The sequence below is a fragment of the Hemitrygon akajei genome, chromosome 18 (assembly GCF_048418815.1).
Source record: "Hemitrygon akajei chromosome 18, sHemAka1.3, whole genome shotgun sequence".
Lineage (NCBI taxonomy): Eukaryota > Metazoa > Chordata > Chondrichthyes > Myliobatiformes > Dasyatidae > Hemitrygon > Hemitrygon akajei.
This window is the reverse complement of record NC_133141.1, coordinates 45,808,489-45,880,577: the sequence shown is the minus strand read 5'-3', so window position 1 is coordinate 45,880,577 and position 72,089 is coordinate 45,808,489. Positions and strand designations below refer to the sequence as shown.

The window sequence follows — 72,089 nt, the reverse complement described above, 5'->3', positions numbered from 1 at the left end:
TAGATAGCTCTTTGGCTGGAACTCCAGTGTCATCCCTAATAGGCGTAATAATACTGGTGTACATAATATCCTTGATAAATTAACAAAGCAAAGCATCAAAATATACACATCTGGAAATACTGAGGATAAAAAAATTCATTGCATCAATGGAAAAACAAGTAAAGCAACAAATATAATACACTTCGTAATAAAGACACAAGAGACTGCAGATGCTGGTATCTGGAGCAAAAAAACTTCCTCCAGCAGATTGTTCACTTCTTAATAAAAGCTTGTAAAAATTTCTAAATTCTTTCTAACACAATCACAAATTGATTTTTTCAAAACCTGTAGTTTTGAAAATTATTTAATTTATTCTTTCCATTAGATTCCCTTATTTCTCATATACCATGGGCCCTAATAATGGTCTATGCAGCAAAATAAGTTATATGGTGAGAACCAGAGGAATAACAATTCTTCATGTAAAGTCAATATGTTTTTTATAGTTTAAGTGTATTCTACCTGAAACTTATTGCTAAATGCATTCCGATTCTTGCTTGTAGCTCTTTGCTGGGGAATAATCTTATTAGTCGTGGAACGCTGTGGCATTACGTTCTGCTGTCTGTTCCTCTTTGAACTATAAGAAATGAGTTACCTGGTCAAACAGTTCAAGAAATAACAGTATAGTGTTGTGATAGTCTATCCCACAGGATTCTTCTATATTATGTATACTAAACATAACATAAAATGTTCAAGAAGTGTCAGGGCACAAAATACCCATTCAGGAGAAAATACCTTCTGTGCACTACATAGCAAAACTGTTAAGACATTTATAAGAGTTACTTGTGATTTGTCAACAAATATCATATGGAAAATGATCTGAACAAGGCACACTTGTCTAAGAGTGAAAGGGAGCTATTTTACATAATTTTTTAAAAAGAGCAAAGGACACAAATCTGAGGTGACAAGAACAGATCTTTACTCCATCTGTTATTTAAATTTAGTTAGAGAAGTTTTGGATTGGGGCTTAGGCTATGTCCACACTAGACTGGATAATTTTGAAAACGCTGGTTTCGTGTAAAAATGGTAGGCGTCCACACCAAGCATTTTTGAAAATACCTCCGTCCACATTAAAATGGGTATTTGGGCAAATCTCCTCCTACTGGGCATGTGCAAGACACATCTACCGAAAACAAGCAACATGTTTGGTGTCGAAATTCATTATGAAAGTGCACATTTGTGCAGTTAGACTAGAAAAGCTCAAAACAAAATTACCAAATGACGGACAGCTGTTGGCTCTCGCGCAGGAGGACTAAAAACTAAAAAAAAACAAATACTGGAGCGTACGGCGGCAACCGACAGAGTTCACACACAGTATGACCCGGCTGACGATGAACATTGAAAAACTAACTCTGTTGCATTAATAAAGCACCATGTTAAATGTTTAAAACATGTCTGCATCAGTGTTATCTTGTATTTCCATACAATGTTACATTAGGCTGTTACACATCTATTGTCAGAGAAGTACTTGCATAAATAGGTAAACCACCTTCATACAAGCAAGGACAGAAAACAGGGCAAAGTGAGTATACTTATTTATTCAGTAAGTTATGGGTCAAAGTATTTGGTGAGCACATTTCTAACTCTTCTGGCTTCAGTCTCGTTGCCGTCTGTTCTCAAATTGTTAGGTTGTGTGTGTGGGGGGGGGTTGCATTCAAGAAAACAATGAAATGTCGCGCTGCCGCCACCATCTGTTCCAGCACATCAAGACAGCATTTCTAGAAATCTCTGGTTACCCCGTCCACACTACTCTTGGCAAGTAGCATTTTCAAATTTACACACTCTGGAAGGCATTTTAGAAAAGCTCCGTTTTTGGGGGAGGAAAATGTCATTTCAGTGTGACAGAGGGTCAAAACGAAGAGAAAAAGCTTTGGTTACGGATTTATCCGGTCTAGTGTGGATGTAGCCTTAGTGAACAACAACAAAAGTCTAACAGGTATGACAGTGAGAAAGTATTCTCTTTTACAATGAACTAAATACCATCTACAAGAGTGGCCTAGTTAAATATTCAAGACTGTCGCAACATAACAATGAGAGAGTAATATGATCAGCAGCCGATCTCCATAATCCTGCTATTTACCCTGATCAATAAATATCTTTGGTTATTTTTTTTAAATCATGGTAAAAATCATGGTCTGGAGACCAGGAGGCTTACAGGTCAGCCAGGGACAACCTGAGGAGGGGAATCTCTCAGGCTAAACACATATACAAACAGAGAATCGAGGAGCATTTCAACTCCTCGGACCCTGGCGCATGTGGCATGGCATACAGGTCATTACAGACTTCAAACCACCTAATACTGTGCCCCCTTCCAGCTCTGTTTCCCTCCCCGATGAGCTCAATTACTTCTATGCTCGCTTTGACCGAGAGAACAAGAAGGTCACCCTCAAAGTGGATCTCCCACCTGGCAAACCCCCTCTCTCACTTTCCACCTCCGATGTTTGCGCTACCCTGAGCAGGGTGAATGTACGGAAGGCAGCTGGTCCTGGCCGTGTGCTCAGAATCTGTGCAGGGCAGTTAGCCGGGGTCTTCACGGACATTTTCAATCTGTCCCTGGCCCAGGCAGTCGTCCCCACAAGCTTCAAGATCGCCACAATCGTGTCAGTGCCAAAGCTTTCCACCGCCACGGGCCTGAATGACTTCCACCCAGTTGCACTCACCCCCATTATTGCAAAATGCTTTGAGAGTCTGGTTCTATCACATCTGAAATCCTGTCTGCCCACTACCCTGGACCCCCATCAATTTGCCTATCACACCAACAGGTCAACAGAGGACGCCATCTCCACGACACTTCACTCTGCCCTGACCCACCTGGACAGCCCCAACTCTTACGTCAGAATGCTGTTCATTGACTTTAGTTCGGCATTCAATACTGTGACCTCCTCCAAGCTGATCACCAAACTTCACCAGCTTGGTATCAGCTCATCCCTCTGCAATGGGACCTTGGACTTTCTGACTAAGAGACCCCGATCTGTTAAGTTAGACAACCTCTCCTCCTCCACTCTCACCCTGAACACCGGCGTGCCTCAAGGCTGTGTGCTGAGCCCTCTTCTGTACTCCCTTTTCACCTATGACTGTGTTCCTGTACAAGGTTCTAACTCCATAATCAAGTTCGCAGTCAACACCACGGTGAATGGCCTGATCAGAGGGGATGACGAGATGGCCTACAGGAACAAGGTCCAGCACCTGGCCGCGTGATGTGCCGACAACAACCTGGCCCTTAACACCCAGAAGACCAAGGAGATCATTGTGGACTTCAGGCATGCTAGGAACCACTCTCACATCCCCATCTACATCAACGGAGCTGTAGTGGAGCGTGTATCAAGCTTCAAATTCCTTGGTGTCCACATTTCCAAGGATCTCACTTGGTCCCTGAACTCCTGCATCCTGATCAAAAAGGCGCAACAGCACCTTTATTTCCTGTGGAGCATCAAGAAAGCTCACCTCTGTCCCAAGATACTGACGGACTTTTACCACTGTACCATTGAGAGCATACTCACCAAATGCATCTCAGTGTGGTATGGCAATTGTCCCGTATCAGACCGCAAAGCACTCTAGCGTGTGGTGAAAACTGTCCAGTGGATTATCAGCACCCAATTGCCCCCCATTGAGAACATCTACCATAACCACTGCCTAGGCAGGGAGAAAACCATTATCAAAGATGCATCTCACCCTAACCATGGACTTTTACTCTCCTCCCATCCAGTAGGCGCTACAGGAGCCTCCGCTCCCACACCAGCAGGCACAGGAAGAGCTTCTTCCCTGAGGCTGTGACCCTGCTGAATCTCACATCACAGTGCTAAGCAGTATTGCACCCATATTGTACTGTCTCAGTACTTCTATATTTGTGTGCTGTAGCACTTACTTTTTATTTGCAGTTATTTTGTAAATAACACTATTCTTTGCATTTCTGGTTAGATGCTAACTGCATTTCATTTGGTTTTGTATCTGTACTCGGCACAATGACAATAAAGTTGAATCTAATCTAACCTAATCTGAAATCAACAATTGACCTGGCTTTGTTGTACAGAGTTCAACATTTCTATCAAATTTTTACATGCACAAAGTGCAATATTTTAAACTTCACTCCAGAAAGATATATGGGTACTAAGCTTGTCAGTCACAAATATTAATACTAGGTTGCTAAAAAAAATCCAATTAACTTCCATAAGCCATTGAGTTTGAAAGAATAGGTTATTCTTATTTATATGACGATTCCAGGCAATTACATTTTACAAATGTTTTCACAAAGTTATGCATGAACCTAATCTGCCACATATTAAAGTAATTTCATTTTATGTCATCTTATACTGTTATATCAATCCTCAAAATGAAAGCTCCAGGGTCTTAGATTATAATGACCATGGCCTCTTTATGTTCAGCATTTTGTCTGAGACATGCTTTAGAAACATAGAAAACCTGCAGCACAATACAGGCCCTTCGGCCCACAAAGTTGTGCCGAACATGTCCCTACCTTAGAAATTAATAGGCTTACCCATACCCTCTATTTTTCTAAGCTCCATGTACCTATCAAAAAGTCTCTTAAAAGACCCTATCGTATCCACATCCACCACCGTTGCCGGCAGCCCGTTCCACACACTCACTGCTCTCTGAGTAAAAATGAATGTTTTGTTCAAACATTTTTGGCCCTTTTCCCTATTAAAATTATGGAGAGAGCAGTTCTGCCAAAGTTTATTTGCTTTAATTGTTTTCATTTACAATATTATGCAAGCCTTAGGCACATATATATAGCTCTGGTGCCTACCTTTGCATAGTACTATAGTAACTTTATGTATTGCACTGTACTACTGCTATAAACAAACAGATTTCATGACATATGTGAGTGATGATAAACCTGAATCTGATATGGGTGGGTAACTATTCTGGACTGAGAGTGGGACGGGGGGGGGGGGGGGGGAGCAGAAAGCACCGCAAAGACATTCAGTAATGATCAATAAACCAATTGTTTGGAATCAAATAACCTTGCCTGGTGTGTATACACCCCCGCCCTAGGCACTCTTTCTTTGCCACATGTCCCACACCATTCCCAACATCCTTTGCTCCTGCCAGATTTACAAACTTGCTATCCACTCCACGTTGACAAATACAGTACTGTGCAAAGGTCTCAGACACCCTAACTAACTATATATACATGTGCCGAAAGCTTTCACACAGTGTGGTATTTACTGAGATTAACAACTCTGCAAATGAATCAAATTTCTGGAATGTGGTAGAAGTGTTGAGATAAGTTGGCAGCATCCATTTTCTACCTGTTTTTGTTAGAACATATTTGACTGGCCAATTATTATATTAAAAAATGAATGGGCACATCCAGATGTAGAAATCCTTTTGTAAAATGGCAGCTCTAGCTCACCAAATGTCATTGGTACTGTGGCCTTTTGTACAAAAAATATTGTAAAACACATTAAAATATGACCAATGACATACATGATTAAATTGACTAAAATATTGTGGATATGATTTCACGTTATCAGTCATAAAATCTGGTTAAGAATCAGCTAGTTTTGATTTTTCTATACTGTGCTGTTGTTAAGCTAACAATGCTTAGCTTACGTAGGGAATGCCAATGTGTAGCAGGATGTTAGTTTATGTATGGAATGCCAATGTGAAGCATGATGTTAGTTTATATAGGGAATGCCAATGTGTAGCATGATATTAGTTTATGTAGGGAATGCCAATGTGAAGCACGATGTTAGTTTATGTAGGCAATGCCAATGTGTAGCATGATGTTAGTTTATGTAGGGAATGCCAATGTGTAGCATGATGTTAGTTTATGTAGGGAATGCCAATGTGAAGCAGGATGCTAGTTTACGTAGGGAATGCCAATGTGAAGCAGGATGTTAGTTTATGTAGGGAATGCCAATGTGAAGCAGGATGTTAGTTTATATAGGGAATGCCAATGTGAAGCAGGATGCTAGTTTACGTAGGGAATGCCAATGTGAAGCAGGATGTTAGTTTATGTAGGCAATGCCAATGTGTAGCAGGATGTTAGTTTATGTAGGGAATGCCAATGTGAAGCAGGATGTTAGTTTATGTAGGGAATGCCAATGTGAAGCAGGATGTTAGTTTATGTAGGGAATGCCATTGTGAAGCAGGATGTTAGTTTATGTAGGCAATGCCAATGTGTAGCAGGATGCTAGTTTACATAGGGAATGCCAATGTGAAGCAGGATGTTAGTTTATGTAGGCAATGCCAATGTGTAGCATGATGTTAGTTTACGTAGGGAATGCCAATGTGAAGCAGGATGCTAGTTTACATAGGGAATGCCAATGTGAAGCAGGATGCTAGTTTATGTAGGGAATGCCAAAGTGAAGCAGGATGTTAGTTTATGTAGGGAATGCCAATGTGAAGCAGGATGTTAGTTTATATAGGGAATGCCAATGTGTAGCATGATGTTAGTTTATATAGGGAATGCCAATGTGAAGCAGGATGTTAGTTTATGTAGGGAATGCCAATGTGTAGCATGATGTTAGTTTATATAGGGAATGCCAATGTGAAGCAGGATGTTAGTTTATGTAGGGAATGCCAATGTGTAGCATGATGTTAGTTTATATAGGGAATGCCAATGTGAAGCAGGATGCTAGTTTACATAGGGAATGCCAATGTGAAGCAGGATGTTAGTTTATGTAGGCAATGCCAATGTGTAGCATGATGTTAGTTTACGTAGGGAATGCCAATGTGAAGCATGATGTTAGTTTACGTAGGGAATGCCAATGTGTAGCATGATGTTAGTTTACGTAGGGAATGCCAATGTGAAGCAGGATGCTAGTTTATGTAGGGAATGCCAATGTGAAGCATGATGTTAGTTTACGTAGGGAATGCCAATGTGAAGCATGATGCTAGTTTATGTAGGGAATGCCAATGTGAAGCATGATGTTAGTTTACGTGGGGAATGCCAATGTGTAGCATGATGCTAGTTTATGTAGGGAATGCCAATGTGTAGCATGATGTTAGTTTACGTAGGGAATGCCAATGTGAAGCAGGATGCTAGTTTATGTAGGGAATGCCAATGTGAAGCATGATGTTAGTTTACGTGGGGAATGCCAATGTGTAGCATGATGTTAGTTTACGTAGGGAATGCCAATGTGAAGCAGGATGCTAGTTTATGTAGGGAATGCCAATGTGAAGCAGGATGCTAGTTTATGTAGGGAATGCCAATGTGAAGCAGGATGTTAGTTTATATAGGGAATGCCAATGTGTAGCATGATGTTAGTTTATATAGGGAATGCCAATGTGAAGCAGGATGTTAGTTTATGTAGGCAATGCCAATGTGTAGCATGATGTTAGTTTACGTAGGGAATGCCAATGTGAAGCAGGATGCTAGTTTACATAGGGAATGCCAATGTGAAGCAGGATGTTAGTTTATGTAGGCAATGCCAATGTGTAGCATGATGTTAGTTTACGTAGGGAATGCCAATGTGAAGCAGGATGCTAGTTTATGTAGGCAATGCCAATGTGTAGCATGAAATTAGTTTACGTAGGGAATGCCAATGTGAAGCAGGATGTTAGTTTATGTAGGCAATGCCAATGTGTAGCATGATGTTAGTTTATATAGGGAATGCCAATGTGAAGCAGGATGCTAGTTTACGTAGGGAATGCCAATGTGAAGCAGGATGTTAGTTTATGTAGGCAATGCCAATGTGAAGCAGGATGTTAGTTTATGTAGGGAATGCCATTGTGAAGCAGGATGTTAGTTTATATAGGGAACGCCAATGCACTAATTGCCAGCAAACAGCTGCTAAACTTTTTTCTGTCTTAGATTCAGTTCAAAAAGGGGGATTACCCACTTCTGTTTTCATGATTCGCCTAAGTTTTATCTGATATTTTTGCTATCCAGAGCAAATGTCCTTGGTTTGGCAAGAGGCTCAGCACAGAGAGCCATAGATTCTATATTCAAACAGTCACCACTTTTCAAGACACTTAAGTAACTATAAAGCACCTTGGGAAGACGTGTGAAGGATGAAAGAGTTAAACCATCTACCATAGAAATGCTTAGCATTAAAACATTTCTATTCCTAAGACATTCCACTTTTATGGCACAAAGCAGGTAAACTTTAACCTAATGGCTTGTTCGTTCATATGCTTAACTTTGGATCTCTGGATGGAGAAATTAATGCAAATATCTACCTCCTCCTCTCACTGCTTATCTTGCTGGATGTCTCTTCCTGGGAGACTGATTTTGTAGCTGAATGTTCTGTCATGGCAGTATTGGCTTTTGCAGATTCATATACTGGCATTTCAAAAGAAATATAATTATTTACATTTATGAAAGTTATTTATTAAATCTGCACAAAAATCAAGGGACTCTATGCTGAACGATCCAAGGCTTTTCAATGTTTCTTGCTACATCCTGTGTCAAAATAAAGTACTTTAAGTAATTTGGATGCTAAAAGATAAAGATTTAAAGCTTAGCTTTATTTGTCATACGTACAGCGAAACAAACAGTGAGATGTGTCATTTTTGTCAATGGCCACAGAGTCCGAGGATGTACTGGGCAAGGGTCTGCAAGCATCGCTATGCTTCTGCCACTAACATAGCATGCCCAAAACTTACTAACCCTAACCTGAATGTCTCTAGGACATAGGAGAAAACTGGAGCATCTGGTGGAAACCCATGTGGTAAATTGTGTACATCTGATCTTAACAGAACAACTTTTGGTTTGCTACAATAAAGACACCATCTAAACCCAGGTTACTGTGCCTCAAATTAAAGCGCAGGAGAACATTAGCTGACATATAAATTTCATTTTGCATCACTCAGTGCTATAGGACTTTCAGTGTGATCTCAAAATAGATTCAGTTTGTACTCTAGGAAAATGCACCAACGTTCACAATTTTTTTTCCACTTTTCCTAAGCACTGAAGTACAGCCATTTGGTTGGGCTCAGCTCTCAGATATCGAAGAACAATGTTTTGTGAGATCCAGTTCTCAGAATGAAATAATTGCCGATTATGTTAAACTAAGGGATAAATCAGAATAGATAAGAATTAATTAAAAAATGTAGTGGATCAGACTTTGTACAACCTTGGAAACTTGTAAAGTAATATACCAACTTTAGTTATTGATTATTTATTGAGATTTTGCACAGAATAGACTTTCAAGTCAGGCTGCCCAGCAACCCCAAATTACCCCTAGCCTAATCATGGGACAATTTACAATGATCAATTAGAAACAGAATCAGGTTTATTATCACTGGCATGTGACATGAAATTTGTTAACTTAGCAGCAGTAGTTCAATGCAATACATAATTTAGCAAAGAAAGAAAACAATAATAATAATAAATAAAATAAAACATAATAATAAATAAACAAGTTAATTATGTATATGGAATAGATTTTTTTAAATGTGCAAAAACAGAAATACTGTATATGAAAAAAAGTGAGGTAGTGTCCAAAGCTTCAATGTCCATTTCGGAAGCGTATGGCAGAGGGGAAGAAGCTGTTCCTGAATCGTTGAGTGTGTATCTTCAGGCTTCTGTACCTCCTACCTGATGGTAACAGTGAGAAAAGGGCATGCCCTGGGTGTTGGAAGTCCTTAATAATGGACACTGCCTTTCTGAGACACATCTCCTTGAAGATGTCCTGGTACTTTGTAGGCTAGTACCCAAGATGGAGCTGACTAGATTTACAACCTTCTGCAGCTTCTTTTGGTCCTGTGCAGTTGAATGAAGAATAGAAGAATTGACACCAATGACTCAGAAAATTGACATTGTAATCCAAATTGCCACTATCTTCAATCTGAAATTTAACACCATTACCAGCATTCTCTTGGGAATATTGTATAGGATACAACTGGACAAACTGCCCCTCCATACCAGACAGTGATTCAGCCTGTCAGAATGCTCTCCACGATACAACTATAGAAGTTTTTGAGTGTATTTGTTGACATGCCAACTGGTACGCCTTTGGACTGTGGGAGGAAACTGGATCATCCTGAGGAAACTCACGCAGTCATAGACAGAGCATATCTTAAAACTCTGCATATTTGAGCTGCAAGGTATTTTCTTTTGCACTTTTATGTTATTGCTTCAGTTCCTAAATATGACAAAAATAATAATTTATCACAGCAAACAATATTTATCTCTTCCTTGGCCCCAATAATTTGATTCAGCCAATGATGTGGCTAGAGAACTGTGGGAAGTCTTATAGCGTGATGCAGTTTGGTTTCCAAAATGCATCTGACAAAGTTTTGCACAGAGGTAGGTATTCCAAGTAAAACTTCGCAATAGCCATGAACCTTTGGTCAAGGATCAGTGGTGTTTGTTAAGTAACTTGTGATCATATTGTGAAAGAAAACTGAAAAGTACGTTATTATTATTATAAGTTATTATTCAAATAACAGCTCATACACCTACTCTGAATGTCAAGGAAGTTCAATCCACAACATTGAAGAAGATAGGAGCTTATTTATGTTTACATTGCTGACTTCAATGCACTCAGCTGCACTTACATTCAAAGAGATTGGTCCAAATCTACAAAATTTGTTTTTTTTTTAACCTTGCAGACATGCAAGAGAGAAGTTTCTTTCAAACAATTTTGTCCTATACAATATTCTCATGAGAATGCTGGTAATGGTGTTAAATTTCACATTGAAGATAGTGGCAATTTGGATTACAATGTCAATTTTCTGAGTCATTGGTGTCAATTCTTCTATTCTTCATTCAACTGGACAAAGCAAAAATAAATATTGGCCCAATTTCTGCTGCTTTTGAGTAATTTCTTGATCAATCTATAATGAAAACTTCCTCAGCACATTCAATGTAAAACTACACTTTGATACCAAATAACCCACAGTTCCATTGTTACAGAAACCATGGCTACCACTGACAAAAAAGATTTTGAAAGCAGAACTTGGGTTAAATAGAATCTGGAGAAGCTGAAGTTAAATTTACTCAAATTAAAAATCAATTCATATCAAAGCTAAATAGTGGATAGAGAAGTAACTTCTTGAGAAGGGACTAAGCAAACATCAGTTCTCAGTTATATGAATACCTTTCCCATGGTATTGTGATGGATACTGAGACCAACATGAGACCATCCTTCAAGAGGGTGAAGCAACGGAAAGCATTTAGATAGGGTACCTAGCCAAGTGCTAAAGTCCTGTACTGATCAACTGGCTAGAGCATCTTTAACCTCTCGCTTCAGCAGTCTGAGGTACCCACATGCTTCAAGCAGGCTTCAATTACACCCTTGGCCTAAGAAGAACATGGTAACCTGCCTCAATGACTATCAACCAGTAGCACTTATATCCACAGTGATGTAGTGTTTTGAGAGGTTGGTGATGGAACATATCAACTCCTGCCTGAGAAGCAACTTGGACCCATTGCAATTTACCTACCGGCACAACAGTTCAACCACAGATGCCATTTCACTCAATCGTGGAACATCTAGACAGCGAAGATGCATACATCAGGATGCTCTTTATCGACCTACAGCTTGGCATTCGATACTATTATCCCTCAACAAAGCTAATCAAGAAGCTTCAAGACTTGTCCTTAATACCTCCTTATACAATTGGATCCTCGATTTCCTCACATGCAGACCCCAGTCAGTTTGGATTGGCAACAACATCTCCTCCACAATCTCCATCAGCACATGTACACCACAAGGCTGTGTGTTTATCTCCCTGCTCTACTTGCTTTATACTAATGGCTGTGAGACTAAGCACAGCTCCAACGCCATATTTAAGTTTGCTGATGACAAACGACTGTCATTGGCCAAATCAAATGTGGTGACGAATCAGCATACAGGAGAGACATTGAAAATCTGGCTGAGTGGTGCCACAACAACAATCTCTTACTCAATGTCAGCAAGACCAAAGATATGGTTATTGACTTCAGAAGGAGGAAACCAGAGATCCATGAGCCAGTCCTCATCAGGTGGAGAGGATCAGCAACTTTAAATTCCTTGTTTTTATCATTTCAGAGGATTTGGCCTGGGTCCAACATGCAAGTGCAATTATGAGGAAAGCATGGCAGTACCTCTACTTTCTTAGAAGCTTGCAAAGATTCGGCATGTCACTTAAAACTTTGGCAATCTTCTATAGATGTGTGGTGGAGAGTATATTGACTGGTTGCATCATGGCCTGGTATGGAAACACCAATGCCCTTCTACAGAAAAGCCTTCAAAAAGTAGCAGATGAGTGGAGAGGGGCAGCTTGCTACACGGGCAACAGCTTGCCTCGGCTTGCGAGTCTAGACAGCTAGGATGCAATATCCATGGTCGACTCTGACCGACGGAGGCCCAGACAGACATCGCAGTAAGATCACTGCAAGGGGACAAACTAATTATTGCACAAACAGAGTATGCAGCTTTGAAAAATTATAGCAAATTACCAACAAATGAACGGAGAGCTACCATAACTAGATATGGGGAATGGCAAACACTTTTACAAAACAGCATGGTAAAATGGAAAAACTGTACATTCCTGAGAGGTATGCCTTACAATCCTTACTTTTCATGGATGATGCAGAACCATCTTCTCTACAATGTATGTAGCACAACACTCTTTAGAGCACTATTCTCCAATATGATACTGTGATAGATCAGTTATGAAAATCCAGAAAGATGGATCCACTCAATTATAATCCCTGCTCTTGATTACAAAATAATTTTTGTTAATCGGAAACTGAATTTGAGGCACATGAGTTGCAAACACACCCATTAGGGATTCATACAGCTCAATTTGCAGAGACCAAAGCACTAGAATTATGTCTAAAACAACAGGACCTGGCTTGATATGTACTGACTATAATTATGTCAGGAATGCAGTAGAAAGCGATAATCCCATCTGGTCAACTACTGGATGGGGACCACACAGAGGCAAACTACTTCTACACATGGAAGAATATTTATGATTTATTATTTACTCAACCATTAGTACGTGTTACACATCCTGGGAAGTACTGCCAGCCTCTTACACGGCTGTGGTAATAAACAGGTAAAACAAGCTGTTGCGAAGGACCTTACTATGGTAAGGTGGGGTAAGGGTTTGGTAGTAACTAAGCAACAAATAAAAAATAACCAGCATGATGTTTTAAGAATTGTCCCAGACACTACTAAACCCAATTCCAAAGGGTTTCCTACAGGGTACAAATATAAAGCTGATGGTGAAGCTAAGGTTTGGGTATCCTTAACCAGAGGGTGGTGAATCTGTGGAATTCTTTGCTCTGGAGGCCAAGTCATTGGGAATATTTAAAGTGGCTGTTGATAGATTCTTGATTGGTAAGGGTGTCAAAGGTTACAGGGAGAAGGCACGAGAATGGTGTTGAGAGGGATAGAGGGAAAATAAATCAGCCGTGATGGAATGGTGGACCAGACTCAATGGGTTAAATGGCGTAAGTCTGCTCCTGTGCCTAAAGGTCTTATTGAGTACAAGAGTCATGTTGCAGATGTATAAAAGATTTGTTAGGTCACACTTGAAGCACAGCGTATAGAGCCTCTATTAATCTCCTCAAAACAGTATTTATTAGCAGATTTTGATATTCTCCTGATTGTTCCAAGAAATAGCTTCAACACCAACCCAACTCTGATGCTGTAACTTTCACCCAGAAAACAAGCTCACCAAGTGGAAACCCAAGACACTACACAAGAGAGTAACAATCTTCTGTAGGAACACAACTGGTCCTGACGCAGGGTTTCAACCCAAAATTTCAACATTTCCTTTCCTCTCATAGATGCTGCTCGATCCACTGAGTTCCTCCAACAGATTGTTTGTAACCCCACCAAATAATTCAAGTACAGCTGCAAAATTGGAATCTAAATAACGTTGAAAACAGGTCTTGTCCACAAAAGACAGGACATGTCCAGCCAACTACTACCTCTTAACTGTACTCTCAATAAAATGATGGATGGTATCATCCATAGTGCTGACCAAGACAAGCTCACAAACAAAAGGATAGTTAGCTCCTTGTATACCAACATTTCAGCTTGGGTGTCTTTCAATTTCTAGGTTTTTTCCCTCCATTATACTGTATGCCAGTAATCTGGGTAGTGGTGCATTTGCAGATGACACCATATATGGGGGTGTGGCAAGTGGAGAAAAATGAAATGCTAGACACACTTCGGCAGAAAGAACAGAGAGACGACATTGAGTGACTCTGTACAGGAGCAAGGGGACCCATATAAATCTTTGAAGATGACAGGAACACGTGGAGAGATCAGACAGTGCATTGCTAGAGCTTCTTCCGTTCATAAATAAAGGCATGGGTACAAAGGCAGGTAGGTTATGTTGAACGTTTATAAAAGCACTAGTTCAGCTATAACTAAAGGACTGCATTGATTTCTGATCATCACATTTAGCAAGGACATGTGGATTACAGATAGGTTGGAGAAAATATTTACTTGTATAGTTCTAGGGACGAAGGCGTTCAGATGTGACGTTACACTGTGTTGTTTTTCTTAAAGCAAACAAGAGTGCAAAGCGATTTAACAGAGGTATGTAGGACCACGATGTGTTTGCATAGGGTAAATAAATAGAAAAATGGCACAAGGACCTGGGGGACAGATTGGAAATGATGAATGAATAACTGGAGATGGGCTTAGGGAGCGATAGGAATTTATGCTATCTACATGGACTGGCTGTCATCTGGAGTTTACCCACAGCAAAGATAGTAAAATGAGTCTTTTTAAAGAAAATTTGATTGAGACTTGATAGAAAATAATTTGCAAAATTAAAGAGGAAAAGTAGGGCAACTGGATTACGTCACAGGAAACCAGCACAGGATGGATTACCTCCTTGCATGCCATTTCAATTCTACAGGCAATAATGTCTCAGATACCTAATGCCTTAATCAATGCACACTCCATAAGATACTTAGTCACCAGGACTTGGAATATTTGCAGTAAATAAGTAAAATGTTAATTTTTAGACCCCCCCCCCCCGAGAAAGTTTACTGGTTGAAATCATATATACTTGCAGGATGAATATCTGTAATATTACTCAAAGTATTCGTAAGGAAAGAATAAAGTAAGTGGGCAGATACTATAAAAAATGCCAATTCCCAAGAATGGTGGCTGACACCACAATCTAAACCATACACCAAAGGTACAAAATAATCAAAATGAAATACCCAAATACACATAGTGTCTTAAGTGGTATTAAAATTATAGGGTGTTTGAACCGCAATATGCTGCATGCACAGTTAAGTACCTCCAGTACCAGAAACATTTACATGACTGTAAAAGTAGCTGATGCAATTGATCTTGCATATAATTACCAACTAATAAACAGATAAATAAAAGCAGAAACAACATACCTTGTAATATTAACTGATGGCTCTTGATGTTTGGCAATTTAACTTTTCCTCAGGATTACTGACCACTTAATTTTGTACAATTTAACAGAACTCAGCCTGCACCAGCCATGGCTGCTCTGCTTATCCAATCATCCTGTATAATATAGGTGGTTGTTGAAGATCAAAGATCATAAAAACTCCATCGCAGGTACCATTTCAACTTTGTCTTAAGTCGTTGCTGTGGACACTATCATTATTACGTCACAGCTGTTGCATTTACTGATGGATATACTGTGCTACAATACAATTACCTGACTTGCCAAATCCTATGACATCACAATAGGTGCCCTTGCCCAAGTAAGACTCACCCAAATGGAATCACTGGCTAGGTTCCAACTTTGAAGCTTGCAATAATTGTAGGATATTGCAAAAAATATTGGTAATATCTCCCTTCAATATTTTAAGACATTTCTGAAGGCAGTCCAAGGCTTAGAAGCATACAGGAGGGAATCACTGCTGCCCATTAGGCCATGAATCCTAGGGGGATCTTCACTGGAATCCTAGGGGGACCAATACCCTGGCGGGAAGGTTTAATAGAGCTGTTAGGGAGAGTTTAAACTAATTTGGCTGGGGGATGGGAACCAGAATGATAGAGCGGAGGAGAGGGAAAACAGAAATAGATCTAAGGTAGTGAGCAGTAAGGATGTCAGGAAGGACAGGCAGGTGATGGAGCACATTTGCAGCCATTGGGATGAGTTGCAGTGCAATCAATGCAAAAAGTACCAAATACTGGACTTAAGGTGTTATACTTAAAAGCACGCAGCATAAGGAATAAGGTGGATGATCTTGTTGTACAGTTACAGATTGGCAGGTGTGATATTGTGGCCACCATTAGACGTGGCTAAAGGATGCATGTCTCTGGGAGCTGAACGTTCAAGGATACATGGTGTATCGGAAGGATAGGCAGGTAGGTAGAGGGGGTGGCTAAGAAATCTTTATGGGTTGGGCTAAGAAATCTTTATGGGTTGAGCTAAGAAATCGCAGGGTAAAAGGACCCTGATGGCAGTTATCTACAGACCTCCAAACAGCTGCAGTGATGTGGACTACAAATTACAACAGGAAATAGAAAAGGCTTGCCAGAAGGGCAGTGTTATGATAACTGTAGGGGACTTTAACATGCGAGCGGATTGGGAAAATCAGGTTGGCACTGGATCTCAAGAGAGAGAATTTGTAGAATGTCTACGAGATGGCTTTTTAGAACAGCTTGTTGTTGAGCCCACTAGGGGATCGGCTGTACTGGATTGGGTATTGTGTAATGAACCAGAGGTGATTAGAGAGATGGAAGTGAAGGAACCCTTAGGAGGCAGTGATCACAACATGATTGAGTTCTCTGTGAAATTTGAGAAAGAGAAGGCGAAATCCGATGTGTCAGTATTTCAGTGGAGTAAAGGAAATTACAGTGGCATGAGAGAGGAACTGGCCAAGGTTGACTGGAAAGGGACACTAGCAGGAAGGACGGCAGAGCAGCAGTGGCTGGAGTTTATGCGAGAAGTGAGGAAGGTGCAAGACAGATATATTCCAAAGAAGAAGAAATTTTCGAATGGAAAAAGGATGCCACCGTGGCTGACAAGAGAAGTCAAAGCCAAAGTAAAAGCAAAACAGAGGGCATACAAGGAAGCAAAAATTATTTGGAAGACATAGGATTGGGAAGTTTTTAAAAGCTTACAAAAGGAAACTAAGAAGGTCATTAAGAGGGAAAAGATGAACTATGAAAGGAAGCTAGCAAATAATATCAAAGAGGATACTAAAAGCTTTTTCAAGTATATAAAGAGTAAAAGACAGGTGAGAGTAGATATAAGACCAATAGAAAATGATTCTAGAGAAATAGTAATGGGAGATAAGGAGATGGCGGAGGAACTGAACGAGTATTTTGCATCAGTCTTCACTGAGGAAGACATCAGCAATATACTGGACATTCAAGGGTGTCAGGGAAGAGAAATATGCGCGGTCACAATTACGACAGAGAAAGTACTCAGGAAGCCAAATAGTCTAAGGGTAGATAAATCTCCTGGACCAGATGAAATGCACCCTCATGTTCTGAAGGAAGTAGCAGTGGAGATTGCGGAGGCATTAGCAATGATCTTTCAAAAATCAATAGATTCTGGCCTGATTCCGGAGGACTGGAAGATTGCAAATGTCACTCCGCTATTTAAGAAGGGGGCAGGGAAGCAAAAAGGAAATTATAGACCAGTTAGCTTGACATCGGTGGTTGGGAAGTTGTTGGAGTCGATTGTCAAGGATGAGGTTACGGAGTACCTGGAGGCATATGACAAGATAGGCAGAACTCAGCATGGTTTCCTTAAAGGAAAATCCTGCCTGACAAACCGAGTGCAATTTTTTGAGGAATTTACAAGTAGGCTACACAGGGGAGATGCAGTGGATGTTGTGTATTTGGATTTTCAGAAGGCCTTTGACAAGGTGCCGCACATGAGGCTGCTAAACAGGGTAAGAGCCCATGGAATTACGGGAAAATTACATACGTGGATAGAGTGTTGGTTGATTGGCAGGAAACAGAGAGTGGGAATAAAGGGATCCCATTCTGGTTGGCTGCCGGTTACCAATGGTGTTCCATAGGGGTCCGTGTTGGAGCCGCTTCTTTTTACGTTGTATATCCACGGTTTGGATTATGGAATAGATGGCTTTGTGGCTAAGTTTGTTGATGATACAAAGATAGGTGGAGGGGCTGGTAGTGCGGAGGAAACAGAGAGTCTGCAAAGAGACTTGGATAGATTGGGGGAATGGGCAAAGAAGTGGAAAATTAATTACAATTTTGGAAAGTGTACGGTCATGCACTTTGGTAGAAGAAATAAACCGCCAGACTATTATTCAAATGGGGAGATAATTCAAAATTCTGAGATGCAACGGGACTTGGGAGTCCTCGTGCAGGATACCCTTAAGGTTAACCTCCAGGTTGTGTCGGTGGTGAAGAAGGCAAATGCAATGTTGGCATTCATTTCTAGAGGAATAGAGTATAGGAGCAGGGATGTGATATTGAGGCTCTATAAGGCACTGGTAAGACCTCACTTGGAATACTGTGTGCAGTTTTGGGCTCCTTATTTAAGAAAGGATGTGCTGACATTGGAGAGGGTTCAGAGAAGATTCACTAGAATGATTCCGGGAATGAGAGGGTTAACATATGAGGAATGTTTGACCGCTCTTGGACTGTACTCCTGGGAGTTTAGAAGAATGGGGGGGACCTCATAGAAACATTTTGAATGTTGAAAGGCCTAGACAGACTAGATGTGGAAAGGATGTTTCCCATGGTCGGGGAGTCTAGGACAAGAGGGCACAGCCTCAGGATAGATGGGCATCCAATTTAAACAGAGATGTGGAGAAACTTCTTTAGCCAGAGAGTGGTGAACTTGTGGAATTTATTACCACAGGCAGCTGTGGAGGCCAGGCTGTTGGGCGTATTTAAAGCAGAGCTTGATAGGCTCTTGATTGGACACGGTGTCAAAGGTTACGGGGAGAAGGCTGGGGAATGGGACTGAGGAGGGGGAGAAAAGGATCAGCCATGATTGAATGGGTCAAATAGCCTAATTCTGCTCGTATGTCTTATGGTCTATGGTCTTTTATGTCTGCCCTCATGACAAGCAATCCATATATCCTGCATCTCATTATGATTCTTTGTAGTCAGCGGGTGACGCACAGCGACAAGTTGTTTCATGAATGTCAAGCGCAAGACCAATTCTCTAGTGTTTCAGTAAATGAGCTGCCACCAATCTTAGTTCAGCCAGACCAATGTATATGAGAATGTTATTTGCAAATTGTACTTTGAAGGCTGGGGTTGCAGTTACCTACATTTCAGAACTATTTCAAGAATTCAACATTACAGTTGCTGAGACAGAAATCATATTAGGCTGATAACTTTTCTTCCAGCAGTTTGGACATGACAGAGCAAATAAATCTATTACACTAAAGGAACCTATACAATTCTTTGATTTTTTTTCAGCAGTAGCAAACTAGTGGAGTCAATGATATTGATCAACACCCTTCAGAAAGCAGTAATTAACTGATTGGCACTAAAGACTTGGTCATCTGCCATTCATATTATGCAAAACTTTGAGGAATGTGCCATTATTTTTATTGAAAGCAGATTGTATGGGTAGATGGAAACTTACAATTGGAATATTAAAGGACTTTGTAGATCATGAACTTAAAAATGTAGAAAAATATATGTAATATGGTATTTTTATTGGAACTTTAAACAACCCCAGAGGTCCACTCCCTACTGAAATCCAGGTCTAAGACATTCAATCTGGTGATTCGAACCAGTGTATGAAATCTAGATACAACCTGCTCAAAGACAACAGGGATGGCATGAGTTCATACCATACCAAGCTAGAGTCCCAGATTAGCCATTGATTGTGGAAGGTTTGCATGCTAAATGGGCTACAAAATGAAGACATGCAGTACTGCTGACATCAACCCAATGAGATCAATGCATCCTATACAGTTTTGTATATATAGGTAGACAGAGAAATTATGTCATCTGTCCAAACACCCTCTGATTCACCTGTCACAGACGACAGTTGAGCTTACCAAAAAGTGAACTTGCAGAAAACTACTGGCCTTGCTGAAGCCCTGGCTGTGTTCTTAGATCCCGTGTTGATAAACTGTTGGGAGTATTCAGGCACCTTTAACCCTTTCCCTATCCCAAACGTTGGTTGCCACCTGTTAAGACCATCACCTATCCTGTGCCAAAGAATACTAAGGTAATGTGCTTTGATGATTACTATCCAGTGGCTCTGATACAGTCCTTATGAAGGGTCTCAGCCCGAAACTTTGAATCTTTATTCCTTGCCATAGATGCCACCTGATCTGCTGAGCTCCTTCAGCATTTTGCATTGTTACTCTAAATAATGTATATTCAATCATGTTTTCATGTAATCAGTATGAACATTTTACACAGGGATTCTAAATAAATCTTTTATCTATTGCTCAATATTACAGGGAAAATAATTAAAACTGTGAGGTATGCAAGAAGACTCAAATTTAGATAGTATTAAACATTTCATCATTCCCAAAATATTAATTATGCTTTTAAATATGTGTTCACTCCTGTGATACAGTACCTATAAAAAGTATTCATCCCCCTTGAAAGTTTTCATGTTTTATTGTTTTACAACATTGAATAACAGTGGATTTAATTTGGCTTTTTTGACACTGAAAAGACTTTTGTGGCAAAGTGAAAACAGATCTCTTCAAAGTGATCTAAATTAATTACAAATATAAAGCACAAAATTATTGATTGCATAAGTATTCACCCCCTTCAAGTCAGTATTTAGTAGATGCACCTTTGGCAGCAATTACAGCCTTGAGTCTGAGTGGATAGGTGTCTATCAGCTTTGCACATCTGGACACAGTTTTTTCCCCATTCTTCTTTACAAAACTGCTCAAGCTTTGCCAGGTTGCCTGGGGATTGTGTGTGAACAGCCCTTTTTCAAGTTCAGCCACAAGTTCCCAATTGGATTGAGGTCTGGACTCGGACTTGGCCACTCCAGGACATTAACTTTGTTGCTTTTAAGCCATTCCTGTGTAGCTTTGGCTTTATGCTTGGGGTCATCATCTTACTGGAAAACAACTCTCCTCCTAAGTCAGTTTGCTTGCAGACTGCGTCAGGTTTTCCTCCAGGATTTCCCAGTATTTTGCTGCATTTATTTCAGAATCATAATCATTATCACTGGTATGTGTCGTTAAAATTGTTAATTTAGCAGTAGCAGTTCAATGCAATAGATAATATAGAAGAAAATAAATAAATGATTAATTTCAGTATAGATATATTGAATAGATTAAAAATCATGCAAAAAACAGAAATAATATATATTAAGTGAGGTAGTGTTCATGGGTTCAATGTCCATTTACCCTCAATGTTCATTTTACCATCTACCTTCACAAGCTTTCCAGGGCCTGCTGCAGTGAAGCATTCCCACAGCAAGATACAGGATGGTGTGTTTTTGATGATATGCAGTGTTTGGTTGGTAGTCAAAAGTTCAATTTTAGTTTCATCAGACCATAGAACCTTCTTCCAGCTGACTTTAGAGTTTCCCACATACTTTCTCGCAAACTCCAGCTGAGATTTCATGTGAGTTTTTTTTCCCCAAACAGTGGCTTTCTCTTTGCCACTCTCCCATGAAGCTGCAACTGGTGAAGCACCTGGGCAACAGTTGTTTTATGTGCAGTCTCTCCCATCTCAGCCACTGAAGCTTGTAGCTCCTCCAGAGTTGGCATAAGTCTCTTGGTGCCCTCCCTCACTAGATCCCTTCTTGCACAGTCACTCAGTTTTTGAGGACGGCCTGCTTTAGGCAGATTTACAGCTGTACTATATTCTTTCCATTTCTTGATGATTGACTTAACTGTACTCCAAGGGATATTCAGAGAGTTGGAAATTTTCCTGTATCCGTCTCCTTACTTGTGCTTTTTAGAGTTGCCTGGAGTGTTCTTTTGTCATCGTGGTGTAGTTTTTGCCAGGATACTGACTCACCAGCAGTCGGACCTTCCAGATACAGGTGTATTTTTACTACAATCAGCTGAAACACCTTGACTGCACACAAGTCTCCCAAAATAGATCTCCATTTAACTAATTATGTGACTTCTAAACCAACTGGCTGCAGCAGTAATGATTTGGTGTGTCATATTAAAGGGGGAGGGGTGAATACTTAAGCAATCAATTATTTTGAGTTTTACATTTGTAATTAATTTAGGTCACTTTGTAGAGATCTGTTTTCACTTTGACACAAGTCTTTTTCTGTTGATCAGTGCCAAAAAAAGCCAAATTAAACCCACTGTGATTCAATGTTGTAAATCAATAAAACATGAAAACTTCCAAGAGGAGAGGGGGGTGAATACTTTTTATGAGCACTGTATCGGAAATGCAATTGCAAATTTGCCCGTGCAAAGCTCCAAAAACTTATTATGATCAGATAAATCTGTTGTGGCGATGTTGATGAAAAGACAATGGATGGGTATGCTCTACATAACCATGTGTACTGTTCTTTGAAATAATGGTGTGGGATGTTTTGAATTCAGATGAATTGGACAGGGCCTCAGTTTTTAAATCTTATCAAGAAGATGGAACAGCCACTAAGTAATCCTTTCTGGGAACTAAATTGCAATGTCAGCATAAGATAGCTTATCAAATGCAAATCTGAGATAGGACTGATACCCACAATCTCCTGTCCCAAGCCTAGAGAACTGAACATGACACACAGCTGGCAGCTAAGATACTGTGCTGAATATAAAGAACATCAACTAATAACACTTTTGCACATTTCAAACAGGATGTTCTCAGTAAAAGTGAAATAGAATGCACTTTTTCAGCAATTTCTCAATTAGGACATGTACAACATTAACCATTAAACAAATAAAATCACAAGACTAGTAATCTTGAAAATGTTTAAGCACAATGCTACCCCCAGCTAATGAAACACGAGATATTTTTAACTTCGTAAAATTTTTTTTAATAATTATCGCTAATTACTGCACAATACAAATTTTTTAGAAAGCTTTAAAATCTGAAATATTTTTCATAAAAAAGCATTTTTATTTTCAAAAAATAGGCAAGACTATTCTGCAGAAGTACAACTTAATTAGGCATGGCTCTGAAAAGCTTCCAGAAAACCTGCATATTTCCTCTTCATCCCTTTCACTCGTATTGCTGAAAGAAAAAAAGTATCAAATTTTAAAAGCAGTGTCACTGCATAAAATTCACATACAGTATATTCAGTATTCAGAAATTTTGCCATGAAACTAGCCATTCTATTTGTCTCAAATTATTTAAAAAGTGCTGTTGTTTGTTCTACATGTTCTTGGGTTAACTCCAATAAATCTTATGTTCATATCTAATTGTTCTTGCCAATTAATTTCTTAAACCAGTGGTGGTGGAGAACAATAAAAAAAGAGTGAGATAGTTTAGTGGATGCAAATTATGAGTTCAATAAAATACAAACATACTGCAACTAAAAGTCACTAACTCAGATAAGGCAACCTTTGATAATTCAATTGATGATGGTCATACTTGGGAGAGGAATTGCATTTTTGGAAAAAAAATTTCCAGCACTTATTGGTTATGTCTATCAAATTACTAAAGTTCAGATGTAGAATAAAATTACCTCAACAATAAAAGTTTCAAAAATACACCACTAATACTTATTTATCAATGTATTTGATTCAGAAAGCAACCCTTTTTAAAAGATAATTAGGAGAATATCGTTCTGCCTGTACATAATAGTGCAAAATACTCCCTTCTACAGGTATTCTGCAGGGCACCTTTACATAGACAATGAATAAATTGGAAACTTCACAGCTAGCTATGAAAATTAACCATAACTTTGTGGGGACTGTAATCTGGTATTCCATCCCAAGATATACCTTAGGCAGATGGAACTCAAAATCTAGCCAATTTGCTCTCTAAAAGATAAAAATACTAAGTCAGCCCCTTCTGAGAATTCATTATAGCTCATCAAATACTACCAGCAAACAGGCTCAACAAACTATTCAACAGTAGCAGAGTTTCACATCAAGGCAAGTGTTCCCAACCTTTCTTTTTAAATGCCATGGAGCTTACCATTAGCCGAGGGGTCTGTGGACCCCAGGTTAGAAACCCCTGCGTTAGGGAGACAACAGAGTATCCCAAGTTAAGGAAAAACCTTTTATCACCAGTAAGCTTGAGACAGGTCACTCCCATCATCGCTTATATAATTGTCATATCCTGCAATGAATGTCACCTATAGTAGATTGTGAACTTAAATCAGACATATCCTGCGTAGGTCAGCTACTAAGTGATTTCCCAAAGCAAAACGCATCATCCTACCTAGCTCTGCCAATACTGCCTCTTAATCCACAAACTTTACCTTATGATTGATGACTCACATCTTAGCCAGGCCATTCACATCGTTTTAGGAGAACAATCACTTCTGCATGGAACATAGGAAACAGGCAGCCATCAGGCCCCTTGAGCCTGTTCCAACATTCATTATCTTTAACTTCAGTGCCATTTTTCTGTACTATCGCCACATCTCTTGGTTCCTTTAATAATCAGGAAACTATCAACAATATCCATTTTCAAATAATTCAATGGTTGAACTTCCACACCTCAGGAGGATAGAGAATACTAATAGAAAAATCACCAACTTCAGTGTGGGAGGGAAAAAAAGTTCTCATCGGAGTCCATAGGCATGGCTTTAGGATTCCAATTATGGGTCACTAAATGGCTTACCTCCTAATTTATGTGGGTTTTTTTTGTGAAGGCTGCTTATATGATGCTGTGTCTGTGATGCTGCTGCAACTAAGTTCTTCAATGCACTGTGCATACATATACTTGTTCATATGACAATAAACTACTTTGATCCCTGGTTCTAGACTTCTCAATCTTTCTGCATACAGCTTTTGACACCTGAAGGAATTTTGTAAGCTTCAGTGAGTCCACCTCTCATTATTCTATATTCCTGAGAATACTGGCTCAGTCTACCCAGTCTCCTCTCACACAGCACACCCTTCATCTCAGTCTACTGAATGTTTGTTGGCCTCCCTCTATAGCAAGGGAATCAATATTCCAAGTGCAGGTTCATCAAGACTCCAGAAAACGGCTGAAAACATTTACACAAATCCTTTAAGAAATGTCAACATACAACTTATCTTCTGGCATGTTAGTTTTCACTGACTTCTATGCCCTTTTAAACATCAACATTTCCCAATCTATCAACATTTAAAATTTCTTTGCTTTTCTGTTTCATAAAGTACCTCATGATTTTCCACTACATTGAGAAAAACTGATGCTACATACAGCAAACCAACAGCGTATCACATGTCCCTTACCAACCCCAAGATCTTTCAATCAGTAGTTGCATTTGGTCTCAGAGGAGATATTCTGGGGAATTGGTTTAATGGAACAACATGAAAGAAGAACCATATTTCCACATAAAATCAGAATTTAAAAAATCCCTGTTGTCATTCTGATCTTGAATTAATTTATAATGAACATTAAAGTAAAATAAAATCTAGGTTCGTAGTGGAGAAAATGCATGGCCAAAACACAGATAAGAATTAAAAGCACACTTATACAATACTGTAAAACTTTGTTCCCCAAATACCGTAAATTTTTTCCCCTATATTTAATACCAGCAAGTTACTGGAAAAAATTTATATTTTATATGTTTGAAAAACAATAGCTAAAATATTTTTCCATATCAGTAAACAAATATCTATTATGCAATAGAAATTCACATAAGGTTAGTCGAAATATTCCTGTTACTCACGCAGTGTAGCAATTTCACCACTATCCCACGTTATGACATCTTTCTGTAGTCCGTTTACAATCTCCTCCAACTTTGTGCACGTGATATTTATCTCTGCCAAGCCAGCAAGCTCCTTCATAAAGAGTTGTAGATTATCAGCAATGTTGACTTCAGACACTGTCCAGTCACTAAATTCTGTATCATAATCATCAAAGGGAATAATAGTCACTTTATACCAGTCCTTTCCAAAGTGGGCAATATCACCCCCTGGAGGCAGTGGAAGTTTAAGGATAAAGGTGGTAGTATGGGAGGGCGCTCAGTAGCAAGGGGGGCAGTTGAGGGATTACAGGATTAATTTAAGGAATTAAATACTTATTATAAGCATTTGATCCTCAGTGCCTCATAATTGATTACAGCAAGTACGTAATCACTTCATCTCTTGTTCTCTTAGACTTTGCTTGAAGTGCGTCATAGTTGTTGAAAAGTAAAGTGACACTTTTGTATTCGGCACATCATGAGAAATCTGGACTGAAAAAATTGTGTTATTTGCAGGCCTGGCCTGTGCATTATTGCTGTTCACTATGATTGGCTATTTTGATTCACATACTCTAGTCACACAGTGAGAATTCCTGTGATTTAGGGGATAGCGTTCAATGGGGTAAAGTTCAGAATCTGTCCTTTTGAATGGTTTTGACTGCATTTCTCTAGCCCATGTCCTAATCAAGATAATGCTGCCCCACTTTCTATACCTTCAAGCAGAGAGTCACGTTTTGCCTGAGCAATGATGATGTCATAACTTTCCCCTTTATTGATTGCAGTGCTTGAGGTTGGACTTAAACATTAGGTAACTGACTGTAGTCTTAATCCATAATGAAAATGACAGAAGCAGATCAAACAAAAAAGATGTGTAGATAGTATAGTGTGGCGCATCTAAAATATGGATTTATAGCAGCATGAAGCAACCAACAGCATCCAACTCACAGAAACATAGAAAACCTACAGCACAATACAGGCCCTTCGGCCCACAAAGTTGTGCCGAACATGTCCTTACCTTAGAAATTACAAGGGTTACCCATAGCCCTCAATTTTTCTAAGCTCCATGTACCTATCAAAGAGTCTCTTAAAAGACCCTATTGTATCCGCCTCCACCACCATTGCCGGCAGCCCATTCCACGTACTCATCACTCTTGCGTAAAAAACTTACCGCTGACACCTCCTCTGCACCTACTCACCTACTCCCAAGCACCTTAAACCTGTGCCCTCTTGTGGCAACCATTTCAGCCCTGGGAAAAAGCCTCTGACTATCCACACGATCAATGCCTCTCATCATCTTATACACCTCTGTCAGGTCACCTCTCATCTTCTGTCGCTCCAAGGAGAAAAGGCCGAGTTCACTCAACCTGTTCTCATAAGGCATGCTCCCCAATCCAGGCAACATCCTTGCAAATCTCCTCTGCACCCTTTCTATAGTTTCCACATCCTTCCTGTAGTGAGGCGACCAGAAATTCAGCGATGAGTTTTTACCAGGGCTGAAATGGCTAGCATAAAGGGCACAGTTTTAAGGTACTTGGAAGTAGGTACAGTGGAGATGTCAGGGGTAAGTTTTTTTACGTAGAGAGTGGTGAGTGCATGGAATGGGCTGCCGGCGACAGTGGTGGAGGCAGATACGATAGGGTCTTTCCTAAGAGACTCCATGGAGCTTGAGTCAACTTTGCCAGGTAACGAATCTTTGATTCTTGGTTACATTCGCTTCATAAAAGATGAAAGTATGGTTCAAAAGCTGTTATTTGCAAGGGGACTAGAAACAGCTACGAAAGGTGAGTCAGTATTTCAGGTTGTTGAGCAACTTTTCAAAGAGAAGGACATTCTGCTCACCAACATTCTTGCTTGGGCATTATCAATGACAGAACACCACTGTGGGGTTATTACTTTCTTAAAACAAGCTGCACCTAACATACATACCATTTTCTGTGTAATTCAGATAGCATTTTGTCATAAAAATACCTGAATGATTGACTACAAATATCATTAAATACTGTTATATCAGCAGTAAATAAAATAAAATTCCATGCTCTCAATTCTCGACTATTTTGAGAGCTTTGTATTGAGAATGATGAACAGCTTAGATGCTTGCTGGTGCATACAGAAGTCAGATGGCTCTCAAAAGGAAACTGCCTGAGACACTTTTATGCTCTCTTTTAAACTGTGATAAAATCCTTTGAGACTCAAATGATTCATTCAGTAATCAACTCAAGAATATTAGGTTATTAGACAAGAATGTTAGACTAATTGTTTATTTGAAGATAAACTAATTGTTTATTTGAAATCAATCTTCAATTTCAAGGAAATAATGTGAATCTTATCAAAGTCAAATCAGTTGACTCCGCATTTCTGTCCAAGTTAACCCTATTTATATGCACATTTGGCCTTGCAACCTTTTCCAATTTCCAAGCCTCTCTGAGTTGGAAGAGAAAGAAAGAATACCAAACAATGATCTTCAAGTTTCTGGGTGAGCTGCATAAAGGCATGTCAGAGATTTCAGGCTCTTTTCTTGATCCAAATTCCAGATTGGGTAATAAATCCATTCCTGAACACTTGTAATGAGGAATTAACAGGAAGGATGGAGGAAGAACTGATCTCACTACAAAATGACTTTGAGCTGAAGTTGAGGTTCAAAAAATCATATCAAGACTTTTGGTTGCAGAAAGAAATCTCTAACCGCTACCCTGCACTTTGGAAAAAGGTCAAGATGTTGCTTATTGCCTTTCCGATATCATATTTAGTGGAGCACAGTTTCAATGCAGTTGTCCAACTTCTTTCAAAACAACAAAACAGACTGTATGGGAGCATGGGAATCGTACTAGTTAACACTGTACAACAGTAGTCAATGCCAGGTCCAGAATATCACAATGTTTCAGTCCAGATTTCTCATGATATGCCAAATACAGAAGTGTCACACTGCTTTTCAATTATTATAATGCACTTTGAGTAAAGTCAGCCCAAGAGAATAGTGGGTTAGCAAGAGATGATCACTTGATCATTGGAATCAATTATGAGGCGCTGAGGATCAAATGCTTATAATAAGTAATTAATTTCTTAAATTAATCCTGTAATCTCTCAGCTGCCCCCATTGCTACCGAGCATCCTCCACTGTTTCCTTCATCTTTATCGTCCCCTTGGAAACTCTCACCATCCTCAAGGGCAATAGCACCCATTTTGGGTACCACTTATCTAAGTGCTCTCCCTTGAGTCAAACATTTCTATCATTGGTATCAGAAATTATATTTCAGCTCTCAAACACAGACTCTCTTCACTTTGGGGAATCCTGACTGATAGGGTATTGATTTTACCACTGTAAAGACAATAAACAGAGAACAAAGATATAAATGTAACAATATCTCTGTACTTAAAAGAAATCATTTTCAAGTGATAAACTTACATTGGTACAATCTGTTAGCAGGTTATGTACAGTTTTAGATAGTGATCCATAGTTGCAGAGCTGAGGTGAGGCTTTATTACAGTTTACACCAAGTACATGGTCATATGCCACGGAAAACACAGTCATCAGCTGATGAAAGTCTGAAAGTGTGAGCTTCAAGGTTTGGATGATGGTATCATTACTTTCAATGGATCCATTAAGAGCAACCTATACAAAATAAAATAAATGATCCAAATGTTTAAATTAAGGCAATTCCATACTAATCAGAGTACAAAAAGATGTTGACTATTGAGTGGCAGTGTGCTACAACCACGAAGCACGAGATTGTAACTTTCCAAAAATGGTTAGATAAATATTTCATTAGGTGGATTGTAAGAATCTCATTTAAAATTAGCTTAGAAAGTCAGAAACACTTTCCAATCAATGCAACACCAATTAAGAGCTAACAATTATAAGATTTCATTTGATTGACACAAGATGGCTAATAATCTTGAAGTTTTTGGGGGGAAACAGTTAATAATCAATATTTATGTATATCTAACTGAGGAATGCTAGCTACTATTGTTGGTAACCAAAGATATTCCAATTTCCTAGAATAAACATCATTCAGCTTTGCGATGAAACTCATGGAAATGTTTCCATATACCCATCTATCCACAAAATGTAACTCTCATTTTCCTCCTCTAATTTGTAAAGGCATCTTCAACCCCGTTCTCAAAAATCTGATTATCTGCTACCACCCGAATTCAGGAGCTCTGAGACTTTTTCTTTACATTCACCACAATTGAAAGCATTACCCCACCCCCGCACCCCAATGCTGTTTAGTGCTGCTTCTGGATTCAGCACACAGACAAGCATCCATGCTGGTTACACTTGTGTACAATAGAATAGTGGTTAAATTACTGGAGTGGTATCTAGAGGCCTTTACAGCAGATTCATAGATGCGACTTCAACACCCATCATGCCAAATAGAGAACTTAAATTCAAGTAAGTAAAATCTAGAAAAGCTGTCATCAGTAAGTGACCATGAAACTATTGGACTGTTGTGGAAAACAAAAATCTAAAATTCACTTACACTGTTCAGGAAAGGAGATCTGCTGTCCTAACCTGGTTTGGCCTAGACATGACCCCAGACACATTAATATAGTTGACTCTTAAATGCCCTTTGAAAAATGAGTAGTAAGCCATTGTTTTATGGGGAATTAGACATGGACAATAATTGCTGGCTTTTCCAGCAACAACAAATCCCATGAACAAAATAATAAGTTTAAAAGATTCAAATCAGTTGTCACTGATCAACTCAATAAATGCTTCTTTCTTTGTGAGAACTGACAAAGGTAAGGTAGTTCAACAAGATCAGCTTGTTATAAAATGCATCATAGAACTTACTGTTTTCTTCATCTCTTCAAGTTGTCCATTTGTTTCTTTTAATTCCTCCGAAAGCTTTGTCAAAAATTTCTCCAGCGATTCAAAAGAAGGTGGCGAGGATTTCCTGAAATTTTTTTATTATATAAACAAGGTAAAAAAAAATTGCACTCAATACTAAATCATTTCATAATTTAATTTAACAAATCGCACATCTTTTGAGATGATGCCTTGAATGTAATTTACCTCAACGATGAAGAAATAGAATATAGCCACTGAGAATGAGCCTTGTTTCAGTAGCAACACTAATTACAGAATCAGAAGATCACTAGCATGAATCTTAATCGAAGAAGGTATCATTCAACTCGTAAAATTTCATTGCTTCACTGAGCGAGTGCCATAGTCAGAGGGACCACCTTTCGGATAAAATTTAAGATGCAGCAGCTCCCTCAAGTGGGTGAAAAATGTCAAAACATGGATAAACAATGAGTTCTCATCACGTCCAAGATGTAACAACCATACCATACTGGATAAAGTGTTAACTTAGTCACATTTAATGACTTTTTCTGAGATTCTGTCGTAAATACATTGGCCTACAGTTACCAACTGTATATTAATTTTGAACATAATTGACTATGAAACACTTGGAAGGTCCCAAGGACATGAAGGGTACTGCATAAAACCATTTTTGTCTTATGCAATAAGGTTACAAATTCCACATTAATTGGAGATTAACTGACAGATCTAGCTATTGCCTTCTAATAACCATCTACCCCGCAAGTAAAAAAAATTACCCAAGAATACAAAAATTTCTTTTGCTGCACATCACGTGATTACAAGAAACCAGGATGCCACACGTTGTAATTACAGTGCTTATAGAAAGTATTCAACCCCTTTTGAAGTTTTCATGTTTTTGCAACATTGAATCACAGTAGATTTAATTTTTTTGACATTGATCAACAGAAAAAGATTCTTTAATGTCAAAGTGAAAACAGATCTAAATTAATTACAAATCAAAACACAAAATAATTGATTGCATAAGTATTCATGCCCTTTAATATGACACACCAAATTATCACTGCTGCAGCCAAATGGTTTCATAAGTCACATAATTAGTTAAATGGAGATCACCATGTGTAGTAAAGGTGTTTCAATTGATTGTAGTAAAAATACACCTGTATCTGGAAGTCAGTATCCTGGCAAAAACTAGACAAATGAAGACAAAAGAACACTCTAAGCAACTCCCCAAAAAGGTTATTGAAAAGCAGAAGTTAGGAGATGGATTCAAGAAAATTTCCAAGTCACTGAATATCCCTTGGAGTACAGTTAAGTCAATCATCAAGAAATGGGAAGAATATAGTACAGCTGTAAATCTGCCTAAAGCAGGCCATCCTCAAAAACTGAGTGACCGTGCACGAAGGGGACTAGCGAGTGAGGCCGACAAGAGACCTATGACAACTCTGGAGGAGCTACAAGCTTCAGTGGCTGAGATAGAAGAGACTGCACATACAACAACTGTTGCCCGGGTGCTTCACCGGTCACTGCTTTATGGGAGAGTGGCAAAGAGAAGCCACTGATGAAAAAAACTCACATGAAATCTCAGCTAGAGTTTGCCAGAAGGCATGTGGGAGACTCGCAAGTCAGTTGGAAGAAGGTTCTATGGTCTGATGAAACCAAAATTGAGCATTTTGGCCATCACACTAAACGCTATATTTGGCGTAAGCCAAACACTGCACATCATCAAAAGCACACCTTCCCTGTCGTGAAGCATGGTGGTGGTTGCATCATGCTGAGGGGATGCTTCACTGCAGCAGGCCCTGGAAGGCTTGTGAAGGTAGAGGGTAAAAGGAATGTAGCAAAATACAGGGAAATCCTGGAGGAAAACCTGATGCAGTCTGCAAGAGAACTGCAACATGGGAGAAGAGTTGTTTACAAGCAAGAAACAAATCCCAAGCATAAAGCCAAAACTACACAGGAATGGCTTAAAAACTACACGTTAATGTCCTGGATTGGCCAAGTCAAAGTCCAGACATCAATCCAATTGAGAATTTGTGGTTGGACTTGAAAAGGGTTGTTCACTCATGATTCTAACGGAATATGAGCAGTTCTGTAAAGAAGAATGGGGAAAATTTGCAGTGTCCAGATGTGCAAGGCTGATAGAGACCTATCCACACAGACTCAAGGTTGTAATTGCTGCCAAAGGTGCTTCTACTAAATACTGACTTGAAGGGGGGGTGGATACTTATGTAATCAATTTTATTGTGTTTTACATTTGTATTTAATTTAGATCACTTTGTAGAGATCTGTTTTCACTTTGACACCAAAGAGTCTTTTTCTGTTGATCAGTGTCAAAAAAAGTCAAATTAAATCCACTGTGATTCAATGTTGTAAAACAATAAAACATGAGAACTTCCAAGGGGAGTGAACACTTTTTATAGGCACTGTACTCAAGTGCAAATGAGAATTGCTTTCAAAGTCAAAGTAAATTTGACTTCAAGTCAACATGTTAAATACGATTATGTCTATATCAGAAAATGGAGCATTTTGAATTTGTTTAAATACAGTTGCAGTGGGATATCATCTCTTCTGCACAGCAGAAGCTTAATTAGAGTCTCCTATTAATTGGGTTACCAGCAATGAATAGTCAGTTCCAACAAAAGCATACATGACATGTTCAAACAAACAAGGCATTCAAAGCACTTCACATGCAAAAGAAAAAAGTAGATCTTTAGGAATAGTAGCAATCAAATGCATAATCACAGGTGGATTTTGAAGTGGATGGATTGTGGAATTACGCTTAGAGAGAGCTTTACAGAATGCTCTCCCCAAATGGAAAGTTAGCAAGGTTAGTGCAAAATTTTAATAAGTTGCAACCAAAGCTAAACAAATTTGCTTTCATCTGAAGGAACAGGCAACATGCTGCTGGTTACATTGTCAAGATTAACGATGAAGAAAACAAGACTGCCAAGGATGGAGAATGTCCAGCTAATCAAACCCAAAACTGAGCCATCTTAGCTTTGACTGGAACATACTGGTAAGGAATGGATCCAAAGTTATTTAAGAGCAGAAGCTTATACAAACTAAATTTATACTCCTACAAAGCCTATATAGCTAGAATTAAACCAATTCAAAACATAGAACACTAAAGAGCATTAAGGTGGATAAATGCCCAGGGCCTGACAGGATCTATCCCAAGTTATTGAGAGATGCAAAGATGCGATTGCTGGGGCCTTAACCAACATCTTCATGTCCTATCTAGCCACAGGCAAGGTCCTGGAGGACTGGAGAGTAGCTAATGTTGTTCCATTATTCAAGGGAAATAGGAGTAATCCTGGAAACTACAGACTGGTGAGTCTCAATCAGTGGTAGGGAATTACTGGAGAGAATTTTTAGGGATAGGATTTGACCATTTATAAAACCATAGCCTAATTAGGGATAGTTAACATGGCTTTGTGCCAGGTAATTTGTGTCGAACGAACTTGATTTGAGTTATTTGATGAGGTGACGAGGGTGATTAATGAAGGTAGAGCTGTAGATGTTGTCTACATGGATTTTATTAAGGCATTTGACAAGACCCCTCATGGAAGGCTAATCCAGAAGATTAAGACACATGGGATCCATGGTGAATTGGCTGTTTGGAGTCAGAACTGGATTGTGCGTAGAAAACAGGTGGTTAATGGGACTTAAAATGGGTGGAGGTACATGACTAGTGGTGTTTTGCAGGGATCCATATTGTGACCTCTGCTGTTGTAATAAATATAAATAAACTGTATGAAAAAGCAGATGGAGGGGTCTGTAAATTTTCAGGTGATACGAAGATTGACTGTATTGTGGACAGCTTAGAAGAATGCCAAAGGATATAGCAGGATATAGATCACTTGCAGATATGGGCAGAGAAATGGCAGATGGAATTTAACCCAATCAAATGTGAATTGTGGCACTTCGGGAGATCAAATGTAATGAGACCAATAACAGTATTGATGTGCAAAGGGATCTTGGAGTCCATACCTCCCTGAAAGTGGCTTCACAGGTTCAAAGTTCAAAGTAAATTTATTATCGAAATACATACATGTTACTATACACAACCCTAAGAACTGTTTTCTTATGGGCATACTCAATAAATCCAACCACCATAATAGAAATAATGAAAGACCACACCCAAAAGGGTGGACAGCCAGTGTGCAAAGGACAACAACTGTGCAAGTACAAAAGAAAAAAAAACAAAATAATAACAATAAATAAATAGCAATAAATATTTAGAACATGAGTTGAAGAATCTTTGAAAGTGAGTCCATAGGTTGTGGGAACAGTTCAGTGATGGGGCAAATGAACTAAGAGTGAAGTTATCCCCTCTGGTTCAAGAACCTGATGGTTGAGGGGTAATAACTGTTCCTGAACCTGGTGGTGTGATTCCTGAAGATCCTGTATCTTCTTCCTGATGGCAGCAGTGAAAAGGGAGCATGCCCTGGGTGGTGGGGTTCCTTAATGCTGGATGTTGCTTTCTTGCAACAATGCCCCATGGAGGGAAGGGCTTTATCCATGATGGACTGGGCCATATCCACTACATTTTGTAGGATTTTCCATTCAAGTACATTGGTGTTTCCATAACCAGGCTGTGAGGTAACCAGTCAATATACTCTCCACCACACACCCATAGAAGTTTGTCAAAGTTTTAGACATCATGCCAAGTCTTGGCAAACTTCTAACAAAGTGGAAGTGCTGCCGTGCTTTCTTTGTAATTACACTTTTGTGGAGGGCACAGGACAGATAAGGTGATCAAGAAGGCAAATGAATGGCTGCCTTTATTAGTCAAGGAACTGAGTTTGAAAGTCAGCAAATTCATTTCTGGTTGCTCCATTATAGGAAAGATGTTGAGGCTTTGGTGCAGAAGAGATTTACCAGAAGAGATTTGCTGCCTGGATTAGAGGACATGCGCTATTAGCAGGGGTGGGATAAACTTGAGTTGTTTTCTCTGGAACAGCAGAGGCTGAGGGGAGATCTGATCAAAGTTGTATCAGATGATGCGAGGCAAAGACAGTGTAGACAGCCAGTAATTTTCTCCCAGGATTGAAATGTCTAATACCAGAGGACATGTATATTTCAAGCTTTATTTTAACAACATGTACTCTAGCAATATATGGAACGAGAAATCCCAGATGTATAAGCTGGTTTTAGAAGAGGCAGAGACAATAAAGACCAAATTGCTAACCTACACTGGATAATGGAGAAATCAAGGGAATTCCATAAAAGTATTTCTCTGTGTTTTATTGACTACTCTAAAGCCTTTGACAGTGTGGACCATAATCAACTATGGCAAATCCTTAAAGAATTTGGGATACCTGGACATCTGATCTGCCTTGTGAGAAACTTCTAAGAAGATCAAGAAACAACAGTTAGAATTGAAGACGGAACAAACTGGTTCAAGATTGGGAAAGGAGTACGACAAAGCCGCATACTGTCACCCTACTTATGTAATCTATATGATGAAGACATCATGAGGAATGCTGGTCTAGAGGACTCAAATCTTGGAATCAAAATTGCCAGACAAAATATTAACAACTTCAGATATGCAGATGATACTACTGTCATGGCTGAAAGTGAGGAGGTTCTGAGGAAGCTTCTAATCAAAATGAAAGAAGAAAGTGCAAAAGCTGGCTTGTTGCTCAATGTTAAGAAAACCAAGATTATGTCGACCAGCCCTATTAACTCCGTGGCAATAAATGGAAAGAATGTGGAAGCAGTGACGGATTGTGTCTTCCTCGGTTCAATGATTTCTATAGATGGTAACTGCAGCCACAAAATTAAACTGCACTTACTTCTGGGGAGGGCAGCAATGGCAAACTTAGATAAAATACTGAAAAGCAGAGACATAATATTGTCTACGAAGATCCATACAGACAAGTCTGTGGTATTTCCAGTTGCGACGTATGGCTGTGAGAGCTGGACTATTAGCAAGTCTGAATACAAAAGAATCGACGCCTTTGAACTTGGATGCTGGGGGAAACCATTGAGTTTTTTGGACAGCAAGAAGATCCAACAAGTCAATACTTAAAGAAATACAGCCAGACAGCTTACTAGGAGGCTTGATTATGAGACAAAAGCTCAAATATTTTGGTCACATCATGAGAAGAGAGGATTCCTTGGAGAAGACTCTCATGTTAAGTAAAACAGAAGGTAAAAGAAGGAGAGGACAACGATGGATAGATAATATTACTCAATGCGTATGACCTTGGGGGATCTTAGGTTTGGCATGCAGGAGTCCATGAGGTCATGAAGAGTCTGACTCGACTTAACGACTGAACAACAACAACATGCAAAATTACTTGTGCCATGGGATAACTATATTAATATACTAGCTGTGTTACATCTGTAATCTGGAACAGTAACTATTTCCAAATGTAATTGATATACAGTAAAACTGATAATCCAGCAACCTCAGGACTTTGGTGGTGCCAAACAGGTAGATATTCAAGGCTACCGGATACTACTCCACTTGATACAGTTCCAATCACCACATTACAGGAAAAATGTGGAGGCTTTGCAAAGGATACAGAAGAGGTTTACCAGGATGCCGCCTGGATTAGAGGGTATGAGCTACCAGGGGAGGTTAGACAAACTTGGGTTGTTCTCTCTAGAGCACCAGATGCTGAGGAGAAAGCTGACAGAAATTTTTTCAGTTATGGGGCACAGATAGGGTAGACAGTCAGAATCATTTTCCCAGGGTAGAAATATTAAATACTACAGGATATCATTTCAGAATCAAAATCAGATTTAATATCACCGGCATATATCGTGAAATGTGTTAACTTTATGGCAGCAGTACAATGAAATACATGATAAATATAGAGAAAATAACTGAATTACAGTAAGTATATATATGTCCATTAAATAGTTAAGTTAAAAATAAGTAGTGCAAAAAACAGTGAGGTAGTGTTCATGATTTCAATGACCATTTAGAAATCGGACGGTGAAGGGAAGTAGTTGTTCCTGAATCAGAGAGTGTGTCCCTCAGACTTCTGTATCTCTTTCCTGATGGTAACAAATGTGAAGAGGACATGTCCTCAGTGGTGGGGATCCTTAATGATGGACATCGTCTTCTTAAGGCACCACTCCTTGAAGGTATCTTGGACACTACGGAGCCTTCCTAAGGCACCGCTTTTTGATGATGTCTTGGATAATACAAAGTACCCACGATCGAGCTGACTAATTTTACAAGTTTAAGGTGAGGGCAAAAATTTAAAGGAGATGTGCAGGGAAGGATGTTGTTTTTTGTTTTCACAGAGAGAGTGGTAGGTGTTTGGAACAGGTACAGAGGTAGTGGTGGAAGTAAATTCAAAAGTGGCACTTCAGACACTTTTAGATAGGCACATGAATGTGCAGGGTTGGAGGGATATGGATCACGAGCAACCAGAAGTGATTTGGTTTAGTTTGCCATTATGTTCAGTCTGGACGTTATAGACCCAAGTGCCTGTTCCTGGACTGTACAGTCCCATATTCTACGAATATAGTGTGTGTGGAACAGAGATCACTGTGCTTATAATCTTCATGAGAGTGGGGCTCTTATAAACCAAATATGGAGTCATAGGGATTTAACAACAATATGATGGTGTACAGTGGGACTTTTTTTTAAATTGGGATTTCATTTTATAGACAGAAAAATGTCAGGCCATAATTTCTTAGAGATGATTCGGGTTGTCAAAGCAGAATTTTAATAAAGGATCACTTACATTTTTCCTCGTGAATCAAAGCTGGCTTCAGCTTTCTTAAGGAGCCTATGTGCATCAAGGGAGAGATTACATTTCAAATTTTCTGGCAAGCAAAGTTGACGATCACTCAGGACATCATATAGCAACTGGTCATTTGATTTTTTAATACACCTTAATAAAAAGAAATAAAAGTTGATTACCATATTTCAAACTTCAAAGTAAATATTTACTTACTGATTCTGGATCTAGCGAACACTCTCAACATTAAAGTTTCAATGGTTGAATGTTAAGAACTGCAGAACTGGAGAAATCATGTCAGCAAGAGGCTAATTTACATATCGGATACACTTCTTGCAGATATACAGTGTTATGCAAAAGTTTGGGCACCCCTGGTCAAAATTTCCGTTACTGTGAATAGTTAAGTGATTAGGAGATGAACTGATCTCCAAAAGTCAAAGTTAAAGATGAAACATTCTTTTCAACACTTTAAGCAAGATTAGTATATTATTCTTGTTTTGTACAATTTTAGAGTGGAAAAAAAAGAAAGGAGCATCATGCAAAAGTTTGGGCACCCCAAGAGATTTGAGCTCTCAGATAGCTTTTACCAAGGTCTCAGGCCTTAATTAACTTGTTAGGGCTATGACTTGTTCACGGTCATTAGGAAAGGCCAGGTGATGCAAATTTCAAAGCTTTAGAAATACCCTGACTCCTCAAACCTTGTCCCAACAATCAGCAGCCATGGGCTCCTCTAAGCAGCTGCCTAGCACTCTGAAAATTAAAATAAATGATGCCCACAAAGAAGGCGGCTATAAGAAGATAGCAAAGTGTTTTCAAGTAGCCGTTTCCTCAGTTCGTAATGTAATTAAGAAATGGCAGTTAACAGGAACGGTGGAGGTCAAGTTGAAGTCTGGAAGACCAAGAAAACTTTCCGACAGAACTGCTCGTAGGATTGCTAGAAAGGCAAATCAAAACTCCCGTTTGACTGCAAAAGACCTTCAGGAAGATTTAGCAGACTCTGGAGTGCTGGTGCACTCTTCTAATGTGTAGCGACACCTGCACAAATATGACCTTCATGGAAAAGTCATCAGAAGAAAACCTTTCCTGCGTCCTCACCACAAAATTCAGCATCAGAAGTTTGCAAAGGAACATCTAAACAAGCCTGATGCATTTCGGAAACAAGTCCTGTGGACTGATGAAGTTAAAATAGAACTTTTTGGCCGCTGTGAGCGAAGGTATATTTGGAGAAAAAAAAAAGGGTGCAGAATTTCATGAAAAGAACACCTCTCCAACTGTTAAGCACGGGGGATCATGCTTTGGGCTTGTGTTGCAGCCAGTGGCATGGGGAACATTTCACTGGTAGAGGGAAGAATGAATTCAATTAAATACTGGCAAATTCTGGAAGCAAACATCACATTGTCTGTAAAAAAGCTGAAGATGAAAAGAGGATGGCTTCTACAACAGGATAATGATCCTAAACGCACCTCAAAGTCCACGATGGAATACCTCAAGAGGCTCAAGCTGAAGGTTTTGCCATGGCCCTCACAGTTCCCCGACTGTGTCATCATCGAAAATCTGTGGATGGACCTCAAAAGAGCAGTGCATGCAAGACGGCCCAAGAATCTCACAGAACTAGAAGCCTTTTGCAAAGAAGAATAGGCGAAAATCCCCCAAACAAGAATTGAAAGACTCTTAGCTGGCTACAGAAAGCATTTACAAGCTGTGATACTTGCCAAAGGGGGTGTTACTAAGTACTGACTATGCAGGGTGCCCAAACCTTTGCTTTGGGCCCTTTTCCATTTTTGTTATTTTGAAACTGTAAAAGATGGAAATAAAAAAGTAATCTTGCTTAAAATATTAAAGAAATGTGTCATCTTTAACTTTATGCCTTTTGGAAATCAGGACATCTTTTAATCGCTTAGCTATTCACAGTAACAGAAATTTTGACCAGGGGTGCCCAAATCTTTGCATGCCACTGTATCTAACTTTTCTCAAATTGCTCTCAACAGTACTTCTTCCAGCTGTTCAATCTATCTACTAAATGAATTACAATTCTGAAGGTGCCATCGGATTTATTTTATAGTTCCAGCAAATATAGCACAAACTCTCACATAATCACTTTCAGGTTTTATTAAGACTGCAGCTAAAAATTACTGCAATACTCATACATTTTTATTTCACATTCTTTTGCTTTGTTAAACGCCAGAGCATTATCGCAGAAAAAGAAGTCCTAAAATTACTGTCACAAATAGCAGTTGTTTCAGATACTTCCAAAATGGTTTTACAGTTTTACATACATTAAGCAGCTCGAGGGTATGCATTTATAACATATTAATTCTCATCAGAATATGGGAATTTTCCTGTGCCTGACTCATCAGTGTTAAAACCAACAGCAATTTCAGTATGTGTTAGGTTCAAGAACAAATTAACTGGACAAGAATGTGGATGTAATTCGGTCCCTATTTTAAAATTTTACTTTCTGACATTTTATTCGTTAAGTGTCAAACAGCAATGTCTTTAGCATTTTGGGCAACAGAGATCACTGTACAATAGTAGCCAAGGCCCTATGATTAAATTTTTTCAACATATGAAGCAAGGTTGTAGTTCAAGAACTGCACACATACAGGCAAGAAGAAATAAGAATCTATAGTTTGAGGACTGGAGAGATTGAAGAGATTGGATACCCATGTATTGCTTTAAGTAATCTACTTTGCTCCTTCAGGAAAATGCATTAAATTCTAAGGTGCAGGGCAATGAACAATTCCGTTATTGGGAACTGGGTTTGACACAGTCTGTGCCCACCCCATTTTTTTCATTTGATGTGCTCCAAATGACATCATGATGGGAAATCAAAGGCTCATGATTACATTCCTGGAATTCGTACAGAAGGCATGTATGAGTGCCAAGTGGCAACAGGCTTAGGCATTGCTTTTTATCACCACATCTTCTTTAATTAAAGTCCTATCAACAATTAGACAGGGACAGGAAGAGGATTGAATGACAAGATTAATACAGAAGAGATTGATGCCCTCTGGAACTGGAAAGGAGACAAAAAATGTAAATATTCTGATGTACAAGCTTCAGTTTCTTCTTTAATGAACTATCGCAAAGATTCTATACATTTTTCACAAAACGGAACTGCAACAATGAGAGCTGATTTCCATGCTATGATGGAAGTAACCAATGTGCAAGGAGTAAACTAAATATTTGTGAGACATCACTGTAGAGCGCAGTCTACGACGTCATCCTGCGACATGCATATGCACTCTGCACCAAAAGTGAAGGGTCAGCTTTATTAAATAAATTAGAATGATGGAATTATAAAACAGAACAAGGCAACTTCAGGATTTAATGACAAATATTGCTCTACTTACTTGCTAATACTTTCTACGTCTGTTGAGGCTGATGCACAAATGTGCTGAACTTCTTGAAGGCCTTTTAACATCTGATCCATCATCATTAATTGTCTCAAGGGACTTGCCTGGCCCTAATAACAACCAGGAAAAACATTATAATGTTATTATCCATGCGTGACAACCTGCAGTATACGTAACTAATAAAGCAACTTTTGGGTCAACATTTTTAGATTGGGCTGGATCCCCCAAGGAGTACCAATACATCTGCCTGTATACTTATGAATACAGAATACAATGCAAAACAAATCAAGCAGCAATCTGCATGGATAATGAGAAGTTTAGAAGTTCATGAATTAACAATACCAATTAAAGCATATTTAGGTCAGTGGCACTGCAAGACCCCATTAACAATGACGCTGGAGAGTTTGTAATGGGGGACAAAGAATAACAGACAAACTTTTGTCAGTCTTCACTGTGGATCACACGAACAGAATGCCAGAATTCAAGAGAGTCAGAGGGCAGTAGTGATTGTAGTTACCGTTACCAAGGAGAATGTGTTTGCAAAACTGAAAAGTATGAAGTTGGAAAAGACACCTGAGCCAAATAGACTACACCCCAGGGTTGTGAAAGAGGTGGCTAAAGAGATTGTGAAGGCATTAGTAGTGATCTTTCAAGAATCACTAGATTCTGGAATGGTTCCGGAGGAGTGGAAAATTGCAAATGTCACTCCACTTTTCAAGAAGGGAGAAAGCAGAAAAAGGAAATTATAGGCCAGTTAGCCTGACTTCATTGGTTAGGGTACTTGGATCTTTTCACTTTGTATGTCAATGATTTGGATGACTGAATTGGTGGCTTTATGGGCAAGTTTGCAGACGATACCAAAATTGGTGGAGGGTCAAGTAGTGTTGAGGAAGCAGAGAGGCTGCAGAAGGACTTACACAGATCTGGGGAATGGGCAAAGAAGAGGCAGATGGAATACAGTGCATGGTCATACACTTTGGTAGAAGGAATAAAGGTGTAAGCTATTTTATAAACAGAGAGCAAATACAAAAATCGGAGGTTTAACAGACTTGGGAGTCCTGGTGCAGGATTCCCTAAAGGTTAACTTGCAGGTTGAGTCAATAATATGGAAGGCAAATCCAAAGCTAGCATTGATTTCAAAAGGACTAGAATACAAAAGCAAGGATGTAATGCTAAAGCTTTATAAGGCATTGGTCAGACCACACTTGGAGGATTGTGAGCAGTTTTTTGCCCTTATATAAGAAAAGGTGTGCTTGTATTGGAGAGGGGCCAGAGAAGGTTCACGAGAATTACTCCAGGATTGAAAGGTTTAACGTATGAGCAGTGTTTGATGGCTCTGGGCCTGTACTCACTGTACTGTAGAAGAATGGGGGAGGGAATCTCATTTAAACCTATCGAATATTGAAAGGTGTAGATAGAGTGGATGTGGAGAGGATGTTTCCTATAGTCGGTGAGTCTAGTACCAGAGGGCACAGCCTCAGAATAACAGGGTTTAGAAGATGAGGAGGAATTTTAGTCAGAGGGTAGTGAATCAATGGAATTAATTGCAACAGACGGCTATGGAGGGCAAGTCACTAGGTATATTCTAAAAGGAGGTTGATATGTTCTTGATTAATCAGGGCATCAAAGATTATGGGGAGAAGGCAGAAAAATGGAGTTGAGAGGGATAATAAATCAGCATGATGGCATGGAGGAGCAGAATCGATGGGCTGGATGGCCTATTTCTGCTCCTATGCTTTATGGTCTTAAGACATGGTGTTACACTGCCAGGCAAGTGTCACATTTTAAGTAGTTCACAATATTGAAAGGCCACTCCCAACAGGGCAGACAACCAGTGTGCAAAAGAGAAGAAACCGTGCAAATACAAAAGAAAAAAATGAAATAATAATAATAAATAAATAGCAATAAATATCAAGAACATGAGATGAAGAGTCCTTGAAAAGGAGTCCATAGTTTGTGTGAACAGTTCAATGATGGGGCGTGAAGTTATCCCCTCTGGTTCAACAGCCTGATGGTTGAGGGGTAGTGACTGCTCCTGAACCTGGTGGTGTGGGTCGTGTACCTTCTTCCGTACGGCAGGAGCGAGAAGAGACCATGGTCTGGGTGGTGGGGGTGTCCTTGATGACAGATGCTACATTCCTGTGACAATGCTCCATGTAGTTGTGCTCAATGGTGGGGAGGGCTTTTCCTGTGATGGACTGGGCTGGAGCTACTACTTTTTGTAGCATTTTCCGTACAAGGGCATTGGTGTTTGCATACCAGGCTATGATGCAACCAGTCAATTAACTCTCCAGCACACATTTATAGATGTCTGTCAAAATTTTAGCTGTCATGCCAAATCTTCACAATTTCTAAGGAAGTAGAGGCACTGCCATACTTTCTTCATAATTGCCAGATCCTCTGAAATGATAACATAGAGGAATTTAAAGTTGCTGACCCTCTCCACCTCTGATGATGGACCTCCGGTTTCCTCACACTGAATTCAATAATCAGTTCTTTGGTTTTGCTGACATTGAGTGACTTTGTGGTTGTTGTGGCACCATTCAGCCAGATTTTCAATCTTCCTCCTGTATGTTGATTCATCACCACCTTTGATTTGGCCAACAACACTGGCATCATCAGCAAAGTTAAATATGGTATTGGAGCTGTGCTTCACCTCACAGTCATAAGTGTAAAGCGAGTAGAGCAGGGGACTAAGCACGCAGCCTTCTGATGCATCTGTGGAGATGTTGTTTCCAATCCAAACTGACTGGGGTCTGCAAGTGAGGAACTTGAGGTTCCAATTGGAGGTAGTGAGGCCAAGGTCTTTAAGTTTATTGATTAGTTTTGAGAGGATGATGGCATTGAGTGCTGAGCTGTCGTCGATAAAGAGCATCCTGATGTATGCAACTTTGCTGTCCAAATGTTCCAGGGTTGAGTAAAGAACCAATAAAATGGCACATGCTGTTGACAGACTTTTTAACATCATAAACCAGTGGGTTGTTGTTATATCTCCTGCTCACTGTGAAAGTGGGGGACACCTCCCTCTCCCTTATTAAGGAGAGAGAGAACCTGTGGGTTGCCGAATACCAGATGAATTGCGATAGTCTTTGGGGTAACTGCAAGGTCTGTGTCTTCACTATCGCTTAGATCTCATGCTTCTGCTTGATAGTGGGTGCACTTCTATTTTGCCGGTGGGGGGAGGAGGGGACTGTTGATCGCCACCGCTTACGCGCAGGAGGGGAAATCTGGGGGGGGTACTTTGGGGCTCTCACGTTTAACTGTTGTTCATTTTTTGGGGCACTTCTCTGTTTTCGTGGATGTTTTGCGAAGAAAAAGTATTTCAGACTCCTCCAAGGACTGTTTTACTTAAGTCCATAACAACCATGGTGTATTAAGATCCTCTGATGAGTCCTTGAACACTGCCCAATCCACTGACTTGAAGCAATTCTATAGCCGCTCATCTGCCTCACGCAATCGCCTATTTGTTGTCCTTATCTCTGCAGCCTTGCTCTTTAGCCTCTGCCTGTATGCAAGTAGGAGGACAGCCAAGTGATCAGATTACCCAAAGTATGGTCAAGGCACAGAATGGAAGGCATTCCTAATTGTAGTATAGCAGTGGTCTAGTTTGCTGGTGCTGCAGGTTATATGCTGATGATTGGTCCGAGATTTCTTTAACCAAGCCTGATTGAAGTCCCTGACTACAATTTGGGCAGCTTGTTTGGTGTTGGCAGCATCAAATATTTTGAGTGCCTGCTTAATGTTGGCTTTTAGTAGTATGTAAACTGCGGTCAGGATCACCAAGTGCTCTCTTAGTAAGTAGAAAGGTCGGCAATAAATCATTCGATATTCCAGGTTGGGGGAAAAAAAGTGTGATATGACCAAGACAGCTGAATCCAAGCACCATAGAGAGTTTATAATGAAGAATAGATCCCCAGTTTTTGTCTTCTCCAAATCAGCAGTTCAGTCTATCCTCTTCTATCAAATAGTCCTCAGGTCTAATTGCCAAACCCAACGTGTTCAGAGTGAGCCACGTCTCTGTGAAACAGAAAATGCAGCAATTCCTCATTTCCATCAGATACAGCAATCTTGCCCTTAGGTCCTCAATCTTGTTCTCCAGCAACTGTACAATTGCTAACAAGATGCTGGGTCGAGGAACTTTCATTGTTTGGTGTTTCACCCAGGCTTGAAGTCCTCCCCTCCTCTCTCAGGCCATGGTGATGAACCTTCATTTGCTTAAAGGTGCCGTACCTGTATGCTTAGGAGTGAAGTCCACCAAGTCTTTCAGAAGATCATGAAATCACTAGTTCATTAAGATAGTTCAAAAGTACGTTGCTTAAAGGGAAATTAGAGGCTGCAGATTTCAGTGAATGCAATTCAGAAGACGTATATTTATAAGCTTTGTAAGCAGCTTGCAACATGGCACCGTGGATCACCAGTGCCATCTTGGCTGGTATTATTTATTATTACTAGTATTTTTACTACTTGCATAGTTTATCTTCTTTTGCACATTGGTTATTTGTCAGTCTTTGTGTGTAGTTTTTCAGTGATTCTATTGTATTTCTTTGTTAATAAGACCATAAGACATAGAAGCAGAATTAGGCCATTTGGTCCATCAAGTCTGCTCCGCCATTCCATGATGACTGATCCTTTCCTCCCCCTCCTCAGCCCCACTTCCCAGCCTTCACCCTATAATCTTTGTTGCCGTGTCCAATCAACAACCTTTCGAGCTCTGCCTTAAATATGCCCAATGACTTGGCCTCCACAGATGCCTGTGGTAATAAATTCCACAAATTCACCACCCCCTGTCTAAAGAAATTTCTCCACATCTCAATTTTAAATGGATGCCCCTCTATCCTGAGGCTGTGCTCGGTTGTCCTGGGCACAACCTCCCACCACTATTGGATACATCCTTTCCACATCTACTCTGTCTAGGCCTTCCAATATTCGAAAGGTTTCAATGAGATTCCCTCTCATTATTCTAAATTCCTGCGAGTACACACCCAGAGCTATCAAACATTGCTTGTGTAATAGCCCTTTCATTCCCGGAATCATCCTTGTGAATTCTCTCCAAAGCCAGCACCTCTTTTTGTAGATAAGGAGCCCAAAACTGTTCACAATACTCAAGGTGAGGCCTCACCAGTGCCTTATAAAGCCTCAGCATCACAACCCTGCTGTTGTATTCTAGATATCTTGAAATGAATGCTATCACTGCATTTGCCTTCCTCACCACCGACTCTACCTGCAAGTTAACCTTTAGGGTGTTCTGCACAAGGATTCCCAAGTCCCTTTGCATCTCAGATTTTTGGATTTTCTCCACATTTAGAAAATAGTCTGCACATTTATTTCATACTACCAAAGTACATGATCATTTGTTTTCCAACATTTGCCACTTTCTTGCCATTCTTTAAGTCCTTCTGCAGCCTACCTGTTTCATCAACACTAATCTCCACCAATCTTCATATCATCTGTAAACTTGGCAACAAAACCATCTATTCCATCATCTAAATCATTGGTATACAGCATAAAAAGAAGCGGTCCCAACACCGACCACTGTGGAACACCACTAGTCACCAGCAGCCGACCAGAAAAGGATCCTTTTATTCCCTCTCGCTGCCTCCTGTCAATCAGTCAGTGCTCTAACCATGCTCGTAACTTTCCTGTAATGCCATGGGCTCCTAACTTGGTAAGCAGCCTTATGCGTGGCACCTTGTAAAGGCTTTCAGAAAGTCCAAATATACAAAATCCACCACATCCCCTTTATCTATCCTGCGTATATCTCCTCAAGGAATTCCAACAGGTTCGTCAGGCAAGGTCTTCCTTTAAGGAAACCATGCTGACTTTGTCCTATCTTGTCCTGTGTGACCAAGTACTCCGTTATCTCACCCTTAACAATTGACTCCAACATCTTCCCAACCACTGAGGTGAGGCTAACTGGTCTATAACTTCCTTTTCGCTGCCTTCCTCCTTTCTTAAAGAATTGAGTGACATTTGAAATTTTCCAGTCTTCTGGTACCATGCCAAAGTTCAATGGCTTTTAAAAGATGTCTCCACAATCTCTACCGCTACTTCTTTCAGAATCCTAGGGTGCAATTCATCTGGTTCGGGTGACTTATGTACCCTCAGGACTTTCAGCTTTTTAAGCACCTTCTCCCCGTAATAGTAACTGTACTCACTCCTCTTCCCTCACACTCTTCAACATCTGACACATTGCTAGTGCCTTCTACAGTGAATACTGATGCAAAATACTCATTTAGTTCATCTGCCATCTCCTTGTCCTCCATTATTTCTCCGGTCTCATTTCTAGCAGTCCGATAGTCACTCGCATCTCTTACTTTTTACATTTTGTTTACTAGCTTGCTTTCATATTTTATCTTTTCCCTCCTAATGATTTTCTTTTAGTTGCTCTCTGTAGGGTTTTAAAAACTTCCCAATCCTCTGTATTCCCACTAGTTTTTGCTTTGTTGTATGCCCTCTCTTTTGCTTTTACATTAGCTTTGACATCCCTTGTCAGCCATGGTTGTACAATTTTTGCCATTTGAGTATTTCTTTGTTTTTGGAATACATCTATCCTGCACCTTTCTCATTTCCCCCCAGAAACTCATGCTATTGCTGCTCTGCTGTCATCCCTGTCAGCAGCTGCTTCCAATTTACTTTGGCCAACTCCCCTCTCATACCACTGTAATTTTCATTACTCCACTGAAATACTGTTACGTCAGACTTTACTTTCTTCCTATTAAATTTGAAGTTGAACTCAATCATATTGTGATAATTCCTCCTAAGGGTTCTTCTACCTTAAGCTCCCTAATCACCTCCGGTTCATTACATAACACCCAATCCAGTATAGCTGATCCCCTAGTAGGCTCAAAGACAAACTGCTCTAAAAAGCCACCTTGTAGGCATTTAATAAACTCATTCTCTTAGGATCCATTTCCAACCTGATTTTCCCAGTTGAACTGCATGTTGAAATTTCCCATGACTATCATAACATTCCCCTTTTGGCACACCTTTTCTATTTCCTGTTGCAATCTGTGGACACATCCCAGCTACTGTTGGGAGGCCTGTATATAACTGCCATCAGGGTCCTTTTACCCTTGCAGTTTCTTAACTCAACCCACACGGATTTAACATCTTCCATTCCTATGTCACATCTTTCTGTTGATTTGGTGCCATTCTTTACCAGCAGAGCCACTCCACCCCCCGCTGCCGACCTTCCTATCTCTCCAATGCAATGTGTAACCTTGGACATTCAACTCCCAACTACAAACATCCCTCAGCCCCAATTCAGTGATGGCCCAGCAATCTGTAAAAGTGCAATAATATCATCCATCTTATTTTTTATACTCCGTGCATTGAGATATAACACTGTATTTGCTACCCTTTTTGATTCTGCATCCCTAATGCACTGATAACCCTAACCCTGCTGGCTGCAATATGTCCTATCATCTGTCTGCCCTTCCTGACAGTCTGACTGCACGCTATCTTTGCTTTTTTACCATCCATCCTATCCTGAGTCCCTTCACTCCGGTTCCCAACCCCCTGCAAAATTAGTTTAAACCCACCCCAACAGCTCTACAAACCTGCCCGCGAGAATATTTGTTCCCCTTGGGTTCAGGTGCAACCCATCATTTTTGAACAGGTCAAACCTCCCCCAGAAGAGACCCCAATGATCCAAGAACCTGAAGCCCTGCCCCTGCACCAGCTTCTCAGCCACACATTAATTTTCCAAATCATCCTGTTTCTACCCTCACTGACGCGTGGCACAGGCAGCAATCCAGAAATTACACCCTGGGAGGTCCTGCATCTCAGCTTGCTACCTAGCTCTCTAAATTCTCTTTTCAGAACCTCATCGCTTTTCATTCGTATATCATTGGTACCAATATGTACCAGGACATTTGGCTGCTCTCCTTCCCTCTCCAAGATGTTGTGGACACGATCCAAGATATCCCTGACCCTGGCACCTGGGAGGCAACATACCATCCGTGTGTCCCGTTCACATCTACAGAATCTCCTGTCTGTTCCCCTGATTATCGAGTCCCCTATCACTACCGCTTGCTCCCCTCTTCTCTCTCTTTCCCTTCTGCACCACAGTCCTATGCTCAGTGCCAGTAACCCGGTTTCCGTGGCATTCCCCTGGAAGGTCATCCCCCCACAACAGTATCCAAAGTGGTATACTTATTTTTGAGGGGAATGGCCACAGGGATGCTCTGCACTAACTGCCTATTCACATTTCCATTTCTCCTGACAGTCACCCAGCTACTTGCCTCCTGCAACTTCGGGGTGACTACTTCCCTGTAACTCTGATCGATTATCTCCTCACTCTCTCGTACAAGCCGAGTGCCTGCAAGAAAATGAATCTGAGTGTAGTATATAGTGACGTATACATACATTGATAATAAATTTACTCTAAGGGTCGGCAAAGTCTCTGCTGCAGTAAGAGAATACAAGTCACACATGAAAGACTTTGGAGCTTAACCTTAAAAAGCAAGTTGTATGTTAAAAAAGTTCCCAAAATTTCAAAACCAGACCAGGAATGCAAATGTACACAAGGGATAACTCATAGACTGGCTATTGAATTATACATCAATGGAAAGAAGAAAGGGAGAACTTCAAGTGTAGAGAGAATTTGAAATTCACATAAGCTAGTTTTATCAAAGTTTAAAAAATACAAGAGTATTACCCTAAAGAGATCAAAGTCCTCTGCATTGCACACTCCCAAGCTATCCCCAAGCCAGGTCATTTCTGTGAAATAGAGGTAGGTTAAGTGTTTAGCAGATCAATTTTATATCATGAGTATATCCTTTTCATACAAACTTAAACAAAGGTCTGCTTAGAATTCTTAACAATCTAGAAATATACTGAATGTGGTAGATTTTGAGGGGAACCAAGGCATCTCCAAAGTAATATCACTGAAGAACTCGTACTTGAGCAATGAGAAGGTACCTGAATTGAATAATTCCCCTTGACTTGATAGACTACACTGTAGGGTTCTAAAAGAGAAGGCTCCAGAAATAATGTTTCTATTAATCACTGTCTGCATAAATTCCTCAGATTCTGTGTCTTAATTCCTCAGACACAGTAAATTGAAGGGTAGCAAATATGACACATTATTTAAATGGGGAAAAATATTGGTAATTAGTCTGACAGTATGACATGTCATTGACAAAACACTGGAATCCATCATTAAGGATAAGTTAACATGGCACTTAGAATATCACAATAAATAGTGACAGTAAGGCCATTAAAAAGAGAAAGATGTTTAAAAATCTAACAGTATTTTACTGATGTAACTAGCTGGACATAAGGGTATATCAGAATTGTGTATAATATCTGCCTTTTGAAAGTCAGGGCAAGCACAAAAGGTTGTTATTGGAAAAATGGCTCATAGCATTGGGGGTAATACTTTACCATGAATGCAGGATTGGTTAAATGACCAAAAGTGAAACAGGAATAAAGTAGTTGTTTTTAAGTTGCCAATTTCTAACCAGTGGGCTGCCACAGGTTTTAGTGCTGAGGAGCACAGCTATTTTCAATTTACTGTAATGATGAAAAGACAGATGCTCGATAGGTACAAAGTTAAATGCAAATGTCAGCTGCAATAATGACACAAAACATCCGCAAAAAGGTATACACAGTTTAAGTGTGAATGAGAATATACAGCAGCTGAAGTATAATATGGAAAAATAAGAGGTTATTCATTTTGGTAGAATGGATATTGAACATTATAAACAATAGCAAACCAATAAACTTCATGGAGAGAATTTATCGGTTTATACAATGTAGTAGGCAAATAGTATGGTGGTCTTTAACACAAGGAGGTTGGGAAGTAAGAAGGAAGGTAGAAAAGGAAGGAAATTTTGATAAAGGTTCCACAGTTTTGATGAAATCTCATTCAAAGTATTGTATGTGCAGCTTTAGTCTCCATTCAGGGAAAGATATTATTGTACTCAGTGCAGAATACATTCATTCAATCGATCCTAGGTATGAATCCTAGTAAAGAGACACTGAAGAAGACTGGCCGACAGATATTAAGGGTTTAAAAGAATGAGATATTAACATTAAGAGGTTTGCATTTTGCCAGAGAATCTAGGTTGAAAAAGAATATTCAGAAAAATGTACTGGCCATTTAAGATTGAGACATGGCAATGAAATTTTCTTCCCAGGGGGTTAAGAATGTTAGAACTTTCAACCTGGAAGAGTTGTGATTGTGCAGTAATTGAATATATTCAAAGGTGAGATTTTTGAACATTAAGGAATCGGGAGCTAGGAATCCAAAGAGCAAAGCAAGCTTGAGCATAGGTTTGGCCATAATGAACCAGCGATTCTGAAGAGCAAGGAAGATTTGTGAAGTCATATGGCCTATACCCATTATTCCAGCCACACACATCTATTGCATTTTGCATCTCTTAATTTCTCACTACACTCATTTTGCAGGAAGTGTCCAAATAAAAATCAGAACTCTAACAATTGTGTTTAAAAAGTCATTCTGACAATATTCAAAATATTAGAATAGATAATGTTCAGAGAACTGAAAAATGAAAAACATTGAAACTCTAATGCCATGGACTATGAAGTTCTACTCTACAATAACAGTCGGGAAAATTAGGAAATCTTCCTACGTTTTATCACAAGTTCTGTTCCATGGTCCTGCATGGATTGATAACGTAGTTCTTCAAATTTTCTTTTGAGTCGTGGATCAAAGCTATAAAACAAACACAAATTATTTGATTATTTTGCTTTCCTGAGAGACTAGCATAGTGATATCAGATATTTAAATTGCAGAAAATATTAACGGCAAAGCAAATGAATACCTCATTAAAAGTTATAAGTCAGTAGTATATCAAGGTTGTAAAGACTCTTTGTCCCTGCAGGTCTCTTGGTTACATACTGCCTTAGTGCAATAATGTGAGGTTAAAGTTCCCAACAACTTGCATATGAAACAGGATGCTAACACCAACAGCTTTTGTTCTACATTGCTTTTGGAAAGATCCCAAATGACTGGAAAACCACAAATATATTACACCTGCACCCTCTTTCAAGAAAGAGAGAAAGTAGGAAACCGTAAGCCAGGTAGGAAAATACCGGAATACTTTATCAAGGAATTAATAATGGGACCTAACACAACAACGTAAGAAACTGATGCAGGATTAAGTTATTCAGCCCCTTGCACCTGCACCACCTTCCTACCTTCCTGTACTAGATCATATTCTTATTCCCTTGATATCTATATATATATATATATATATATATATATATATATATATATTGACCTCTACTTTGAGTATGCCAAGAAATCCTGCACAACTCTCTTGGGTGAAGAACTAAAGGCTCACTGCTTGCTGCTTGAAGAAATTTCTTTACAACTCAAGTCTTCAATGACCTACCTTTTATTTTCGTGGTAGGTGACCAGTCTACATGCCCTGTTAAGACCCCTCATCTAAATGACTGATATTATTGTGAACAGATGGGATCCCAGCACAATCTGTATTGCAGCTGGCAAGCCAAAGCAATTTAAGTTGAAAATGCTCTATTTATTCTTACTGTCTGATTTTATATTCCAATTACACCGCCTCTCATTCTTCTAAACTCTAGTCTACTTAACTCTTAGGATAATCTCCAATATTAGCGATGAGTCTGGTGAACCTATCGAGCTCGGTTCGGCTCCTGGACTGCTCCACCGGCGCAGCACCTCCTTCTCCTGCGGCATGCCGGCGTCAGTCCTGGGGCAACATGGTGTTCAGTGGTGAACGGACATGTTTTGTTTCGGCTCTCCATTTTGCAGGATTACTCCTGTTTTTTAAACTTTAATTCATGACTTTTATTATGATTTTTAGTCGTTTAGAGTTTTTTTTAATTAACTCTAGCCTTAGCTGAGTTGTGCATTTTTGCACTTTTGGCTATATTTTTGATAGAAACTTTCGGACTTGATCCCGCATTTTTGTGCCACTGGAGGCCATCTTGGATACCGTGCCTTGTGTGTATTATTGTGGATTCATGGATTCAGCGTGTGCAGTGGAAAATCTGGATAGTGCAATGGGAAACCATGGTCGTGGAGGATTTCCACTTTCCTTCCTTACCAGGATCGGAATTTTGCTTTTAAATAGAACTCTAAATTACACATCACTGTCAGTGCCACACTTACATTTTACTGAACATTGGACTGGCTACAGTCATCAACCCAGTGGATCGGGTGAGTTTGCTCCATTTTACTATCAATGCTAATTGCATTAATAAGATGAACATCACGCTTCTGACTTCTAGACCAAAGACTTAAGTGCTTTTTATACTCATTCTCGCAAATGACATTAATTTAAATCCAGGGCCAAAATTTCCCTGTAAGGATGGGCAACAAGCAATTGAGTGTGAAACTTGTAAGTTTTGGTTTCATCATGCATGCATTGAAATGAAGAAACAGATTTGTAAGATTTTAGTCGAGCATCCATCTTACTCCAGGACCTGTTGTAACTGTGGTATCGCCAACTTTGATTCTTCCCTCTTCATAGTTGATAATATTGAAACTCGTAATAGATTCGGTTTGCTTGCATCTCCGTCTTCGGATCCTTCAGAGTCAGAGTCGGATTTAAATGTTCCCCCCAGATATTGGATCCCCTACTAAGGCAACCACACCAAACTTTAAAACTAAAGGGAAGTGTCTCAGATCTACAAAGACGTGCAACCGTCAGAAGTTTAAGACTTTAAAAATTGTAAACATGAATTGTCAGAGCTTGAGAGCAAAAAAAGCTAATTTTCAAGCCTTGATTGACAATGCAAACCCCAACATAATAGTTGGTACTGAGTCATGGCTCAATGACATTGTTTCAGGAGAAATCTTTCTTTCAGGGAAGACAGGAATTCTAGCTCCCATGGTGGAGTGTTTACTGCAGTGAAAAATACTCACATAGTTACTGAAGAAAATACCCTAGATTCAAATTGAGAAATAAAATGGATTAGTATTCATGTTAAAGGCCTACAACTGGTGTATGTCGGAACATTCTATCGCCCTCCATCATCTGATGTTGATTATTTAAAGGAACTGGATTTGTCTCTTTCAAAAATCCCTCAATCAGCATCTATTTGGCTTCTTGGAGATTTTAAACTGCCTAGTGTGGATTGGAACAGCAGTATTGTCCGCCAAGTGGGCAGTTAAGTGGCAGTCAGTAAACTAATGCTTGATATTGTAGCTGATTTTAATTTGACACAAACTGTTAGACATCCTACTAGAGAAAGTAACATACTGGACTTATGTTTTGTGTCAAATCCAGCTTTAGTTGTAAATCACGTCACTGCAGGGATTAGCAATCATGATGTTGTTGTTGTGAATGCAAAGTTTACTGTGAAATTAATTAAACCCCCCAAAAGGAAATATTTTTGTACAGGAAAGCAGATTTTAGTGGAATTGCAAAACTTGTTAGTGATTTCCACCAGTCACTAGCCAAGGAATATCTAGCATCTGTCAGTATTAATATCCTTTGGTCTAACTTCCAAGAGCTCCTTCAAGCAGCAATTGACAAGTATGTCCCCTCTAAAATGAGCTCTTCCGGGTTCAACTTACCATGGGTAAACCAGTCCACCCGGCGTGCGATACGTAGAAAACAAAGACTCTATAATAAAGCTAGGAAATCCGGTCATAGTGAATACTGGCAAAAGTTCAAATCCTCACGCCGACTTATTGATAGAAACATCAGGAAAGCTCACCATCAGTATGTTAATGAGGTAATAGGTGAGAGCTTAAAGAGTGACAACACCAAACTCTTCTGGAGTTTTATTAAATCTACAAGGCAAGAAGTTTTTGGAATTTCTTCCCTCTTATCCAGGGGCCGCATTGTATCTCTTGCTGCAGACAAAGCACAAGCACTTAACCAGCAGTTTTGCTCTGTGTTCACAAGGGAAAACTTGAATGAACTCCCCACTTTAGACCCCAGCAATATCCCAGACTTACCTCATCTCATTCTAACTGTAACAGGGGTTAAGAAGCTTTTGAGGAATTACAGCCTAAGAAAGCACCAAGACCTGATCAAATACCAGTCATGATCCTGAAGAGTTGTGCTTCTAGTCTAGCTCCCGTTTTGCAAAAGATATTCCAGAAGTCTATTGATACTGGGACATTACAGGATGACTGGTTGAAAGCGAATGTTGTTCCAATTTATAAGAAGGGCGAGCACACAAAATCCGGGAAACTACAGACCGGTTTCACTCACTTCCGTCCCTTGTAAAATTCCTGAGCATATGACTGACTGTCACATTATGGACCATCTAGACAGACACAATGTTCTTACTCACCACCAACACGGATTGCGACAGGGCAGATCTTGTGACATGCAACTTGAAGGGCTGATCAAAGACCTTTGACAACAGAAGCCAAGCAGACTTGATCAAACTCGACTTCAGCAAGGCATCTGACATGGTCCCCCACCAGACACTGCTACAAGCTTGAACACGTGGACATTAACAACAGCTTTCTACATTGGTTAAACACGTTCCTTACCAACAGACAGCAACGTGGGCTTCTCAAGGGGGCAGAGTCCTCTGAATCTCCAGTAACATCCGGAGTGCCCCAGGGGACCGTGTTGGGACCCTTACTTTTTCTCATTTATATCAACGACTTGCCAAATATAGTCAAGTCCAAGGTCAGACACTTTGCAGATGACTGCATAATCTACCGTGAGGTAAAAAATGACCAAGACGCTGAGCTGCTGCAAAACGATATTGATTCATTATGTCAATGGGAGTCTCAATGGCAAATGTCCTTCACCCATCTAAATGTTATGCTATGCATGTCAGTCACAAAGTTAAACCAGTCAACATGACATATAACATGAAAGGAAAGATTCTTGAACCAGTCACCCACCACCCATATCTTGGTGTTGAAATTAGCAAGGATCTTAACTGGGCATTGCCACATCAATCAGATGACAGCCAAAGCAAACAAAATGCTGGGTATCCTGTGAAGAAACCTCCACTCATGTAGTGAATCCATCGAGGTCACGGCATACAAGACACTTGTCCATCCAAAGCTTGAGTATTGCGCGGCCATATGGAATCCCCATCAAGCTAACAATAAGAAGTCCATTGAAAAAATCCAACACCGTGCTGCTCGCTTTGTGCTAAACGATTACAGCAGGAAATCCAGTGTCATCAACGTGCTTTCTAACCTTCAATGGGAACCACCTGAAAACCAACGTACTAAACTACGGTTAATCTCCATTTTCAAAGAAGTTCACAACATCACTCCATCAAACATCCAAATTTGTCACAGGGTCAGTTCAACTCGACAGCAAACTGGACCTTACACACTGGAAACCCCTTCATTCAACAAGATTTGCTACCAGTACTCCCTCTACCCAAGATCAACAAGAGAGTGGAATCTTCTGCTGCCAGACCTGCACAGTATTTCTGACATTAATATTTATAAAGATAGACTCAATCAAATCAATTTAAAGGATCTAGTAAAAAAGCTCACTTTACAATTTAACTCTCACGCCGCACGTTCACACCAATATAACAGCCGTCCGGCTGTGCTTGTACAGTACCAAGCAAAAGCAGAAAATACATCCTTCCTTAAATATAAACACTAGACATATACATTATATTCCAGTCTACCCAGGAGCTTTTATAATGTCATTAAAATATCTTTTACATTCAAATCCTGTTGCCATAATCCCGTTTGCTACACCTGCACATTAACTTTCAGTGACTCATGTAAAAGGACACTGAGATTTCTTTCAACATCAGCACTTTTCAAGTTTGTATTTAGTATGTTTCAACCAAAGTGAGATACTTCACATTTATCACATTATAACACAGGGTTCACTTCTGACCCCCATTGCAATTCCTTCAATCTTTTAAAATACAAAATATTAGCAAACATTTCATAAATTGCAAGAACACTGAAGTATGAACATTGGGTACCTGATGCATAACCATTCTAAGATCTGCAGTCTGTCCTCTCCCGGCGTGCATAGTAACTGAATAACTGTATCTGAATCATCCTCTTGGATTTCGTCCACAAATGGGCATTTCACATCCTAAAATAATATCACAAACATCAGGAAAGGACAAGGAGAACTTGATCAACAGACACAAAATACTGGAGGAACTCAGCAAATCATGCAGCATCTATGGTGGGGAATTAAACTAGATGATATTGTTAAACAATGGAAGTCTCAAAGTCCTTTCAACACATAAAATATCGAAAAACAATACATTTCTATGCTATTTCATTAATTCATAGAAAGTCCATTTAAGTTTAAGTGAAGATCAATGATGAATTGTATGCATCTATTTTACACTTCACATTCAGTTTGTTATTGTTTTATAGAGAGTCAGTGGATGTTGTTTACTTGGATTTTCAAAAAGCCTTTGAAAATGTGCCACACATGAGGCTGTTTAACAAGACAAGAGCCCACGGCATTACAGGAAAGATACCAGAATAGTTACACGTTTGATTGACTAGCAAGAGGCAAAGAGTGGGAATAAAGGGGCCTACTCTGGTTGGCTGCCAGTGACTATTGGTGTGCAGCAGTGGTCAGTGTTGGGACTTTTATCACGTTATATGTCAATGATTTGGATGACAGAATTGATGACTTTGTGACCACGTTTGCAGACGATTCAACATAGGTGGAAGGGCAGGCAGTATTATGGAAGTAGGGAGTCTGCAAAAGGACTTGGACAGATTGTGAGAATGGGCAAAGAAGTGGCAGATGGAATACAGTGCAGGGAACTGTATGGTCATGCACCTTGGTAGAAGGAATAACAACATAGACTATTTTGCAAATTCAGAAGTCAGAGGTTTAAACAAACTTGGGAGCACTAGTACAGGATTTCCTACAGGTTAACGTGCAGGTTGAGTCGGTGGAAAGGAAAGCAAATGCAATGTCAGCATTCATTTGGAGAATATAAAAGCAAGGATGTAATGCTGAGGCTTTATAGGGTATTGGTCAGACTGCATTTGGAATACGTATTGTGAGCAGTTTTGGGCCCCTTATCTAAGAAAGGAAATGCTGGCATTGGAGAGGGTCCAGAAGAGGTTCATGTGAATGAAAGGGTTAACATATGAGGAGCATTTGATGGCTCTGGATCTGTACTCGCTGGAGCTTAAAAAAATCTCATTGAAACCTATAGAGTGGAGATGGAGAGGATGTTTCCAATAGCGGGGAAATCTAAGACCAGAGGGCACAGCCTCTGAATACAAGGACATCCCTTTTGAACAGAACAAGGAGGAATTTCTTTAGCCAGAGGGTGGTAAATTGGAATTCATTGCCACAGTCAGTTGTGGGGACTTAGTCACTGGATATACTTAAAGCAAAGGTTGATAGTTTCTTGATTAATCAGGACATCAAAGGTTAAGGGGAGAAAGCAGAATAGGGTTGAGAGGGATAATTAATCAGTGATGATGTAATGGTGGAGCAGACTCAATGGGCAAAATGGCCTAACTATGCCCCTATGCCTTATGGTGTTAAAAAGTGCACAAAATCTATGTATGCACAGGTGCAATGAAAACCTCACTTGCTGCAGCAGTGACATATGCTGCGGCATATAGTAGCACGTAAGCAACATTCACAAGAAAAAAACATAAATTAAACATAAATTATATACAATATTTACATGAAAAGCCACAATTAGAACAAAAAATATCTTTCAGTGGAGAGTAATCAAAGTATTCATGGTGTTGTAGTGATTAGGGTTTTGCTGAATGGTTGATGGTTGAAAGGGAAGTAGCTGATCATTGAAATATCATTCAGTACTTCAGAATATTCAATTTCAAGATCAAGATTCAAGATTATTTATTGTCATTCATTAGTACACAAGAGTAAAGGAGAACAAAATGATTGTTACTCTGGATCCAATACAGCATAAAAAAAACAATAAACATAAAGAACAGAATATAAATGCTTAAGATTAGCTGTGTATACATAAACTGATTGCATATATTGTACATAAAGTGACGCTACGTACAGGAGTATCTGTATATAAGGTGACTCTGACAGGAAATTATAAAGGAGTGATGGAGGGGTGGGTTAGTGGGTGGAGCTGTTGATCAGTGTGATAGCTTGGGGGAAGTAACTGTTTTTGAGTCTCATGGTCCTGGCAGCATCCACACATAGCCTCTTCCCTGATGGGAGTGGGACAGACAGCCCATAAGCAGGGTGGGTGGGATCCTTCATGATATTGCTGGCCTTTTTCCAGCACCTTTCTGCATGCACGTCCTGATGGCAGGTAGGCTGGTGATGCATTGGGCAGCTTTAACTATGCGCCGTAGAGCCCTCCTGTCCGCTGCGGTGCAACTTCCGTACCACACAATGATTTATGGATAAGCCAACTTTTTGTTATGTAAATATGAAAAGTAAATTAATAAATAATATCGCAAAGTAAATCAATAAATTATTTTCACTGCCAAGCACCTGACATTCACACCAGAGTGTACCAGAGTTCACTCCATTAATTCAGCATGTGACATGGCAATTCTATTGTAAACATGACTATCCATACATTATCAAAAGATGATATAGTCAGCTACATAAAAGCCCACGTTTGTTGAATATTCTGGTCCATATGGACACACTTATCACACTCACATAGATGAACATGCTAAGAACTCAGTGGAAAAGTACAAAGTTAACAAATAAAACTTCAACAGCATCAACTTCAGTAACCCTATTAACCCTCCACTGTCATCAATGGAATACACTCCATTGGGACAGGAGACAAGATTACACCAATTCAGGATTTGAGAATGATTAACACACCACTAATTCAGTACTTAGACTACATGAATTTGGGGATAAAGTGCCAACTGGAGAAGGAAGATGCTGGAGGTCCATGAGCCAATCCTCATTAGAAAAATGGAGGTGGAGGTGGTCAGTAGCTTTAAATTACTTGGCCTTCACGTATAGAGGATCTGTCTTGGGACCAGCACATACATGTCATTGCAAATTAGGCACCATGGCACTTCTACTTTCTTAGAAGTTTACATAGATTTAGCACGTCACTTAACCTTTTAACTTCTATAGATGCACTGTGGAGAGTATCCCAACTGGTTGCATCACAGCCTGGTATGGAAATATCAATGACCAGGAATGGAAAAGGCTAAAGAAAGTGGTGGATGCAGTCCAGTCTATCACAGGCAAAGCCTTCCCATCACTGAGTATATTTACATGGAGCACTGCCACTAGAAGGCAGCATCCATCATCCATTAAAGACCCCCATCATCCAGGCTATGCTCTATTCTCATTACTACCATCGAACAGGTGGTTAGGTCTCACAACACCAGGTTCAAGAACAGTTAGTACTCCACAACCATCAGGCTCCTGAACCAGCATGGATAACTTCACTCACCTTAAGACTGAACTGTTTCTATGATTTTTCTGTGTAGCTTTTCCTAAATTCTATTGTATTTCTTCCCCCCTCCCCCCCAAGTGTCTGCACAAAAATGAACCTTAAGGTAGCATATGGTAACATACATACATGTACTTTGATGATGAACTTGCATTGAATGAATATCCTCCACTAATTCAGATTTGACTCCTGGTTATACTCCGTTAATTTAGGATTTAGCAGACCACACCCAAATAATCTGAGTCATGAAATGCCACCAGATTACATTCCACTAATGTCATAATTTAACATTGCACTTTGCACAGCAACTTCAAACCCTCTCTGACAAGCTACCTTCAGTACATAAGACCACATTAGATCACCAGGAGACATGGCAGGGTAGTTGCTGAGAAGTTTCCACCAGCGGGGGAAGTCTCAAATAAGATGTTGTCACAAGGCTACTATCACATAATATTAAGGTGCATAGGTGCAACTTCTCTGTATTTCAGCACCACAGCCGCGTAGCAGTTAGCGTGTTATTACAGCTTGAGGCATCGAAGGTCGGAGTTCAATTCTGACATCACAGTGGCAGTCTGTATGTCCTCCCCGAGGAATGTGTGGTTTTCTCCGGGTCCTCTGATTTCCTTTCACAGTCCAAAGATGTACCAGTTAGTAGGTTAATTGTAAATTGTCCCATTATTAAGCTCGGGCTAAATTGGGGGAGTGCTGGGCAGTGTGGCTCTGAGAGCCAGAAGGGCTTGTATCACGCTGCATCTCCAATTTCTAAACCCCAGAGTTGTTTTGGCTTGATCATAAGAGGCATTTAAGGGGAAGGTAAATATTTTTATTGAAAACAGGGAAATTCAGGGCAATGTAAAACTGGTAAAGGGATTTAAAAAAAAATTATTTAGAATTACAATGTGGAACAGGGACTATCGGCCCTTTGAGCCACACTGCCCAGCAACCCACATTCTTCTTCCTCTGTGCTAATGGCGACTTGCAACTATCAGGAAGGTGCATTACTGCCACCTATTGTAATGGAATATGAAGGGAACTTATAAAGGGGATCAGATCCTACCTCCCAAGCTATTTTAATTACAAAGTTCGCTAGGCTCCCCAAGATCTACCCAATAATTCCCTAAACAGCTTCCCAAGTTCCAATGAATATCTGTGGTACACTATGATCCCATGCTCCACCAAAAATCACACCAATCATTCTTACTATGCTTACCAACAAAAGCCAAAGTGGAGTGCAAATCCATATGCCCAAACATTAGTCTCACCAAGCACACATCTTCCTTCCTATTTCTTCCCAAAAGGAGCCCCCCCCCCACCCCCGAACTGATGGAAACAACTTGTAACACTATGTCCCTGTCCCACAGTTTCTGCCATTTCACAATCCCAGTCAACCTAATAAAAGATTTGGCTTCATACTTTCCCATATTAACTATCATATCTACCTTCCACTTAGTAAGTGTCCATTTTGCTATAACATCTGCCCATTCATTACCCAAGACACCCACATGTGCTAATACCCAACAAAACTGTATAACTATTCCCACACTCTCCAGAACATATAGATTAGAATACACGTCCCTCAACAGATCAGGTCTCCTTGAATGCTTTGATTCCGAACTCTGCAATACCGAACACGAGAGTCCAGATGAAGGGTCTTGGCCCGAAACGTTGGCTGTTTATTCATTTCCATAGATGCGGCCTGACCTGCTGAATTCCTCCAGCATTATTTGTGTGTGTTGCCTCTGTAGTACCGATGTAGAGTCTGAGCAGATCACAACCCTGTTTGCCTCAACTTGTTCAACCAACCTGTCAACCTTTTCCCTAACTCAACATTAAACCAGGGGATAAATATCCATGAGCCCACCAGGTTACGAACTGGGTCTTTAGAACCATAGGCAAAAAGGAAAAATACGGTTGCCGTAAAACCAGACACCCTCTCACCACCCACAAGACCCTATCTATCCTCCAGTAACGTCAAATCTATCCGACATCTGTTAATTCAGCAACCCATCGATATATCGGTAGCCTAATCACGGGACAGTTTACAATGGCTAATTAACCTACTAACCGGTACGTCTTTGGACTGTGGGAGGAAACCAGAGAGAGCACCCGGGGGAAACACACGAATGTGACGGGCGGCGGGGGAGCATAACAAACTTGCTTACCGAGGACGCCGGAAATTAATTCCGACGTCCCAAACTGTAATAGCGTCGCGCAAACTGCTACGATACCGTGGCGCCCTGTTGTTTGGGGTATGAATAGCGCGCTAGGCTGGACAGGCCGAGTGATCGACTCCTTCTCTGGTTTTATTATATGTTCCTTTGCTCTCCAAACACTGAACTGCCGCCTGTGCCCCTCGAGTTCCTGGGACCGGCAGGCAGGGTATCGGCTCTGGGCCCAATCCTGCCTCCGGGCGCTGCAACTCTTCCGCAGTAACAGCGACCCTGACACGGGCTACCTCCCACATTAATACCAATGCTTCCTACGTTTCTTTGCCCTCACCATCAGTCTCTGCAACACCCGTAATCCCAGTTGTTTCTCGCTCAAACCTGCCGCCATCGTGAGCCGCACAATTACATTCCGCCGCCTTCAAACATATCCGCCCATTGGCTAGAATACCTGTCCTTCACATGCTCTAAGAGTTGATTGGTCTTTCCATCTGTCAATCATTTGTTCTCTCCCTTAACTGGGTGGTGTCGGATATGATCACGCATGCGTTCTCTCTTTATTTTAAACCTGGTATGACTGTCTGTAAATTAACCCATGAAAATATATTGAATTATCCCAGAGACCGCATTTGCCAAAAACAACCTTATAAAGGGTTACTACTAAAAATAATTTTAACTATATCTCTTCCCACCCTGTCTCCTGTAAAAATGCTATTCCCTCTTCTCAGTTCCTTCTTCTCCGCCGCATCTGTTCCCAGGATGACGTTTTCTTTTCCAGGACATCAGAGATGTCCTCCTTTCTCAAAGAACGGGGTTTCCCTTCCGCCACCTTTAATGCTGCCCTCACCCACATCTCCTCCTTTTCCCGGGCATCTTCCCTCCGCCTAACAGAGACAGAGTTCCACTTCCCTATGAAATTCTGCATCCGATACATCATTCTCCGCTACTTCCGTCATCTTCAGCGGGATCCTACCACCAAACTCACCTTTACCTTCTCCCCCCCCCCACCCCCACTCTCTGCTTTCCACAGGGATCAATCCCTCTGTGATTCTCTTGTCCATTCATCCCTTCCCACTAATCTCTGTCCTGGCACCCCTGCAGGCGACAGAAATGCTACATCTGCCCATTCGCCTCCTCCGTTACCTCCATTCAGTGCCCCAAACAGTCCTTCCAGGTGAGGGAACACTTTACCTGCAAGCTCTTGAGTTCATCTATTGTATCTGGTGCTGCCAATGTGGCCACCTGAACATTAATGAGAGCTGACAAAAACTAATGGACCGCTTTGTCGGGCACCTCCGCTCCATCCACCAAAAGTGAAATTTCCCAGTGGCCAACCACTTCAATTCTTATCCCCATTCCCGTTCCAACATGTCGGTCCATGGCCTCCCCTTTTACCACAATGAGACCTCTCTCAGGGAGGAGGAGCAACACCTGTCTAGGTAGCCTCCAACCTGATGGCATGAACATTGATTTCTCTTTCCATTAGTTTTCCCCTCCCCCTTCCCTTTTCTTCTATTCCCCACTGGCCTCTTACCTCTTCTCCTCACCTGTCTAGCACCACCCCCTGGTACCCCTCCTTCCCTTTCTCCCATGGTCCATTCTCCTCTCCTATCAGATGCCTTCTCCAGTCCTTTACCTTTCCCATCCACCTGGCTTCACCTATCACCTCCTAGCGAGTCCTCTTTTCCCTCCCCCCCCCCACCTTTTTATTCTGGTATCTTCCCCCTTCCTTTCCAGTTCTGACTAAGGGTCTCAGCCTGAAACATCGACTGTTTATTCATTTCCATGGATGTTGCCTGACCTGCTGAATTCCTCCAGCATTTTGTGTCTGTTCCTCTGGATTTCCAGCATCCGCAGAATCTTTTGTATTAATGAATTCAGGTTCTGCTAGGGAGTGTGGTTTAGCTACACAGGAAGGGAGAAGAATAATATTATACTGTATAACAATATGAACTCTTCGGACTACAATGGAACATGTTTGGTTCTAATTGTGTTCTTTCTTGTACAACTTATGTGAATATAATGCAGGGTTTCTTAACCTTTTTTATGATGTTGACTAATACCATTAGTACCCCAGCTGGGAACCCTTATGTGCCTGTGATGTGCAACACTAACACTAACAAAGCTTTTCATTGCACCTTTGCATACATATACATGAGAGATACTGCAGATTTCAAGATTTAACATTCAAGATTGTTTCATGTCATTTTCAATACACAAGTGTAAAAGAGAATGAAGTAATTGTTACTCCAGATCCACTACAGCACAAAAAACTCAATAAGATAAAGAAAACAATAATAAAAAATAAATATAATATATAAAATACCTTATATACATAGTTTGTATGTCCATAAAGTGAGACTAGGCACAGGAATATCTGTACATAAGGTGACTCTGATAGGAAATGATAAAATAGTGGTGGGGGTGGTGAGTGGAGGCATTAATCAGCATTACGGCTTGGGGGAAGTAACTGTTTTTGAGTCTGGTGGTCCTGGTGTGGATGCTGTGTAGCCTCCTCCGTGATGGATGTGGAACAAACAGTCCATGAGCAGGGAGGGTGGGTGGGATCCTTCATGATGTTACTGGGCCTTTTTCTGTCTCCTTTCTGTATATATGTCCTTGATGGTGGGCCATCTGGTGCCCATAATGCATAGAGTAGTTTTGACTACCCATCATAGAGCCTTCCTGTCCACTGCAGAGCAGTTTCCATACAATGCAGCATGTTAGGATGCTCTCGACTGCGCATCTGTGGAATGACGTTGATCCAGAGATCAGCTCGATCAACTAGATGCTGGAAATCTAGAATAGCAGACACATAATGCTGGAGAACCTCAGCTGGTCAGGCAACTTCTATGGAGAGGAATGAATTGAATTGACTTTATTACTTACATATACATGAAGAGTAAAAATCTTTACCTTACATCTCCGTCTATATGTGCAATGTGCATTTATAGTAATTTGTAATAAATAGTGTGTACAACAGGATAATCAATATAACATAGAAATACAGTTGTGTCAGCATGAATTAATCAGTCTGATGGCCTGGTGGAAGAAGCTGTCCCGGAGCCTGTTTGTCCTGGCTTTTATGCTGTGGTACTGCTTCCCAGATGGTAGCAGCTGGAACAGTTTGTGGTTGGGGTGACTCAGGTCTTCAATGATCCTTCTGGCCCTTTTTACACACCAGTCTTTGTAATTGTCCTGAATAGTGGGAATTTCACATCTACAGATGCGCTGGGCTGGCCGCACCACTCTCTGCAGAGTCCTGCGATTGAGGGAAGTTCCCATACCAGACATTGATGCAGCCAGTCAGGATGCTATCAGTTGTGCCCCTGTAGAAAGTTCTTAGGTCTTGTGGGCCCATACCAAAGTTCTTCAACCGTCTACGGTGAAAGAGGCACTGTTGTGCCTTTTTCACCACACAGCCGTAGTGACATACTGGTTGTGTGTATGCTGAGATCCTCGGTGATGTGTATGCCGAGGAACTTACAGCTGTTCACCCTCTCAATCACAGATCCAATGATGTCAATAGGGGTTAGCCTGTCTCCATTCCTGCTGTAGTCCACAACCAGCTTCTTTGTTTTTGCGACGTTGAGGGAGAGGTTGTTTTCTTGACACCGCTGTGTCAGGGTATTGACTTCTTCTCTGTAGGCTGCCTTGTTATTTTTTGAGATTAGGCCAATCAACGTTTGAGTCCTGAAAAAGAGTCTTGACCTGAAACATTCTCTCCATATATGCTAGTTGAACTGCTGAGTTCCTCCGGTATTTCAAGTGTGTTACTTTGCATTCATATACTTGTGCATATGGCAATTAACTCAACTTCGATTATGCATTTGACTTTGAAAAAGAATGACAGAACAATAGTTAGGGATTCAGTAGTAAGGTAAACAGGTGCTCCTACAATCACTGATGTGACCCCTGAATGATGTTACCTCTCTGTTACCGAGTCAAGGATTTCATTGAAAGGCCGTGGAGCATTCAAAACCAGAAACTGAGATCTATATTGGTACCACAAGTAAAGCTAAAAGGATGTGTGCAAAACTTTTAGTATGCCAGGAAAGTGGTTAAAAGCATCAGGACTGGTGCAGGATTTCGACGTGAAACTCAACAATCCTTTGACAGATGCTGCTCGCCCTCTGAGTTCCTCCTGCAGATTATTTGTTGACAGCAAATGAACATAGAGCTGGACAGATGGTGCAGGAGGGAGAGCTTTAGATTTTTGACAGTTTTGAATCATTTCTGAAGCAGCTGGGACCTGTACGTGCCAGATATTTTACACTTTGACCTGGCTGAAACAGACGTCTTCACTGAAGCATTCACTAGTTCTGTTGAGGAGGGCTTGGCTCAGCTTGGCAGAAACAGAAGATCATGAGAGAATATCAAGAGAGAGAGAAACAAAGCTGAAATAGTCAAAATAAGTAGTGGATAGAAAAGAAAACTGAAAGTGGGATTAGAATACAGAAAAAATGTTAAAAGACCAAATTTAAAGACTTTATCTCTAAATGCAAAGTGCAGCACAAATAGGCAGAATAGTCAAATTCCTATAATAGACCTATGCTCAGGGTTACCAAAGCCAGCGACTAAATATTCCGAAGTATTCAATTTTAAAACAGAGGCAGCACTGCTAATAAAGAAAGAGCTTTGATTCAGAAAGTCACTCAGTTTTAGATGGATCTCAGAATCATAAAACATTGGTGGAGTTTGTCTATAAATCATCAAACATAGAAGTGATACAGGGCACAGTTTAAATGTGGAAATCAGAGGTGCATCTAGAATAATCATGAGGAATTTAATCTGCAATTGGATTGGGAAATTCGAAAGGATAAACTCCTAGAAAAGATCAAGGATGGGTATCTAGATCAGTAAGTTAACAAACCAACAAGGTGCTCGATGGAGCAGATGGTTTGTTAGATGGTGCACTCTTACTGCCATTACATGGGTTTTTGTGTGGAGCTGATATTCAACATTGTGTGGGTGTCCAAAATCTTCATTCTTCATTAATGTTGTGTTATTTTCATCAAAAAGGCTAAATAAAAATATTAACTGGAGCAAATGTAGATCCCTTAGAGATAGAGATGGAAATATATATAATGAGGAATATGGAAACAGCAGCAGAATTAACCAATCAAGTTTCATGGAAGAATACATTTGTTTAGTCGTTAATGTGACCCCTGAATTGTCTGTTACTTCCCCATTACCAAGTCAGGTCACCTCTCAGAAATACAGGGAGGTCCAGTACACATAGGGAAGTAAAATAAGTTAATAATATAATCATAGGGCAATAAAATGAGTACTTTATTCAACAGAGTCTGTGCTGCCTAAGTGCCATCACAAAGAAGGCATGACAGCACCTTTACTTTCTTAGAAGTTTGTGTAGATTTGGCATGTCATCTAAAACTTTGACAAACCTCTGTAGATGGAGAGTATCCTAACTGGTTGTGTCATGGCCTGGCATGTAATCAGCAATGCCCAGGAACAGAAAAGCCTTCAGAGCGTAGTGGATACAGACCAGACCATTACCCTCCCCACCATTGAGCACATTTACATGGAGCACTGCCACAAGAAAGCAGCATTCAATCATCAAGGACCCTGTTAAGTTCTGTAACTCCAAAACATTAAACACATTAAAAGAAAGACACAGGACAGGGGATGCAAGTCTAACTTAATTTTTTATTTTAAGCGAGGGGCACATGTATCACATGGAGGTGTGATGATGTATACAATTCACATACTTTTACAGTGCCCACAAAAATATGTAACCAAAAACAAAATACATATATTACTCAAATATTACTGAAATATTAAACTATAGAAGCATCTCAACTGTATACACGGTATATGATATAATACAACTTCTATACAGAAATCCACAGCATAGTAAATTTTAAATGGTCCTATTTAGACCTAGATTTAATTGCTCAGGAGGCTTTCTTATTCTTGTGGGATAATATTGATCCTGACAAGGAGATCACTCTGCTTGTATTATAGGACTTGTGGATGTGAAACAATCTCAGGATCTGGACTTCCTCTGTGGTGGTTGTAGAAGTTGACCAAGACTGCAGAAAGTGGTTCTGACAGATCTGGATACCGTTCTTCTAGACGTGTTGGCATCCTGAACAGTGCATAGCAAGCTCCATTAGATGATATAGATCAGAATGTGTGAATGCTGTGTCTGATGTCACTATTTCCTTTGTCTTTTGGAAAGCCACCTCACACTGCTTTGTCCATTGCCACTTCTTCCCGATCTGTACTAACGAGTTCAAGGAGTAGAGCACAGTAGCCAGCTTTGGCAGGAACCTGCTAAAGTAAATGACAAATCCTAAAAAGGATCACAACTGTGACACATCTTTGACCTTTGGCCACCACTGCTTGGATTTCCTTAGCACCCTTGTGTGATATTTGTGCATCAATCATGTGACCCCAGGAAGTGATACTTCATTGTGTTCTGAGCCCATAATCTTCTAATCTATTTAACACTGACTTGAGATTTTGGAGACGTTCCTTGTTATCCTAACCGGTAATAATGATGTCATCCAGGTAAGACCGAGTGCCTGGACAGCCTTGCAGTACCTGGTCCATGGCTTTCTAGCAGAGTTCAGGTGTAGATGTTACTCCAACAATATGCCTCTTAATAGCAATAAACCCCTTTTTGAATATTTATGGTGAGAACACTTTGGACTCTTCTTCCATTTCCATCTGTAGGTAGGCCTCAGCTAAGTCCAATTTGCTGGAAGTGTTTCCCTCCAAAAGGGTTTGCGCAGATGTCCTCTATCCTGGGCAGAGGATATTGATCAACTGTCAACACTGGGTTAATGGTGACCGTAAAATCACCACAGGTCCTGACAGACCCATTCCTCTTGGCTAGTGGGACCACTGGCATTGCCCATGGGCTTCACTGAATTCCTTCAACCTCCATGCGATCTAACTCATTGGCTACTTTATCACAGATGGTATAAGGAATCGGACATGCTTTGCAATACTTGGGTGCAACATTTTCTTAACCCTTGATATGTTTGAGATTTCCAATGCCATCCTGGAACCCTACTGTGGCATCATCCAGTAGCTTTCTTAATTTGTTTGGTTGGCATTATTGCCAGTGATCTGGCATGCAAGTGGTGGATAGGTCTCCAATCAAGTTGTGGTTGCCTCAACAAATCATGTATTCACAATGCTGGCTGTCCTGTTTTAAGCACACACAAGCACAACGTGGCTTTTTGATCGATGTATTTCACTACTGTTTTGGTCTCCAAATTTGAGGAAGGACATTCTTGCTATTGAGGGAATGCAGCGTAGGTTCACAAGGTTAATTCCCGGAATGGCGGGACTGTCATATGTTGAAAGATTGGAGTGACTGGGCTTGTATACACTGGAATTTAGAAGGATGAGAGGGGATCTGATTGAAACATATAAGATTATTAAGGGATTGGACACACTGGAGGCAGGAAGCATGTTCCTCCTGATGGGTGAGTCCAGAACTAGAGGCCACAGCTTAAGAATAAGGGGTAGGCCATTTAGAACAGAGATGCGGAAAAACTTTTTCACCCAGAGAGTGGTGGATATGTGGAATGCTCTGCCCCAGAAGGCAGTGGAGGCCAAGTCTCTGGATGCATTCAAGAGAGAGTTAGATAGAGCTCTTATAGATAGCGGGGTCAAGGGATATGGGGAGAGGGCAGGAACGGGGTACTGATTGTGTATGATCAGCCATGATCACAGTGAATGGCGGTGCTGGCAAGAAGGGCCGAATGGCCTACTCCTGCACCTACTGTCTATTGTCTATTGTCTACTACTGTAGCTGTGTAGTAGGTAGCACTTGTCGTTCTCATTTTCAGCTTCCACCGCTGACTAGCAGCTCTGCGAAAAGGAGAACTGAATGTGCAAGTCTCTCCCTGCCGGTACATAGCCTCTCCAACAGCAAGCCTCATGTAGTGCCTCCTCGCTGGCGACACAGGGAAACTGAATTCCTTTCGGACTCAAGCTGGACTACAAAGGACAGAAAGGAGGTCTGGCCCCTGCACACGTAGCACACAGGCACACCGGTGTGTGGATGCCCTGGTGATCATGAACCAGATCCCCAGCTATGGGTAAATAGCCTTACTGTCTTGTGGGCAGCCTTGGGAGAGACAAAGGCTATGGGAGTAAACCCAGACAGCAAATCCAGAGTGGAGTCCCTAAGGCAGCTGGATGACATTGAACATCCTTCTGGCAGCTCCTGCAGCCAAGCCGGTGCCAAATGTACTGATTCATATGCTTTCCTTTTGACCACACTGGTGAGGCCAAGAGAAGGGGATCTTGATGACAGGGTATCTCAGGATCTCCATACCTTCTGCCCAGGCTTGTGATGATGATCACTCATTGTCCTGTGAGACAGACGGATGCTAACCTCGATTTTACTGTTAAATGTCATACCCACAGGAGTTATCTTTTTTCCAGTACAAGTTCTTAGTTGGATATCTGCAGGCTTCAGTTCAGTACAAGGCCATAAGACCATAAGATATAGGAGCAGAATTAGGTCATTTGACCCAACGAGTCTGCTCTGTCATTTCATCATGTCTGATCTATTTTCCTTCTGCCTTTAATATACATAAAGATTTAGCCTCCACAGCTACCTGTGGCAATGAATTCCACTGATTCACCACTCTATGGCTAAAGAAATTCCTCCTTATCTCCATTCTAAAGGCCGCCTCTCGATTCTGAGGATTTGTCTTCTGGTCCTAGACTCTCGCACCATAGGAAACTTCCTCTCCACATCCACTCTATCAAGGCCTTTCATCATTTGATAAGTTTCAATTAGGTTACCACTCATTCTTCTGAATTCCAGTGAATACAGGCCCAGAGCCATCAAACACTCTTTATATGACAAGCTGTTCAATCCTGGAATCATTTTTATATGTATATAATATATCTCCAATATTTCTGAATTATTAAATACACACTATGGCCATTGGGCAGAAGGTACAGGTGCTTTATGTTCCAAACCACTAGGTTCAGGAACAATTAGTAGCGTGTAACCATCAGGCTCCTGAACTGGTGTGAATGACATCACTCACCTCAATGCTGAACTGATTCCACAACCTATGGACTCACTTTCAAGGACCCTACAGCTCATGTAACAGTATTATTTATTTTATTTGCATAATTTGTC

The 72,089-nt window shown here is 40.3% G+C and overlaps 1 protein-coding gene across 4 annotated transcripts; it reads right to left on the bottom strand.

The window, feature by feature from the left end:
- Positions 1-22,788: 22,788 nt before the first annotated feature.
- Positions 22,789-63,394, bottom strand: haus7 (HAUS augmin-like complex, subunit 7). Of its 4 annotated transcripts, none has more exons than XM_073071593.1 (10): positions 63,285-63,394; positions 57,360-57,475; positions 52,070-52,152; positions 50,131-50,192; positions 41,469-41,581; positions 38,119-38,268; positions 30,416-30,518; positions 29,027-29,233; positions 25,609-25,720; positions 22,789-23,009 (listed from the first exon to the last, which is right to left on the bottom strand). In XM_073071593.1, exons 1-10 carry the CDS (start codon positions 63,339-63,341, stop codon positions 22,942-22,944), a joined length of 1,071 nt encoding a protein of 356 aa, XP_072927694.1. In that variant the 5' UTR covers positions 63,342-63,394; the 3' UTR covers positions 22,789-22,941. The 4 variants fall into 4 exon arrangements, with proteins under 4 accessions (XP_072927694.1, XP_072927696.1, XP_072927695.1 ...); XM_073071595.1 differs by having other exon boundaries at positions 38,119-38,163; XM_073071594.1 differs by lacking the exon at positions 63,285-63,394 and adding an exon at positions 61,119-62,094.
- Positions 63,395-72,089: the final 8,695 nt, after the last annotated feature.

Excerpts from the sequence above, each read along its gene's own strand:
- haus7 (XM_073071593.1), bottom strand. The coding sequence starts at position 63,341 with ATGGCGGCAGGTTTGAGCGAGAAACAACTGGGATTACGGGTGTTGCAG. Across the intron at positions 38,269-41,468 it reads GACGTAGAAAGTATTAGCAA|GTGTATTAAAAAATCAAATG; the intron begins GTAAGTAGAGCA and ends CTTTTTATTAAG. Across the intron at positions 25,721-29,026 it reads TGCTAACAGATTGTACCAAT|GAGCTTGCTGGCTTGGCAGA; the intron begins GTAAGTTTATCA and ends CTCTTTATGAAG.